The 72,089-nt window shown below is 42.0% G+C and overlaps 1 protein-coding gene across 3 annotated transcripts; it reads left to right on the top strand.

Annotated features, from left to right (window-relative positions):
- The first annotated feature begins 13,290 nt into the window (after positions 1-13,290).
- WARS2 (tryptophanyl tRNA synthetase 2, mitochondrial) lies at positions 13,291-70,155 on the top strand. Of its 3 annotated transcripts, XM_036452566.2 has the most exons (7): positions 13,350-13,406; positions 28,905-28,952; positions 41,534-41,791; positions 54,743-54,823; positions 58,376-58,461; positions 66,740-66,858; positions 68,602-70,155. In XM_036452566.2, the coding sequence occupies exons 3-7, from the start codon at positions 41,543-41,545 to the stop codon at positions 69,048-69,050; spliced, it is 984 nt and encodes a 327-aa protein (XP_036308459.1). In that variant the 5' UTR covers positions 13,350-13,406; positions 28,905-28,952; positions 41,534-41,542; the 3' UTR covers positions 69,051-70,155. The 3 variants fall into 3 exon arrangements, with proteins under 3 accessions (XP_036308458.1, XP_036308461.1, XP_036308459.1); XM_036452565.2 differs by lacking the exon at positions 28,905-28,952 and having other exon boundaries at positions 13,291-13,406; XM_036452568.2 differs by lacking the exons at positions 28,905-28,952; positions 41,534-41,791 and having other exon boundaries at positions 13,291-13,406.
- The last annotated feature ends 1,934 nt before the right edge of the window (positions 70,156-72,089 follow it).

The raw sequence follows: 72,089 nt of genomic DNA, 5'->3' as shown, positions 1-72,089 counted from the left end.
TAGGCACATCCCCAGTAGGGGATGTGCAGGAGGCAGTTGGTCGATGTTTCTCTCTCATCGATGTTTCTAGCTCTCTATCTCTCTCCCTTCCTCTCTGTAAGAAATCAAATATATATATATATATATATATATATATATATATATATATATATATATATATAAAACAGTCCTTCCCCTAGTCTTTAAACATTTTTATGACATTGATATTTTTAAAGGCCTATGCCAGTAGTTTTGAAAGATGTCCAACCAACAATCTGGATTTGTCTGGTTGGTGCCTCAAATTTGGGTACAGGTTAAATATCTGGGGCGCATAAACTACATGGGTTATACACACTTCCCATTGCATCACAGCAGATACTGCTGTTCAGTCATTCAGTCAATTTGCATATTATGCTTTTATTATTATAATGATATAATGATATTCTCACTCAACAGAATACTATGAAGCTTGTAATTTTCTTTTAAACTGAGATATTAATGTTTACTGATATGTAAAGATGCTTAATGTAAGAAGAGAAAAAATGAAGTTGTAGAGCTTGTTGGAAAGGAAAGCATGTGAATATCTGTGGCATCTCTGTACTCTGCAGAGGATGCTTCTGGAAGGATGCACAATGGCTAACAGTGGTTCTTTGGCAGTGGGATTCTGGAGTTGGGGTAGAATATTGGAGAACAGAACTTCGACGCCTTGTTTTGTATTTTTTTTTTTTTTTACAATTTGATTTTTTTTTTTTTTTTTTACCCTGTACATGCATTCTTTTAAAAATAGAAAACAAAAGGTATTTTAAATAATCAATTTCCATGTCCTTGGGCATGGCTTCTAGTTCCAGCTCCCTGTTAAGCAGATCACGATGCCTTCATTTCCCACTGGTCCCAAGAGCTTTTTTTTTCTACATCTTTCTTTTCAGCAGCCATTCCCACAACAGTGGAAACACGGTTGAGTGTTGTCTAAGTTGTAGCAGGCCCCGAAGGGACACGGTGAGCAAGCGGGGTTTTGTCTTACACAATTCCCTGTTGTGCTATCGTAACACATTTAAACTCCAGGCAACACACCAAGAGACGCTGAAGCAAAAGGGACGAGATGGGGAGATTTGAAGCGGATTGCTTGCGGTGGAGATGTGCCCAACATCTGCCTCCCTGACGATGATCCGACTATTACTAATGATTTGTTCTGCTTATTTACTTTCTCAACCCTGGAGACCAGAAAATAGTTTTCTCATACCAAAATTACAGTTGTGAGATACGCATGCTTGTTTACTTTCTTATCAGGGAATATTTGACCAATCTTTACTAGAGAAAAAATAAGAATTACTAAAACTTGTAATGGAGAGCAAAAGGGATATAGTCAATAATATCTTGATAACTATATGTATGGTGCCTGGTGGGTACTGGAAATACCGGGGGAACATTTTGTTTCGAATTTCAGAGAGGAAAGGAGAGGTAGAGAGAGACCGAAACGTCAATGATGAGAATCATTGATAGGCTGCCTCCTGCACACCCGCAACTGGGAATCGTGCCTGAAACCTGGCCATGTGGCCTGACTGGGAATCAAACCATGATCTTCTGGTTTATAGGTCAAAGCTCAACCACTGAACCACACTGGCTCACTTTGTAAAGTATATGATTGTCTAGCCACTATGCTGTACACCGGGAACTAATACAAAATTATACTGAAGGTAAACGGTAATTGAAAAATAAAAATTACAAATACAAAAAATAAAAATAAATAAAACAACAGAAAAAGAATTCACTAGAACTTACAAAACTAAGTTCTAGTGCAGCTCATGAGGACTAGAGCTTTACTAAGGCTTTATGAAATAACATCTGACCACCTTGAACCTATAAAATAGTTGCAGCCACACAGAGAGGTGAGTACTGGCTAATGCTCAGAGCTGGCCAAGGTGAAAATCAAGTCGCACTGGACTACAGGACCATCGGCATCTCATTCTGAGGGGCCCCAGCTGCACCTCAGAGTTGCTGCAGAGGGTGGCTGGCCATGTCATTCCACAGCACTAACATCTGCTAAAAGCAATGGATGGTATATTGAAATGAAAATAAAATGAGTATTTAACTTCATGTTTAGAATATTTAGAAGTATTCTGTAACCCCCCCTGGAAAAGTGCAGGCTCCTTGGACCAATGCAAAGCCAGGGCCAGCAGTCCCTGCCAGAGAAGAAACCAGCGTCAACTGCTTCTGAGAAGTCGGGAATGGTATGAGATGGCACCAGGGTGTGCTGTTGTCCCTGGGGTGATTTGACTTTTAGAAATTAATCAAGAGTTCCCCTCCTTAACTAAGTACCTGAATAGTGGTATTGTGCAGAGATTTCTTGAAATCCTGCACTGCTGATTAAGTGAAGGCAAAGCCTAAGTACTTCCCCCATCACTCCAGCGACAGTGGAAAGCCATCTGCCTGAGCCCAGAACAAGCCAATGCTACGTGCAAAGAACAGCCACTCCCCCCACCATCCAAACACGGAAGTCAGCCTCGGTCTGCAAGTGACTGAGGGAATGGGCAGTTCCTGTTGTAGCTGTGGGAAACCCTAAACATCTGCAACCCGCTTTAGAGTTTTCAAAGCATTTTCCCTCATATATCGTGCTCCTTCTCATACACAACCACAAGTGAAAGGGCGATTAAATGCAGCGTGTGTTTTTATGTATTCAATCTGCACCACCACCCTTCAGCCCGTCAAATAAAGCTGAAATGTCATTGGTGAATGTTTTTCGGAGAATGGTGGGAACATTTTTATGTTTTCTTAGAAACAATCAATTAAAATGAAAAACCATTTTTCCAGCCTTCCAAGATGAGAATTTGACTTCAGATGTTTCAAAATTTGCCCAAACCAGTACCTACATTGTTTTGTACTATGTGATCCAATGAAACAGTGATTTATTGAGCACTTCTTGGCTATTCTAGGGGGATCTTAGGGGGTCTGTGGAGAACAAAGACTAGTCAGGAGATGGGATAAGGGGTGAGGGACCCTGTGAAATATGGGAGCATGGGGTGCCGATGGAGCACCAGGAGGGGTGCTCACCCCATCTGGAGAGAAGAAAGTGTCTCCTCCAGCTTTATAATCCATAGCCATCACATCTTCACAGTATGTTCAGGAGAAACATGCTGTTTGGATTATAGAAAGTGGTGTGAAAGCATCCTGTTTGAGGAAAGCAAATGAAAACATGCATACTTGCCTCTTGGCTTTGCCCTTGCTCATCATATTCTCTTCCAAGTCCCTCCCTTATCTCCTCATGGGCTCTGACTCCTCGTGAGCAGCTCCAGAATGCTGACTCTAAATAGATGGCTGGGAAAGGGCCTGAAAATGCCTGTGGCATGCCAGGTCGTGGGAGGCAGTGATGAAGGAAAGGGCACCCATAAAACAGCCGAGGCCAGGGAGAGGCAAGCCCAAGTGGTCCAAACCTTGCTATCAATCAGACCACTCAACTGAGATGTTACTTTTGGGACTCTCTACTTGCCACCGCTCCACCCCAAGGTCAAAGTGACACTTGTGTTCTATGATCATTTCTGTTCAGTTGCCACCCCTGTCAAACTGCATATATAGTTCAAGAATTTTCTTTATCTTAACCAGTGTCTGCCATCATGCTTGGCTCACAGTATTTCTCAGAAAACATTTGTTTCTATTTTTTAAAATTAAAAAATGCTGGGAATCCTCAAATTAAAGTAAAAGATACTCTGTTAATTCCAGTGCTTTAAAAACTATTATATAGACGCGTAAAAGCTCCCCTTTCATATCCTTCCCTTTTCTTTGCTATAACACATAGATCAATACATATAGTAAATGCTGGTTGAATGAAGTAATAAATGAGTGACTCAATAAATCTAAAGAGTTGAAGAGACTTAGAGGAAAAAAAAATGCCAGAAGTTAAGCCAGTAGTCAAAAGGATCACCCCCACCTCAAGATGCTTAACTTCATCACATCTGCAAAGTTCCTTTTCCATGTTTCTGGGCGTTAGGATGTAGACTTCTCTGGAGCCCATTATTGTGTCTGCGACAGAACTGGGGGGCCAGAGATACAGATCTAAGTGCTTCATGGTCCAGACTGTTTTTCCGAAGAACAGTCTCCTACACTTGACCTCATACACTTTCCTTCTTTGGATCTTAGTTTCTTTATCAGTAAGCTGAAGAAATTCATTCAACAAGTGCGTTATTAGCCTCGCACATGCTAAATTTAAGGAATATAGACTAAAACAGACAGGAGCCATTGTTCTTATGTGCTTACATTCTAGAGGAAAAGAAAACGGATGAAGTACAATATATTAGATGGTGCTCTGTGTTGAGAGGTGGGTGAGGAGACCAGGGTGTCCTGAACAGAGCAAGGCTGGGAGAAGGGAGGCCGGAATGAAGAATGCAGATCACTTGGGTTCTGTAGGTTTGGGTAAGGACTTGTTTTTTTTTCCTCCCCAGTGACATGGAAAGCCAGAGGAGGGACTATGCTTTGATATGCATTTTAATGAGTTCCTCTGGCTGCTGATGGAGAGAATAGACCGAAGGGGACAAGGATGGAAGCAGGGAGATGTGTTAATACCTTATTCTCTTGACATTCATCTTTTTGTACACCTTGTTCAACTACAGACCCAGGCTTCCTTCATGCAGTTATTTCTTAGGAGCACCTTGCTCCTCTTTCCAATTCAAAGTCCAGCTCATCACTCATCTCCGAGCTGTAAGGGCACGCGAGCAGCTCATTACCCTTCGCCCCCATTCTTGGATGTGGAAACTTGGGGCTCAGACCCTGCCCAAAGTCACTCAAGTAACCGATAGTGGAGCCAGGACTGCCCCTAACGTGTGAATTGAAGGAAAGTAAAAAGTCTTCTTGATACAAAGATGTTTCCCCTGAAATTCTGTTTGCTAATTTCAGTCTCCCCCATGAAATGGTGATCTCAAAGAGCATGGAGATGTTATTCAGCTTTGTGTACTTAGCACTTAGCACAGTGTCCGGCACATGACAGGCACTCAGTATTTGCTAGATGAGTAGATAATAGAAAGGCAAGCACTGGAGAGTCTGTGTTTATGTGTTAGTAACATCACATATCCCTACTCCATAAAAAAAATAAAAAATAAACAAAACTTGTGGGGCTTTACAGTACCATGACTGTGCTCTAGGATAGATGACAGCTATCCTATTATAGTTGAACAATTTTACAAAAAATCTTCCTCGCTATACTCAGCTTCTCCATGGTGAAATCCATGTCTTTATCTTCTGTGGATCCTCAGTAACTCAGCTGTCCAGGTTAATAGCAGGTGTGGGAGGCAGAAAGAATGGTAGTGAGGAAGAGAGGGTGGGAAGGAGGAAGGAGGGAAAAAGGGAGAGAAGAATGCTGGTTTTCCAATTCTATTTGTCTCTGAGGTTTCAGAGTGGGAACTAGGCAACTAGAGCCAAGTGAAGAAGGTGATACATATGGTAACATATAAAAAGAAGTATATGAGATACCTGTAGTGACACAAGATTACCTTTCTAGTCTTTAATTTTATGCAGTAAGCATGCATTAAATATTTTAAATATATTTTATTGATTTTTTACAGAGAGGAAGGGAGAGGGATAGAGAGTTAGAAACATCAATGAGAGAGAAACATCGATCAGCTGCCTTCTTCACACCCCCTACTGGGGATATTCCCGCAACCAAGGTACATGCCCTTGACTGGAATCGAAGCTAGGACCCTTCACTCTATCCACTGAACAAACTGGTTTCGGCTGCATTAAATATTTTAAATGAGTGAATTGTATGAATGAATAAAAAGGCACTGGAGCCTTTGCCTAACAACCTTTCCATGGTTCTCCCATCTCCCCCAGTTCTTATTCTGACTCCAGGCTCTCTCCTCTGGCACTCGCTCCCAAACACCCCAAAAAAGCATATGGTGATATTAGAAAATTCATTATTCTGCCTTTGTCATATTATCTAATGATTTTCTCGCTAACAATTTTCTCGCTACGTTAGTCGCAGTTCAAGTTAAATTTCTCCAATACTAGGTTAGTGAGGCACAGTCAGAGTCTTCCACAGATGGACAATGTTACAAGTAAAGAATCGCTGAGGTCCCGGCAGGACCACCTGTCACAAGGACAGGAGGTTTCACCTGTCAGCCTTGGAGGTGTTACGTCAAAGTACAGGAAGATCCTTGGGTTAAAAATGGACACCTGCATGAGCACACACTTACAGAATTAAGGGCTGGAACCTTGATAATCATTTGATTCAACCACTCCCATTTTTTTACGATAAAAAAAACAAGATGAGAAGTTAAAAACTTCCCAGTGTCACGGTGCTAGTTATGGCAGGATTGGGATTGGGAACCGAGTCGTGTTCTTTTCAGTGACCTGCTACCTCCTGGAATGCAGGCTCTTCCCTTCTGTCTTGCTTCCCATTGTCTCAACCCTCCTAATGGAAGCTTATTCTTTTAGATGCAAAACTGGTATAGATGTTTTTATTTTTTAATGTTTGAATCCTCACCTGTGGATATGTATTTATTGATTTTTGGAGAGTGGAAGACAAAGAGAAAGAGAGATAAAGATTAATGAGAAGAACATCAATCAGATGTCTCCCATTCGTGCCCTCACCTGGGATCAAACCCATAACCTAGGTATGTGCCCTTGACTGGGAATAGAACCTGCAACTCTTTGGTGCATGGGATCATGCTTCAATCAACTGAACCACCCGGTCAGGGCTGGACAAATGCTTAAAGAGGGATGTTGGCAAACAGAAAACTTGATGATAAATAGGGAGATGATGCAAGAGAAAGGGCTGAATCCAGAAATAAATCATATCTTCACATAGTGTTTACAAAAATTGTGTTTTGAATAATTTCCATAGAAATTATTTTACCCACCACAGGAATGCCGCTCCCTCCATGGGGATCTAACCAAACAGAAAGAGAAGCAGAATGAAGGAAAAGCCGTAATTTAGATTTATATATAAAACATTAGTTGGAACCTAAGTAATAGCCCTCGACTAATCAGAATATTTTATGCATTCTGCTTTTTAGTGGAAAGAGCAAACCACAAGAAAGCAAGCATATATCAGAGATTTAGAAAATGTTTCCAGGGATTATTTTAGGCTTTAAAATTTCCCCCCCAATTCCCTGCACTGTCTATCTTTAAAATATCTCCCCACACACCTCCCTCTTTCCCCTCACATGTGTTCATCTGTTCATTTAACCAACTGCCAATATTTATCGAGCTTTCCTCTGATGTCAAGTCCTCTTTTGGTCAGAGATGAAAATGTGGTCTTGCCTTCAAGTTTAATGCCTGGTTAGAAAGTTATCCTAAGACTACTCAGATTTTTATCACCCCCCCCCCCCCCCCCCCCCCAGTTATATTTCTAGTTCTAGTACTAAATATTTCCATCTGGCCTTCCAGATCCACTATCTACCATTTCTTTGTATCCTGTTTTGTGCTTCTGGGGGATGGTGGAGGGCGAGGGGGAAGTTCTGACCTTTATGGTTGAGATAAACAAGTTCCTTTGCCCTGGGGTTCAGTGAATGGAGAAATGAAAAGATCAGAAGATCAGAGGATGGGAAGAGATACGCTGAGCTATTGTTGCCTCCCCCTCCCCCCAACACACACCTCATTCCCCACACCCACCACGTTGTGTGTGTGTGGGGGGGGGGAGAGGGGGGACAGTGGCTATATTCCTCTCCTAAAGACCACAGAACCTATTGGATAACATCCTCCTGGAACTCTCATGGATTAGCAGCTGTCATATAAATCATCATGCTTGCCAATTACACAACAATGAGTACATTTCTGAGAAACAGCAGAAAGCAACACAGCTGAGTGAAAACTAAGGAACTGCTACTTAAAGTAGCCAGAGAGAAGGAAAATAGGTCAAAACGCTCTTCCTACTTATCCTCTGCCAAGAGATCTGTGGAGAGCCACTTCATGTTCACAGTTGGGTGAGAAAAGTTGCATATTCTCTGTCCTTCATACACTTAACCCTGCCATGACAAGGTAACATGGAGGGACAGTTTTACTTGGTTGAGGGTAGCCCCGTGGTGCAATCTTGAGAAAATTTTGCGACCCATTCTCAGTATTTGTATCTCGGTATCTGCCATGGCAAATCTTTGGGCACATCATGAGAAAGCAGGGTTCTTTGGAAAAGACAGTAATACTGGGGACAACAGAAAGCAGCAGGAAAAGAGGAAGACTAAATATGAGATGGATTGATTCCATAAAAGAAGCCATAGGCATGAATCTACAGGACACCATGGATATCACTCATTCATAGGGTCACCAGGGGTCGGAACTGAGTCAATTGCATATAATGCACACACACACACACACACACACACACACACACACACACACACACACCCCTGACATGGACAAGAGTTCAGGTGACATGCTTTGCAATATGGATACTGACTGTAACATTTATCTTTGCATCTCTAAATGAATCTAATTTGGAACCAAACAGACACTAGTTTTTAGAATCCCAAGAGTTACAGTGTATGCCATCTAGCCTTGTTATTTTTTACTCTTTTCACAAAAAGTACATATAGATTAAATGGTTCACAGAGATCAGTAATGGGTCGATCACAGTGATTTTCAACCTTTTTCATCTCATGGCACACATAAACTAATTACTATGTTTGGCATGCAGAGACAACACAGCAAAATGCTCTTTCCGAACTTTAATAAGCTGGTTTTTAAGCTCCACTTCCTCCATGGAGCACATGTCTTAAGACCAAGGGTGAACAGTGGGCATGGGGGATATTGAAAATAGTCTCTTACCTTTCTTCAAAAGTATTCTTTCTATTCCAAATCCACACTTTTCGAAGGGAGCAACTCTCCATCTTCTTTGAAGACTTGTGCTCTGATGTCGAGACCGCAATCTGACAAAGAGTATCGAGAGAAAACATTCAATGTGAACAGGGATTCCAGGGACTGAAACATCCCATGTAATCCTTCCTCCTCCTGGCCCTGCACCCTAAGGACTCTAGAAAGAGTGGAGTCAGTTCTCTGAAGATCAACATAGACACATCATTCACTCAGATCTGCTCTGACTCTCCCATCTTCCCCACCACCTCCCAAACCCAGTCACAATGACCATCAGAGTAGGGTAGAGTCCCTAAGGTAAGAAGTTAAATCTGGAAAAAATGATGGCCTTGGCCCCTGGTTTGAAGGAAAAGGTATTCTGAGAAAATTTCTAGTTTGCTATCCACATCACCCAGTTTCTCCCTTAACTTTGCTGACACCTTCCAGGAAAAAAAAGGTCATAGTACAGTAATGCCTCCCTGAAAATCCCTAGGTAGCTTTCCCAAAGACCAGGGAACAAAAGTTGTACCCAAAATTATGAAAAGAAGGGTTTGCTTGCATTGTGGAATCTATTCCGCTATTTAAAAACATATGCAATATAAATTAAAGGTCAGAGGGGAAGGGCTGTGCCTTAAGGAAGTTTTGAACACAGATGCCACCTAGTCTCTGCATTGTGATGATTCTCCTCACACAAAGAAAAAGCTATAGTTTGTACTTCCTCAACAACAACCAGGAAAAGAGCGTCTTTTAATGTTGGGGGTGGGGGTAGGGAGGTGAGAGCACCAACTTTTTAGTAATTAGCTGTTTCTTGCTCTGGGAGTGAGGCATGGCACAAGGACGTGTGTTTCTGTGAAGCCTTTCCCCTGGACCAGCTCTGGCTGTAACTACTGAGCGTCACAGAGCTGTCACTGAAAGTGGGGGGCTCATCTGACATGGCTGGTGTGACTCAGTATTTGAGTGCCGACCTATGAACCTGGAGGTCACCATCCAACTCCTGGTCAGGGCACATGCCCAGGTTGCGGACTCGATCCCCAGTGTGGGGAGTACAGAAGGCAGCCAATCAATGATTCTCTCTCATCATTGATGCTTTTATCTCTCTTCCTTCTTCTCTGAAATCAATAAAAATATCTTTAAAAAAAGCAAAAGCAAAAGCAGGACACTTGTTTGTTAAATTAAAGTTCTTTCTATTCCTGCTCTAATTCCTAGTGTGATTTTTGTCAGGATACTTGATATCTTTGGACCAACTTTATCAGCTATAAAACGAGGGGTGGAATTAGAATTAAGACAAAGGTGAGAAAGAACAAATCTCCAAACCATAATCATGGTTTCTCATAAAGTTAATGATTCTTGGAAGTTATCTCAGTCAAGGGCAGACTCTGCCTCACTTTAAATCCTTATAATGAATCAAGCAGAAGACAGCATGACCAGGGAACAAAAAGTTGCACCTAAAATTACGAAAAGAAGGGTTTGCTTGCATTGCAGGATCCATTCCACTATTTTAAAAAACATATGCAATGTAAATTAAAGGTCAGAGGGGAATGGCTGGGCCTTAAGTGAGTTTTGAACACAGATGCCATCTAGTCTCTGCATTCTGCAGAATTCTTCTTTAAGTGAATAAATGTGTAGGATAACTCTCCATTACCTTGATCAGCATCTAATATCAACCTGACACTTGGAATTAAATTAGAGAAACAAAATTGGATACTTTGGGTCTTGCAGGCTGATTATACTACTGGAGCAGGGAGTGGATTTAAACCCTTTCCTTATCCCATTTAAATCTAACTAGATATAAACTCTCCATTACTGAGGCATAGAGGTGTGTCTGCAGAGGTGGAGGTTCGCCTTGATGTTCTTGGACACCGAAACCTAATCCTTTCTTCTGACACACATGGTTGCAATAGAAAGTGTTCCCCAACTGCCAGTCTGGTTTTAATCTATTATTTCAGACAGGACAGGATTTGTAGGGAATGCAGAGAAAAGAGCACAATTACCAGGACTTACTATAAAATAAAAGTGTTGATGAGAAATCAAATTTTAAACAAGTGTTCAAAAATAGTAAGCATGAACCTATTAGATAGCCGTACAGTGCACACGTGTATGACTATAAGGGCTTTTAATTGTAAGTCTATCTAAAGTCTGCTTCCAATACAACATTTGTATCTCATTTTACGAAAATTCTCTGGCTTACCAAATGATAGCGATGGTAAAATATTGCAATACATACAATGCTGCTTCATTTAAACAACACTCTTGCATGATGAGATATTCCATAAGTGAACTTCCATTTAACCAAACTAACTCTGCATTATGTAAGCTTAAACATGTTAATTAACCACTTTGTATGGAAACATTGCAAAAGTGTATTCTATATCTTTTCTTTAAAAGATGCACCCAGCAACATATCTTTTCCTGAAGGTTCAGGATTAGCATTTAAAATCCTTATTAAAATATGCTTAATATTTTAACTGTACTTCTTAGAAGAGAACAAGATGGCGAGCTTGTATGATGGTGAGCTTTTTGGTGATACTTTCCCCAACACCAAAAGGTTTCAGAATGCTGCTGTAAAGAAGTACAAAAGCAGACAAAACTAGCTTTCTTTTAGTGGATCTAGCATCTTTTCTGCCGCCGGCTGTTCCTTCTGGCACGTTAAATGACTATCAACCTCTGAAAATTAATCATGTACTTTGTAAAAAAAAAAAAATTAGATTTAAAAGATATCCCTAGTCTAAGTAAAGCACTCTACTACATGTTGGGGAAAATGTAAGAAAATACAAAATATAGTCCCGTCCAAGGAGCAACCTTGCTGGCGGAGTGACACTCACGTCATCAGGTCACCACAGTAGTGGGAAACACAACTTATTACTTGGAAGTGTGAGAATAATTTACCTAAAAAACACAGGTATTGGAATGATTACACTTGTGTCCTGATATACCTTCTTCAATGGGAGTATGTCTCACGTGGAAATACCAGTCCTGTGAGTCTTAGCAGATAAAAGACGAAATGTGCTGCTTGAGGAAAAAGAGTAGGAAGACCCTTTGTCAGCTATCTGCTATAACCCTCATCTTATTTTTAGGCTTTATTTTACAACCCAGATGGTGTAGGATGTCATAAATCGAATCTTACTAATTCCTAAGGTCAGTGAAACTAATTAATAACATGTTAAAAACAAACAAACAAAAAAAAACACCACACACAACAAAAAAAATACAACACCCTGTATTTTAATGCTTTGCTGGGTATATGAGTACAAAACATTTAGACATTTTAGAAAACTGCATATGCACAAAGGATACTGCATATCGTTTTAAAGATCACCACTTCCACTGGCACTCTTTCCTGGGATTCAGTATTACTACATTTGGAGGTGTGTTTTTTTTTTGTTTTGTTTTGTTTTTTTGTTTTTTTTTTTAAGTATCTTTTGGTCACTCCTACTTTTATTCCACAAACACCTGGTTTCAAAGTCTTCCTTGGTTTCAATTACCATCTGATTCCTAGTTCAGACCTCTCTTCGGAGGTCCAGACAGACCTATCTATCTAGTGGGCATCACATTTGGGAGTACTAGAAGCACCTCAAATTTGACAGAGACAAAACCAGTGTTGTTGAAGAACAAGACTTAATTTTCTTAAATGCTTCCCCTCTCCCTCCCGCCATCCCTACAATTCCTTCCCTGCTCATAGCACATCAATTATGCTTGAACGTCACCAGTGCTTTGTACCACTCTTATGAGATTTTAATATATGACTTTCATTTATAAATTGTGATTCCACCTGTTCCTTCAAGAGTATGGGCAGCCTTACTCCATTTATCTCCTATTTTTCCCTCTGGAAATGTGGTAATTTTTAGCATTTTTTCCATGGATAAATATAACAAAGACGGAAAGGAATTCTGATGAATCTCTGCGTTTTATTTTTACTGCTGTCTGTCTTATACGACTGGGAGCTGTGGGGTGCACTAACAGAAGCAGGAACACTGTGCTCTTATAATTGAACTTAAGCAGAACAATTCTTCTATCAGGTAGCCCCTGAGGCCTGCCTTGGATGGGTCTTGGTCCAACCCGAACCACCCTTCCTCCCCAATCTTGATGTGGGCTTCTATGACAGCTAAGACACTGCATCATTTATGTATCTACTCCCCACAGGCCGTGCCCTTTGTGAAAGAAAGACGTGTGTCTCTGTATCTTCAGTGCTGTGCCTGCAGACCGGTGAAATGAGGCTAGCCAGTCTCCATAGGGGGCTTGCTGTCTTATAGGATTGCGAAGGCCCCAATTCCTACAGAAACTTCTTTAAAGTTGCCTCTGGGTGGCTAGAGTCCCAAAAAGCAACTTCCTAGCCTTTCTTCCCATCTAAAACGCCGACCAAAGCCTCTCTCTCCAGGAAGCCAGTGCAAAGATTAGGTCTCCCAGGGAAACGCTGACGTTCAGCCCCGCCCCGTCCCTGTCTCCACCTGCTCTGCAGACTGGACGGTCTAATGCCGGGGCACAGCGACTCGCCCCCGAAGGCAAGAGCGCAGGCGCAGCAAGCAGGAGAGCAGCGCTGTCACTCAAGAAAGCCCCGCCCCCTCAAGATGGCGCTGCGCTCAATGCGGAAGACGCGTGGGTGCTGGGGCTTCATCCGGGCACTTCATAAAGCACCCGAAGCTGCTCCTGCCCCCCAGGTAACCAAAGCTGGCCCCTCTCCCGCTTGTTTTCCATCCTCCTACGTTCTCCTTATTTCCTCTCCCTCCCTTCCTCCTTTTGCTTCTCTCTCTCCCCTCACCCCGCCCCCGTTTCCTCGGGAGAGAACCCGGTGGCTCCTCTAGTAAAGTCGTCTCCCTTAAGACTGCCCTTCTACCTGGGGCGTGGTGACGTCGCAGGGGTGCGTGGTGGCGTAACGCGCCCCCTGGTGGGCGGAGCGTCCCGCCGCCTGCGCACGGGACCGCCCACCTCCTGGTATCCTTATGGTCTTCCGGTCCTTTCCCTAATAGTGAGCCCGGGGGCCGGGAGGATGAGAGAAAGCTTGTTAGTGACTGGGAGGTCTCCGTGGGCGCTGCGCTGCGTGGTACCTGAGCGAATGGCGGTGCATTTTCCAGGGTTTCCTCTCCGTTACCCCAAAGTGGATCTGCCCAAAGATTAGGTCTCCACGGGAAACACAAGTAAACTGCTGTGACCATTGATTACTCTGGCAGCAGGGCGCGGCCTTCAGCCTGTGCGTCAGTATTTGGAATTTTACCCTCGTAGCAAAAGAAAAAAATAATGTGTGTGTGTATGTGTGTGTTTCATTCATTCAGACATTTTCATTCATTCAAACGTCTTCCCAGTTTAAGCTCACTGGTAGGCACATGCCATACGTCTCTTGGGAGCTGTCTTCTGGGAACTAGGAAGAAACCCCAGATTCTGCGGTGATTGGGTGATTTCCTGGCCTCTGTGCACATTCATTGTGGTATTGCATAGGCGGGGGGTGGGGGTGGGGGTGGTGTTGTAGGATGAGTGGGTGTTTTGCAAAGAGCACTAGACTGGAAGTTAGGAAACCAGAGGTCCAGGGATTTGTCAGCCACTTGCTAGTGGGGAGACATGACAAGTCTCTGAATCTCGCGGGGTTTTATTCTCTTTAGGAAAATGGGTGGAGGAAGGGTTGGACCGATTGCCACGTGTATGTTCTTCCAAGCTTTGGGAAATAATCTATGGCTTCATGATTATGAATCCAAAGCACAGCAATGAGATTATGAAAAACAAGATTTGAGTTCAACTGGTTTTTCTAATCGTCCCATAAATCTCTTAGTTTGGGGTACTTAGGTTTTCTTTCTTGATATGAGCCTAATAAGATTCTTGTGAGGATGAAGGATATTATATCAGAAAGCTCATCATTAACACAATGGCTATTTAAATGTTACTTTAAATTTCAGGCAGCAATGTTAGGAAATAATTTATTAAAAATTAGATAAATCCAATACTCCCCTCTTTGAAACCCTAGGGCCTGATTCTGTAGAACCAGAATTGGTTGATTACTATATTTATAGCTAATAGTAGCCTGTTAAAAGCTATGGTATCAAAGTAACTAAGCCTTAGACCCCTAACTTCCTCTCATTCTAAACAAGAGCTAAGGAGGTCATGAGAAATAGAGAATCAAAGAAAAAAGAAAAAGAAACTAGAGCCCACAATTGCCCAGGGAAATTAAGGGGACTAAAATCATTATAAATGCTAAAGAAAAGTTTCTTAAACATCTATTGTTTCAGTGGCATTTACCAAATCGATTATCTTGAAGGTAATCAACTGTTAACCTAGATTGTTTCAAGATGTAGAATTTCCAGAACAGAACAGTGTTTCTAAACCTTTGATTTAGCTTTGATTAGAATAAGAATTGAACATGAGAGTTTCTTTTAAAATTATAAATCTACATATAATTTTCAGTCATTAAAAATGATGGTTTGAGGACACTTTGAAAAAGACCAATTGAAAAAGATACAAAATTGCTTTAATAGTGTAATTATAATATTATGTTTGTAAATAAATATTTATATAAATGTATGCACAGAAGAAAAAGAAAGACTGGAAGGAAACAACCATTTTTGTTTGTTTGTTTTGCTAGGTTTTCCTAAGTAGTGGATTAAAAATGATTTAAGCTCTGGCTGGTGTTGCTCAATGTTTAGAATGTTGGCCCGTACACTGAAGGGTCTTCAGTTCAATTCCCGGTCAAGGGCATATACCTGGGTTGCAGGTTTGATCTCTGGCCCAGGTCGAGGTGAGAGTAGGAGGCAACCAATCGATGTGTGTGTGTGTGTGTGTGTGTGTGTGTGTCTCCCTCCCTTCCTCCTCCCCTCTCTCCCTCCCACTCTCTAAAAATCAATGGAAAAAATATCCTTGGGTGAGGATTAGCAAAACAAAAAAGAAAGTGATTTAAATTTTCTTCTTTAAGCTTTTTGTATTTTTCATATGTTCTAAATTGAAGATATATCACTTTTAGACCCAGGATAAGATTTTAAAGTGTAAATCTCCGTATAAATGCATAGCCATTAATATCATCTGTGATATTTTAGGTCTCAGAGAGATACTGGTCCCACAGCGTTGTTATTAAAATGGCCTTAGAAAAAGGACTCCTAAAAATTTATGGCCACTTTTCCTGTGTGTATCTTCTTTTTCTCTTGAAAAGCTTCCTTTGAAGTCAAAGAGATTTTTGTGAACAGATGCAGAAATATGTGAAGGAAGAATTGGATTCTTAAACCAGATGCATTAGACATTTTTATGATATCTCATAACCTTTGTAGAAAACAAAAAAATATTTTTGCAAGAGAGTAGTGTAATAGAAAGAAATGTATAGTTATCATATGGATGATTCTATCTAAAACCAAGAAATAGCCAAGTTGCTTGTTAATAGTTTTGGCTGCACCATTACTCCCCGAGGTGAGAAGCAAAATTGGGGGACCTACAAGCTCCTTTGTTAGAAACCATGACTGATAAAGTATTGTGATTCCTCAGTTGTTTCGTTTTCTTAAAAAAAAAAAAAAAAAAAAAAAAAAAAAAAAAAGGCAAAATCTTGGGTAATAAACTTGGCATTGGGGACCTTTAATTATCTCAGAGGCAGGCTTTTGCGCCTCAAGGCTAGATGTAGACTCAAGTTTAAAATAAAAAGGAGGGGGGAAGCAGAAATAACAGAGTATCAAGCCATAGTCATTTTGAGATGCCTACCACCTCTATGAAAGCGGTTTTATTTTGCCAGGTGTTGCCTGACAGAAAACTGTTGAAGTCTGACAGGATGGGAGCAGTCCCGGAGTCAGAATGGAGGCCTGACATGTTATGTTTAAATGCTGCTGGCATTGGGTAAATAAAAGCCTGTCATCGTTAGTCAGACACAGACTCCATACTTTCTCAAACACCGACTTAGGATTTTAGTGCGCAAAGAATGCAATATTGATGGTTCCCGGAGTTTTGCTTGATTATTTATAATTACTCAGTTGAGATATAGAATGGCCCCATTTTATCACACCTGATCAACACATTTAGCTATTAACTGTCCCAACCTGGGTTTGGCCCACACTGTATTAATATACTGTTCCTACAGCATTAGATGAAGGAATTATACATGCAAAAACGATAGACAATGTGTTAGATTTTTTTTTAATCTTGTATTTCTTTCCTACAATAAGGCTTTTTATAAATTGCTCTTTTAAGTAAAATTATTTAAAATAATTTTAGATGTACAAAGTTGCAAAATTTGTACAGCGTATTCCTATATACCCCTCACCAAGAGTCTTCTTACATAATCACCATCCAATGATCAAAGCCAGGAAATTAATTTGGTGCAATGCTAGCATGTTTCCTTTTTCTTTTTTTTAATATATTTTATTAATTTTTTACAGAGAGGAAGAGAGAGGGATAGAGTTAGAAACATCCATGAGAGAGAAACATTGATCAGCTGCCTCCTGCACACTCCCCACTGGGTATGTGCCCACAACCGAGGTACGTGCCCCTGACTGGAATGGAACCGGGAACCCTTGAGTCCTCAGGCTGATGCTCTATCCACTGAGCCAAACCTGTTAGAGGTTTTTTGTTTGTTTGTTTGTTTGTTTGTTTTTAACATAAGGCTTTAAGGCAGGTATCAGCACCTTCTTTTAAATCATGAGGAAGTAGACTTCAGTTAAGTAACTTGCATAATGTCACAAAGTGAATTAATTGGGGAGTTAGGATGTTAAAATTTACTAAATGGGATTTTGTTCCATAGTTTGCAATTAGTATTTGTTATTGTAGGTCTGTGATCTAATGACAGTAAACATTAGTGGTTCCAGTGACTTTGTCCTTAGCTCTTTCCTGCCTTGTATTGTCCTCCCAACATGCAACATGAGCTCATCAGCATGGATCGCTATGAGGGGCTGCTTTAGCCATCTGGGAATTTTACTGGATGATAACTGTGCCAGTTTGATCAGCCTCTCCATCTTCCTGTGCTTTTCTTAATGGTAACTAAAGGTATTTTGTGGGCCCACTCTAAAACTCCTTTTAAGCTCAGTCAGTCTAGGAGTTCCTTTGTTTAAAATGCTCCATAGCCCTAGCCATTTGGCTCAGTGGATAAAGCGTCAACCTGTGGACCGAAAAATCCTGGGTTCGATTCCATCAAGGCATATGCCTGGACCACAGGAAGCAGGGGGTGTGCAGGAGGCAGCTGATAATGATTCTCATCATTGCTGTTTCTATCTCCCTCTCCCTCTCTGACATCAATAAAAAATACATTTAAAATAAAATAAAGTGCACTGTAGGTTGGTTTTCCTTGTGAACTGACTTAGCTTATTAGAAGTAATATATCACTTTAAAAAATATCTTTGAGTTAATGAAAACTCTCAGTATCTACAAAAATACTGAGGAGGAATAGCAGATCAATGCTGAGGATTTATGCCAGCAACTATTATGGCAGCTACAGCCAGGAAATACAGAAGAAATTGAGGCCACTGACCCCAGATCCTTTCTCAGCATATCTGTTGCATGACTGCAGGTTATAGAAAAACTGTCTGCAGAGGCTTGCACAATTATATATTTATACATTCCTTAAGCCTACAAATATATGTATACACACACACACACACACACACACACACACACACACACACACCCCTATGTCTTTCAGAAAAGGAACGAATAGTTAGCTAGTGCCTGCTATATGCGAAAGCCTTGTACTATGTGCTATACATACTTTATATTATTTACTTCTCACAACAATCCTGTACACATTTTTTATTGATTTCAGAAAGCAAGGGAGAGGGAGAGAAAGAGAGAAACATCAATGGTGAGAGAAAATCACTGCCTCCTGCATGCCCCGCACTGGGGATCAAGCCTGAAACCTGGGCATGTGCCCTGACCCAGAACCGAACTCAACCACTGAGCCACGCTGGCTGGGCTTATCCATTTTATAAAAAAGGAAAATTTAAGAGATTAAGTAACTCTCTCAAGTCACAGAGCTAGTAAATGGCCGAACCAGGATTCAAACTCACCCTTGCCTATGCTTTTCCCATTTGCTCAGTAGTGGTGTGTTATCAGATGTAATATTATATGAACCCAGGTTAGATACATCAGATAAAAGCAGCGCTCTTCTGGTTGAAGGAGTGGCGGCAGCCCTGCTTGCTGACCTCGGCGCCCCACCACACCAGGGGGTGCCGCACAACCTAGGATTGTTTCCGATGCATTCCAAAACTCCTTCAGCTTCTTTAAATATCCAAGTGCGTTTTTTGGCTCAGGACCATGGGTGATGGATGGGTTCGTTTTAAGGAGCTGCCCTGTAAATGAGTAGTTTGGGAATATTTACACTGATATATATGTACTTTATCAGTGAAATATCACCTATATTCTATTTATCTGAAGCTACACAAGTACTTCAGATAATAGCAGTCAATTTTCCTTTCCTTCTTTCTCTCCAGACACAGCTTCCTTCTGCAGAAGGTGCTGATCTTTGTGCACGGGGTGATTTTATGGGTTCGTTTAGTCTCTGCTGTGATGAACCTGGCTCGTCTCCTCACAAAGAACACTTACTCCGGGTCTGCTCTTGATTCCGTTCTACCTCCACCACTTGGGGCTCAGGAATTTCTCTTTTGGAGACTGCAACCTGAGGCCCGAGGCTTCTTCCTGATTTTCCCCAGGAAGAATTGACTCCTTTCGGGTAGACGCTGCTTCGCCAGTGTGAGATGCTCGATGCAGAGAGATAATTTATAGGTGCAGGGATGATCCATTGGTTCCAGCTTGACTTAATTTAACTCGGCTCAGGCATTCGCAATTTGCTCGATATATCATTTCTGAGCAATGCTCTATCTTTTATTCCCAGTTGGAGGCTTAACACTTTTTTTCCCTTCCCCGCACACTGAGCGAAGCAAGGTCAGATCTAGGTCTTCTCACTGTCCCTTCATCTGAGGTCTGCTGTCAAAATTCACCTGGAGTTCTCTTTTGTCTTGGCACACAGTCTTCCTTGCATCTCTCTAACCTACTCACGTTGGCTAAGGGAATGCCTTTTTGTTTGTCCCTCTGTCTCCTAAGAGCAGAGTCGGGCCACTCTGGTTCTCACAGCTTCTGCTTCACCATCCATTGCCCTCTAGGCCATTACACTAAGCAGGTTGCAGGGATGTCAGCCTCCTTTTCATGCCTGTTCTGGTGTGCCAGCTGGGACTTACTACAGCGCCAGGCAACTCCACATGGATGGATCCCTGAATCAATTACCTTGGTTATGTTTTCTTGTTTTAAATATGGTTTTTAATTGGTTTTTTAAGAGGAAGAGAGAGGGAGAGAGAAATAGAAACATCATCAGTCAGCTGCCTCCTGCATGCCCTATGCTGGGGATCCAACACGCAAACTGGGCTGGGAATCGAACCAGTGACTTCTGGTTCATGGGTCAATGCTCGACCACTGAGCCACATCACCCAGGCTGTTGCTTGTTAGCCCAGGTCCTTGAGATGATAGCTGTCGATTTTTCATGAAGGTATTTGAAAGCATAAAAGAACAAATGTGGCCTTGTAAAGCATTTTCAAGTGGAATCTCTTATAATATTTAAATGTTTCATGTTTGCTCATTAAATCTTCATTACAAATATAAAATTTTGCTCTTTAGACATCTAAAATTTGTACTCACTGGTTAAATGTTCATTGTCTTCCTGTTTTTTAAACCAATTTTGTAAGATGGTGAATCTAAATAAGTAAATGTCAGTATTCCTTCAAGTTTTAGTTTAGGGGGTATTTTTTCATTTGTACTAAATTAGTTGAATGTGCGATTTATTTGGGGACTGGATTGCAATTGCAATTATTACTAAACATGATGATGGGAGAGGTGATACCAGCACACATATTTTGGGTACTTACTAACTAGTAAGCATGATTTGAAGCACTTGACATACATTCAGTCTTTTAATCCTCATAACCCAATGAGCTAGGAGCTAATATTAGTCCTATTTTATAGCTGAGGATACTGAGAGGTTAAATAACTCACCCAAGGTCATCTAGTTAGCAAGTGTGAGAGCCTCAGCATAAACCCAGATAGCTTGACTCCAAACTGTACGCTAACTATAATAGGTAATAAAATGATATTAAACTCTGAAACAAATTATCTGTGATGATACACTGATGACTGCTTTGCACCTTCTAAATCTCTTCCATGAAAGCCACTTGTGTATCTTGCCATGGTGACACACAGAGCAGAAATTATAAATCATCCTCTGTTGTTGCTGTTCCTACAGTCTTGTTTGGCTCCTATGAATTATGAGAAAGGAGCAAAGATGTCTTGTAAATTTATCTCCATGTCTCTATTTGGCTACTGCCACTAGGATTACCCGGTGTAAAATAAGGGCTTTTAACACATGAGTCCCAAGGTGCGTGTAGGAAGTTCTGTTTATACACATTCTATAGTGAAAAGGTCAACCTGTGTGCAGCCCCGCCGGCAGAGGGGAGGTGGTGAGTGTTGAAGCTGATGGATGACCAGGGGACCGCTATCTAGGGTCTAATTGGGATTTATGGCTGGAGTACTTTCTTCAAAAGTAGCAGAGGTGCAAAGTGGGAAGAGGAGAGAGATGAAAGTAATTAGTGCTGTGGGCCACGTTAGCAAGGGACAAGTAAGAATTTTATTCAAAAGGATTCTGATTCCAAATAGTTCTTCAAGGGATCTATCATTCACTGATTGAATGAAAGGGAATCATTACCAATCAGTACATTTATTAAGAATCTATTGAGACTTTGAAGTGAGCAATGTTAAACAGCTCATTTTATACGCCAAACAAAGGGCTCCTCACGAACTGTTCCTTATCCTCCCCGTGGACAGAGACTTTGGCCCTTCTGCTTTATATTCACTCAGCCCCATGCTTTTCTCGCTGTGTTACTTTAGGCCCCTTTTGGGAAGCAGGAGGATGTGATGTCGAAGGGAAATGGAGCTGTTTACTCAAATCCCCGAGTTGGATTCCTGTCCTCCCCTGGGGAGGACGGTCTCAGCAGCCAGTTCATAAATTTGCTGGAAGAGAGGAGATCTCTTGGGCCGGGGGGTAAGTGTGCAGGAGAAAGGTGGAGTCCCAAGGGAGATATTAAGAACCAGACTATGTGGAGCCCTTGCCAGTTCTGGGGAGAGAGCCAGGTTGGCCCTCTGTGGATACTAGTTACCTGGCCATCTTGGTTGTGAAGGAAAATCCTTCTCTGCAGGCAACTTTGGCTTCTCCATGGGCTGGCACCTTCCCAGCCTCCCCCAGGCCACCGAGCTGTGAAACCCAGTAACCTAGAGCAGCAAGTGTCTAGAGGGTAAGTGGTCACAGGAACATTATACTTGTCATTTAAAGTTGACCGGCTCTTCACCAAGAGGGAGCGGAGAAAGCAGAAGGTGTGGGACCTTGGGCCTCCGTTGGGCTTGGCTCCACCACATACAAACTGTGTGTTGCCAGGCAAGCTATTTGACCTCACCAAACCCAAGTGTTCTCCTCCATAAGGCATTAATAACAATACATTGTAGGAATTTTATATGGATTCGAGATCCTGCCATGTATTAATATATAAAGTCCCTTGGCCAGTGCTCAGTACCTACTGGGTCCTCCATGCCTGATGATGATTATTTTTTTAATTACATGTAATTCTATTCAACAACCTTTCTCTCCTCCACCCTTATCAATCTTAATAATCCTTCGATTCCCCCCATATCCACATTCTCCTGTCCCTTCTACCCCCAAAACATCAAACTGACCAGATTCATCTGCCAAAAGCAGAGCTCCGATTCTTGAAGCCCCTTCGGGGGCTTATCATAAAGTTTACACTCCTTGTAGCCCCACACTCAAGACCTGTCACCGTCCAGATCCAAAACACTTTCTAGGCCATGGCTATCTCCCAGGGATCCTTTGCATTCATAGAATTGCCACGTTTGCTCGGAGCTGTTCCCTTTCGCTTCTTTGTTAAAACCACTCTCTCTTCTTGGAAAGGCTTTTCTTCCCATCCCTGTCGGTATCTCACCGTTCTTTTAAAATGAGGCAAAAACCCAAAAGCACTCATGCAGGTTCCAGAAAACTTTGTTCTGGAGCTGGGAATGATTGGTCCCATTGTGAAATTTTATAGGACTTTATACTTTTAGAAATGAAGACACCTTTCCCTCTATTCTGTCTCTGTTTATAGGCATTTGCTTAGGACAGATAGAGAACATGCTCTTTCTAAAATGTAGATCTTTCTGAACTCTGCAGCAGTAATCAGTTTGTAATAAATACCCTGTTCCTTAAGTACAGCCTTAGGCTGCCATTCGGCAGGCAGACCTCACCAGGAGTATGTACCTGCCCACCTCCAGTAGTGAAAGGTGGGCAGGAAGAACTTTTTTTTTTTTTTTTAATTTCTGTTTGTTTCTTAAATATTTTTTTATTTATTTCAGAGAAAAAGGGAGAAGGAGAGAGAGATAGAAACATCAAATGATAAGAGAGAATCATTGATTGGCTGCTGCCTGCATGCCCCACAATGGTGACTGAGCCCACAACCTGGGCATGTGCCCTGACTGGGAACTGAACCATGACCTCCTGGTTCATAGGTCAATGTTCAACCACTGAGCCATGCTGGCTGGGCAGGAAGAATTATTTCTGTTGCACCTTAGCTATGATAACTATTCATGTGAGAATGGCAGGTGTTACTTAAATCTTTGGCTTACTAATTCCTGTGTCAGAAAGAGTTCAATAAGTATTTATTGGGTTAATGAATTCAGTGAAAAATAAAACTGAGATAAGAGAAAATATAACCCATTGGCATTTAGCATGTTGTTGAATTTCAACCATACATTTTGTGTATATTTTAAGTATTTAATTACAGAAGATGCTCAGTGTTTGCTAGAGTTAACAAGTGATCTCATTATTGCCCCAGGTATCTAGATGATTGGGAGATAATATTAATGATTTTCCAAGTAGGCTATGAATTTCCAACTTGCTATAAGTGACATTTTTCATTACTTTTTAGGCCCCATTTTATTTTTCATAGGTGTAGCTAATTGTACTGGAGTGTTCTACCTCTGTTTATTATACTAAAGCTTGTTGCCTCTGCATATAGAAAGAAGTATAGGGTTAAGGATTAAGACGAGACAATTTCATTTTGAGGACCATTTTGCCTCAAGAGACTGGTTCAATAAATGTGCTGTATTATCTATACAACAACTGACATTGTAGTTTTTGTATGTTTTCTCCAACTCATGAAGGAAATAATTGTATTACTTTGCCATTTTTCTGAATTGTTTATTTTGGGTCCCTTTAACCTGTCAAACCATGTCTAGTACCTTTGCTTTATAGATATTGGTATGTTCTACGTAGATACAGAAAAGACCCTATGTCTCACTGCACTGTTACACTATGTAGACAATAAGGCCATTTGTAAGCTTCCAACCTAGTGCTATTGCATTTTTCTTTGCATTATGATAAGAATGAAATAGTGTGATGTAAGTGCACTTTATATGTACATTACAAAGAACTTTCATTTTCTTCTTTTAAAGTGGCTGGAAGTTGGTAAGGAAAGTTTCATTGTTATACTTGCTTATCAGTTTATCATTAACATGTTTAATAAAACCTGAAATAAACCAAGCTTAATCATAGTACTGTCACAGAATGTCATCTCTGCTAGAAGAGGTTTGATTATAGCATCTTCCTAAAAAGTCTGTGACTACAGTGGCCAGACATCTTGTTAAATCAAGGACCAATTGTACAGTACTTATAAATTTTTTAAATGTCTTGGATATTCCAACATTTCAGCATCCACATGACATTTCCCACATTGTTTTTCACATTCTAAAATGGACCAGAAATTCTTCAGCAGACCATGTGTCCTTAATTTTGATTGGGAATATATTAACATATCTATGACTCAAATAGAGACACGGCTATCCTCTCATCTTATTTTTCTGTCTAAATAGCAGACTTTTTGGTCAGGCTTGCATGACACCTGTCTTCTTGAAAGTCAAATGCCCATCTTTAGACTAACCATGTGGAGATGGGGCCACCCAGCTTCCATTTGGACCACATGTGAAAAGCGATGGGGAGAGAGAGGAATGTCTCTTCAAAGAGCAGTAGTAAAACCATGACCACTGATGGAAGTACTATCAGCTGAATAACTCTTAAATTTGTTTTTAATACAGGAAGATCATCAAGAAAAGCAGTATTTGTAAGAGAAGAGAATAAATCTGAATACTGAGTCAATGAGCATTCCAACATTAAGAGATTGGGATGATGAGAAGAACCATCTAAGATTGTAGTAGCCAGAGAGATGGAAGAAAAAGTAGAAGGTGACATCCTGGGGAAGGATATATATATATATATATAGATAGATAGATAGATAGATATAGATATAGATATAGATATAGATATAGATATAGATATAGATATATATAAAAGCCTAATATGCAAATTGTCCCCTCAGGAGTTTGATCATTCCCTATGATATGCGCTGACCACCAGGAAGTGGCGTGGAACCAAGGAAGGCCCTGGCTGGCAGCTGGAAGCCCTGATTGGCCCTGATTGCCGGCCAGGCCTAGGAACCCTACCCATGCACGAATTTCGTGTAACAGGCCTCTAGTATATGAATAAAGAATGATCTTGAGTACCAACTACTTTTACTCATTGATTGTCATAGTCTCCATTTGCAGGCAAATTTATTTGGGAAGCCCAACTATTAAATAAGATAGCTTGATAGGGATGTTCATTGGATCACCTCATTGGCCAGTGTAATCAAGCTGTGATAACCCAAAGCTCTATCTCCATTATGGGTCATACTCCTTGGGCTACATATTTCTGGCCTCTACCACAGCACCATTTCCCTTGGTCAGCTCTTTAAACACATGGCCAAGGTTTTTCCAATAGAGCTGCTTTTTCTAAGCTTCCACCCATCCAGGGGGCATAGTCTTTCTTTAGATATGTTAATGTCCTCCATCTTGTTTCTATTAAGTCTTATGCTAAGAGTTCTTATACTTTGGGAGGGGAGGGGTGTCACTATTTCCTTTGATTAAAATGTGGACCTAGAAAAATACGTGCATAAATTCTCAAAACCCTGTGTACAATTTCATCAACCCAGGTTAAGAACTCCTACTTTAAGTCACCTTATCTCTGTTTTGCTGACTCACAGAGGTTAAACTTGTTCCCTTCTTTCAAATACTGAGCCCTCCTCCTCACAGTTGCCTCCTCTACAGCTTAACTCATTACACAGCCTGCAGTATGATCCGCAACAATCAGTCTTTCAGGTGAACTTGTTTTATAATGAGGTATTTCTGGAACTCCAATAAGCCTGGAGAGTGAGGTAGACCTTCCTACCTTATTCCTTCCTGCACAAATGGCTTTATAGTGAAGTCCTAGTCTATGCTTATACAATAATAAAAACGTGTAAGACTCATGCCAGCCCACTCTGAATTTCAGCTTGTAGTGAGGGTATGAGAATCCCATATAATAAAGAGACAATATGTTAATTAGATCGAACAGCAGAACAACGGTCCAGTTGGCCTTCCAAATGAAGCTGGGGCTGCGAGGGCCAAGGCAGCTGGGGCACTGGGCCTCTAGTCTTACTATAAGATGTTGCTGCTAAAACATTTAGGAATATGTATATATTGGTGTGTGTGTATATATGTATATATATATGTGTGTGTGTGTGTGTGTGTGTGTGTGTGTGTGTGTGTATGTGCATGTTTGTGTATATATAATTATATGTGTACATATATGTATATATGTGTACACATGTATATATTATTATTATTATTATTATTATTATTATTATTATTAAAGTTTTGGAGAAAATAGAGGAAGACTGAAAATATTTGCCTGAAGGGAGGAAAATGCTGTCGAGAATATTAAGAACAACACCCATCTGAACTTCACACAAAGTATCATTAGAGCGTTCCCTTCTTAACTTAAAATGCATTAAAAACTGTAAAACTGTTTAAAAAAAAAATAAAAGAAGGTGTCATGAGAGTATCAGTGATTAGAACTGATCAGATAGTTGGCTGTCCTTTTCAACCAGAAGATGGATTTGAACCACATTACCACATCCATGGTTTAGTTTTGAAGAGGTGGTGGTGGTGGTGCGGGGGTGTGGAGGGGGGAAATTATTTGTCTCTTTGTTCAAAGGCTTTTTTTTTGTATTGTAGATCCCTGAAAAGCTGGTCGAGAAGCCAGCCTTTCACATCCATTAAGGTTAGCCCTGAAACTGTTGAATTTGATCTCTTCCATTTGCCATCTGGATACAGTAGAGAAAAAGCTATTCTGCATTGGGCTGCTGGACACCATCCAGAAAATAATATGTCAGGGGCATCAAAGGCTTGAGGCACTTGGTCCAGTCTGTCTAATGATCACAGGCAGGGTCTGCGCTCCAGTTTTGCAGTATATATGGATATATATCCCAGTAAAATAGATCACAAGGATTACTGCCAACTTGTCAGAGCTAGGATTCTTCCATCATAGACTTCAAAAAAAAGACCAGGTTTTAATTGGGCCAGGCTTGCTGTCCAAAACGGAGGACGCTTCATCTCATTCCAGCCTACCTCTTATGGTGAGCACTTAATGTGTGGAGGATTTTAATTCCTAGGTGGTTTCATCCCACACCCAAATGCCACATTTAAAGTCTTCTTAAAATTGACCTCATTTAAAACTGTATTCCTTATCCTCTGGATAAGTGGGCCCAGTATCTGGCCAGCTAATGACCAGACTGGCAGCTTTCCAGGAATCTGACAACCATGTCTCATTATTCACACCAACTGGAGCCAATTGTGGCTGTTTTTTTTTTTTTTTTTTGGTTTTTTTTTCTTCTTTCTCTTCTGTTATTTTAAAATGTGGATAGGAAGCAAAAGCAAGCAACGGCATGTCGTTTGGTCTCCTCTGGGATTGGGGAGGAGCCTTGCATAATGAGACCTGTAATACCGGGGAGCATATGGCTGTGCTTTAAGGTAGCTGGAGGCCATCTCACGCTAAGCCCCGATAAAGCAGGCTTTGGCTGGGGTGTTTGCAGGATGTACTGAGGGATGAATTTATAGCTTCTGCAGTAGGTAACATTGTAGGACCGTTGCCATCTTATCTCTTGCACAGAGATGGCGGGAAGAGTTGCCAAGCCCTACCCATGAGTACGACTTTTCCTAGAGAGCAGGAATGGGCCCCGAGCTGCACCCTAAATACTAGGGGAACTTCCGAATCTCTCCTGCTGACCTAGGAAGCTGGAAAAGCCCCTGCTGGCTGCTGGCCAGCTCCCTAACGGGGGTGTTGTGGACAACAGCACTCTGGTTTTTTCAGTGTATCCAGTAGAGCCAAATTATTTCTCATTCTGATCCAAGCTGGTGTCATTCAGAGACTTTCCTCTCGGAATCTCCTGTCCTTCTCTTCTCTCTTCAGATATCTTGGTATTGGGGGGGAAACAGGTAGTTCTAGATTAAGAAAACCAGCCAAGCCCTGGTTGGTTGGAGCATCGGCCTGTACACTGAAGGGTTGCGGGTTCAATCCCTGGCCCCTGGTCTGGGCGTGTGCAGGAGGCAACCAATCGATGTGTCTTTCTCACATCGATGTTTGTCTCTCACACCCTCCCTCCTTTCCACCCTCTTTAAAAATTAATGGGAAAAATATCCTTGGGTGAGAGTTAACAAAAAAAAAAGGAAAACAAAATCTCCAAACATAAATCAAGCAAAGCAATGTTGATGATCCTTAGCAGCATTACCCCTGCTAAGCTTTGTGCACGTATAGCAGGTCCTTGAATAATGTCATTTTGCTCCACCTCATTCCATTATAACATGGATGAGGTAGATACCCTAGGAACTCAGATTTAATAGCATGTGCCTTTAGTTCAGTAAAAGCCTCTGAAGGGAAAGGGAGACAGGGATAGACATGTTTGGAAAACGGAGGAAAAATACTTATTTTTCTATGAGAATAAAAAGGAGCCCGGTGATGAAACTCTCATTCATTTCGTAATTAAATATGGAGCAACCGTGGTGTACAGAGGACATTCCTTACGATGAGGCTAGTCAAATGTGACTTGTTCGCTGTATTCATAAAATACAGCATGGTCTTGTTATGATTTTAAATCAGTGAACTAATGTTCCAAATGGATTATTTCCTAACAAAGGGAAGTTAAAACGATCCAGATACTAAAACATACGCTTCTCCTCGACTTCCCAGTCAACATTAGGAGTTTGCCGTTGCTTCGTTACTGGGCACACCCGTGGGACCAAAGCCTTTTCCTCCACGTTGCTTTTGGTTTTAGGAATCGCCACAGTGGAAGCCTTGACCCCTTGAACCATAGCAACAGCAGGTAAGTGAAGGAGGAACTAGATTTCAAAATATTTTGCTTTAAGAGGTTATTTGTCGTGTCGAAGTCATCACCCGCCATCTGATGTTGATTGTGAGATTCTTATTTTACCCTTCTTAGCGATTCAGATCCATTTCCGCTAGGTTTTCCCATAAACCCCATTTCTTAACTCAGAAAATCCTGGTCCTGCAGCGTTTTGGCCTCTGCTGGACTAGGGGTGCGCCTGGTCCCCAGCGGGGTGCATGCGATGCTTGTCCTCCAGAAAAGAGGAGATGACCCCGTATTGTAGGTTAGACACACTCTCCCCAAGGGCAGAGCCCACGTGATACCGTGAGCTCCTCTGTGCTTGTGAATGCCTCTTTAACAGCATATTATTAAAATAAAGTGTCAGGAAATCATCACATAAAATTCACTCTGAACCTTAAGGTATGATTGCTTGCATTCTACAGAGAGTGGAGCCACTGTTTCAGGGATTTGTAATATGTTTCAGGGCATTTTATTCCAGGATCATTTTAGTATAGATTCAACTAATGTTACAATACATTAAGAATTGGGAAAAGTATTCTGAGTGCTGTAGATATCGTTGACTAAAAAATAACTAGCATTTGCAGGGGTAACCTGGGAAGGGATCATTTGAAAATGCCCAGCTAGTCTTGGTAAATGTCTTTCTTATTCTCCTCTCCCCCCGGGCTGCTGAGTGTCAGGAAAACTTAAGACTGATTCCCAGCTCCTGCATTCTCTAAGCCACACATAGTAATTCATTTCTACTGCCTTCTTCTTTGTATATTGAACCTTCACCTTGTTGATATTAGGAATAAAAACATGGTTCTTACCCACGAAGATTTCACTGGTTGCTGACGGTTGGTAGTCTTGTAGGGAAAGTGAATTCCAGAACAACTCTGTGCTGTAAAGGAGGGAGAACAAAGCATTGTGGGTCTTGTGGGAGGAAGACCTCACAAATGGGATAACATCTGAACTGGTTCTTAGGGGGTAATTGATGTTTGTCAAGTGGAGAAAGGCAGAGAGAACTGGATGTACGAAGGGCTGGGGCTGAAAAAGAGTACAGCCCTTCAGGGAACTAAGACGGGTCTATGGCTAATTCATGGAGTGGGGCAGTGGAAGAGAAAGGCGGGAAAGGTACACTTGGGTCTTGTTAACTCAGCAGTGCTGGTGGGGTAGGAACCAGCAGGAAGGTAAAATTGTCAGGGACATGGGAGAACTGGTGAAATACTTGTAACACAAATCATCTGAAAGGGCATTGGGCTGTTCTCTTCTGCAACAGAGCTTTAAAAAAATTCTCATCAAGATGGAAAATAAAGTCACTCACTCTTTTTGCTGTTTCAGATGCTCAGATTTGAACATTTGCTATTACTTTCTCAATAACTATGATTATTTGATAGTAGGATCAAAATAAAAGTCAATGTTATTTTTCGCAAAAATGTCAACTAGTGGTATCACTTGTAGTACCAAGTATTTTATGATTAATGATTGTTCAATAATAAGTAGATGGAAAATAATGTATTTTCAACCATTGGATTGAAATTGTGAGAGCTATATTCTATTATTTATTTTAATTCTTTTCTAAATTATTTTACGTACTCAATTATTTTACCTATTAGAGCACTAATTATTTTACCTACTGAAATTTATTCACAGAAGAGAATTGTGTACAATGTAAAAATTGAAGAGCGAGTGGTCTGAAAAACTAGGAAGTAAATTGCATTTTAAATCATTATACTTTCTGTGTGAGTGCTGATTTTGTGGTGATGCTGTTGGAAAATTATCATTTTTTACTCAAAGCATATTTACAAAAATAGAATATACCCATATAAACTATATAATATATAAAAGCAAAATCAGAGTTTGAAAGCTACTTGGAAAGCAGCATTAACCTCAAAGGGGACATGCTAAATACTCCTTGGTGAATAAAAGCAATTTTTTGGAGTTATTGGAAAGCAAACTAAAATATAAAAGAGGGTCATTATTATGGTTTATACATTCACAACTTTATTAGTATAGGAATGCACAAATTCCAAATGAAATCATTGGAATTATAGAAATGAAACTATAATGCTACATCTCCTTCCTGATAAAATAATTATTTCTTCAGCTTGAACAATACATGATGATGCAACTTAATACCACAATGAGGAAAAAGTCACCAATTCGTGTAAACTATCAGAAAAGGGAAGGCTCTTGTAATTAAAGAAATACTCTTGAATTTTAGTAGGCACAATGAGACAACTGACTGAAGACTGTTGTTACTTTATGCACTCAGATACACATACACATGTATACACAGAGTACAAATCGGAATTGTGACATCACCATTAAATAGGAGTAGAAAATGAATGTGAAGGTGAAGTTTTACAGTAAGAGCTAAGCACTCGACGGTGGGAAATTCTAAGGTTTTTGGTAAGTGTGAGGAATTGGAAATTCTGAAATGCCTCCTATACTGATACTTCTTTGACAACAGTCTCTGCATCTGCGTACGTATACTCCCAGAACTGCGTGAGGTCCAGAGATGCGGCACGCAGGAAGCTACGTGGCATGTCAAAATGTGTTGGACTCTTGGTTCCCTATGATTGTGGCCCATCATTGAGAGCTCCCAGAGATTATTCAGATAATAAATTCATGATCAGCTGATGCTGCTTTCCAAATGTGAATTGTTCTCATTTTCTCCGTAAGTTTATTTATTCCATACAAAGCATTACAAGAATCCTTTCTAAGGAGCTTCAAGAAAAATCACAGACATGATTAGACTTATTTTTGATAGGGTATTACATTTGAAGAGCGGCTGGTGGGAACTCCCAATGGATAGGCCCAATAGATACTTGATAGTAAACACCAGAAATAATATTTGGTGTTAAAATTCATCTTTTCTCAGAGACAAATTATCGTGTTAATGTATACATTATGTAGCTACGGTAGAACATGAAAAATAGGTGATATTATCTCCCAGCTCAAAACACCAAGAGTGTTGTAGCAGAGAAATCTTCGTGAAAGTGTCCTCTCGGGCTCTCTTTACATTGAGTATGTGAATAACCTTACCTGGAAGCAGACAGAGGAGGGGAATTCATGCATTATGATTTGTGCCCACCGATCCTACGTGAATTAATTTACTTCCTTACAAGCTCCGCTCCCACCCTCCCCCTTTGCTCGGCGCATTCCTCCAAATATACCCCTGCCTCGCTCAAGCCACGGGGTACTCCAGATCAGGCCGGGCTGTTTATGGGAACTGCTTTTGTGGAAATCATTAAAGAAAGGAAGGCCTGTGAATTCCCCCGCCGGAGCGCCGCTGCTTTCTGTGTCATTTCAGTCTCATTAATCAGCGCTGCAGCGAGGCAGACACTGCGCCGTGTGTTTCACTGTCCCCGGCCCAGCAGCGCCCGCGTCTCTGCCCCCGGGCCGGCGCGTTGGGGAACAGGAGAGAGGGAAACCATCAATCTTCCCGGGTGCACATGTCAGCGGTGATTCCTTCCCCCTTCCGCTGGCTGTCTCCCTCACCACCTGTGTTTAGAATTAGCACGGAAGCTGCTGCCCAGATGGATAAGAACCACCGTCCCTGTCACCTGCCCTGGTGCCGACCACCGCCTCTAAGTGAAAACAAGACAGACCTATAATACACAGGGCAGTGATCTTTGTTGTGAGGGGAGAGAGAGAGAAAGAGAGAGAGAGGGAGGGAGAGAGAGGAGCACCGTCTCCTTAGAAGTTCATGATAATGTAAAATTAAAGCAGATTTCTAGAAGGGTAGCATCATTTGTTGGATCAGAGGGGGTGAAAGCAAACAATGCTTTGCTTACATCCTCCTAGCTTCCCTCTGCGGTACAGACAACTGAAGCTGATCTGTGTCGGTTCAAGTCCTAACGCCACCACTTCCTTTGCTGTGCAAAAACTTTTCAGTTCGATGTAGTCCCAAGTGTTTATGTTTTTCTTTTGTTTCTAACCAAGTGGAGATAGACTCACAGCTGTCAGAGGGGAGGGGGTCAGGGGCTAGGTGAGAAGGATGAAGGGACTAGTAAGCAAAGAAAGACTCATGTACACAGACAGACAACAGTATGGTGATTGCCAGAGAGAAGGGATGTGGGGCAGGGTGTGTGTGTGTGTGTGTGTGTGTGTGTGTAGAAGAAAGTAAGGAGGGATAACTGGTGATGGAAGGAGACTTGTCTTGGGGTGATAAACTCACAATACAACATACAGATGATGTGTGGTAGAACTGTATACCTGAAACCTATATGATTTTATTAACCAATGCCTCCCCAATAAATTCAAGTTATACATATATACAATTATACATAGGTGATACTTAAATTTTTTACCTTCATAAGTGGTCAGCTAATTTATGGATTGTTCACTGTGTGCAGGCACCAAGCTCTTCGCACTGATACTCTCACTCCAGACCCCAGCCACCCTGTGAAGTGGGTATACCACCATCCCTGTGTTGTGGATGCTCAGGCCATATAAGTAATAGAGACAGAACTTCAACCCAGGCAACCTGGAGCTAGAGCTTGCTTCTTAACCACGGTTAATAGCCACACAAATTATCCTTACCGTATTTTACTGCTTGGCTTTGCCAGTTTTTGTAACTAGTCTGAAGTTGAGTTAATCTGAGCTGACAGAGGGTCTGAACTGATGTGAATGTTGAAAACAGCCCTGGGGATTGTATCCGGCTACAGGTTGGATGATGAGAGAGGAGCCACGGGTTGCTGGAAAATGAGACTTCTTTCTCCTAGTAGTGGTCAAGACAGCCAAGAGAGTCAAGTTACTACTCCCCCCTCTCTGAACTATCGTTAAGACATGAAAATAACTTTAGAAATGTTTTCTCCTCTGGACGGTGGGTATCTTGTAAGACATTCTCCTCGGAGGTTCAGAACATTGGAGATGGTCATGGAGTTTCCTCATACGTGTGTATGAGACTTTTTGGCATCTCAGCTTCCCTTAGCCAAGACCTCCTGTTGCTAGTACAGGTTTTGGTCATCTGATGGAGCTAACGTGAGACGCGCAGCTGCTAGAGTGTTGAATTCGGACTCTCTGACAGGGATCAGAGAGCTTTAGAGGATGTATTTGCAGAGATGCTTGTTTTCTACCCATTACAATTCCGAGGTCAAAACCTTCTTAGTGGGATTATTTTCTTGGTGAAGTTCGGGGTATGCAGGCTTCCTGAATCCTCGAGCCCTTACAGACATCGCCAAGGAAGTTCACTTAACCGTGGAAGGTGGTGCGCTTACCTGTCACAGGTGCCTTTTCTCCCCAACCTGGAGGCCATAAACACCCCCCCCCCCCCCCAAGTCTGCTGAGCGGGACATCAGAACTGCCTGAAGCCAAGCAGGCCTCCGATCACTTGTTAATACACAACTGTCTCAGGGATTGCATTGCCTTGAAATGTAAATGTTAAGTGGACTGACTTTTCACATTTTTACAGTCTTTTTTATTTTATTTGTGTGTGCTTCCTAGCAGATTGGCAGCGGCGGAGAATGATTGTGTAGTAGTTGGCTGAGGGCAGTGGTTTTCCATCTTGGCCGCACATTAGAATCACCTGGGGAGCTTTTAAAAATCCCGATGTTCACGCCAAATCCCAGACCGTTTGGATCAGGATCTCTGAGGACGGGACCCAGGCATCGGCATTTTTTAAAGCTCCCAGCTGATCGCCGTGCAGCCAGGGCTGAGAACTGTTGGCTAAGAAGATGTCTTCCCTTTTTCATTGCTAGTGTTTTCATCTGGACCTCATTTTCTGTAGTTGGAAGGAATCTGGAGCATAGACATTGGTGCCCCTCAATCCCTCTCTAACGGGAGCTTCTATCAGAAGGAGCTGAGGGCTTGTTCAAGCCCCGTTGCCTAACCCTTCTCATTTCTTCTCCTGGATTAAGCTCACACTTAGAATTTCTGCTTTGATACTTGTGGGTGAGGACAAAGAAATTTGTATTTCTTTAAAAAAAATTTTTTTAAATTGATTTCAGAGAGAAAGGGAGAGGGAGGGAGAGATAGAGACATCCATGATGAGAGAGAACCATTGATCAGCTGTCTCCTGCACACCCCACCCTGAGGATCAAGCCCACAACCTGGCCTGTGCCCTGACCAGGAATCGAACAGTGAACTCCTGGTTCATAGGTCACACTCCACCACTGAGCCACACTGGCCGGCTTCATTTCTAACAAGCTCCCTGATCTGGTGCTGCTGCTGGTATGGGATACTGGCACCTACTGAAGGGTCCAGTGCCTGGCTTCTACCTTCTTTCTGCTCTTCCTTGTGGCCCAGGTAGCTGCCCCCAGGGCTGTCCTCACAGTACAGTGTTGAGAAAGCTCATGGACGCTTGAGGAAGCTTTGGCATGTTGCCCCACTGTTAGTGATCATACAGTCTAATGTTTGAAGTCTATTCCACATGCAAATGCAGCCTCGTCTTCACATCAGATCGCTCCCCTGAAGCCCTTTCGACGTCACAGAGCCGCCGCTGGGTGGGTGTCTGGTGTCCCAATTGAACTTGGAGTTCCTCTTCCCACAGAAACCATTTTATGAATGGTGTTTGGGCAGAGCTGAAATGGGATATGAAAATCATTCTTCTGGAAGACTGTGGGCTCCACGAGGCTCCCACGGGCTGTCTTCCAGGAGCTTAACCGCCACGTAAAGAGCTGAGTCTGTGCGTTGCAGAAAACCAATTTTCGAACAAGCTCTTAGAGCATCGCTTGTTTAAGAACTGCCCATAACTGGAACATTTGGTCCATGTTGTTTACGGTTATTTTACATTTGGAGCCAGAGTGGGGGGAAAAGATTTGCCATTCATTCTGCTAGCGTTTATTAGGTGCTCACAATGTGCCTGGCACTGCTGTGCACGGGCATGTAAAGATGAGAGAGACAGCCCTGGCCTAGAGGAGCTCCTATTCTAGGTGGGAAAATATTTACTAAGCAAATAAGAAAATGTTTACCAAGTGACCGGTGTGATATGTGCAATAATGAGGCGCTGGTGAAGGAGGGGTCTGTTCTGCTTGGGAAAGAGAGGGAGGGCGGCCAGGGACCCCTGGGAGAGGGAGAGAGGGAGGGAGGCTAGGAAGGAGGGAGGGAAGGGTCCTTGGGATAGGGATGGGGGGAGGAATGAGAGAGAGAGAGAGAGAGAGAGAGAGAGAGAGAGAGAGAGAGAGGTGAAGGAGGGAGGGGAGGAGAGAGTGAAAGCTCTGGAGTTGAGGATTCTGGTCCCAGCTGCTGTGTGCCCTTGGCGTTTTGGTTAAGGTGACCAGTCCCGATTCCTAACAATTTGTCCCGCATCCCGCGGCGTTTTAAAAAGGTCCCGATTTTTTTGGGGGGAAATCGGGACTGTCCCGCCAAAAGCGGGGCGTCTGGTCACCTTACTTTTGGTAAACCTCTCTGTGGCACACTTTCCCCTTCTGAGAAGTGTGTGGGCGGCGGGGAGGTGTTGGTGGGAGCGAGGGTTCCTCAAGGCCAGGCCAAGCCCATCTTGAAGTCAGGAGATTCTATCTGGATGCAGCCCCGCAGGAAGGAAGGAGACAGACCAGATGGGGTGGGAGCTCGGGTCTGCTGTCTCGTGCGGGTTATTTAACGTTGCCTGTCCTTCCCTGGAAAGTGAGGCCAGTGATTCCTGTTCATCTCCCGAGATGAGGATGGCAGGTGCCAGGGAAGCTCTGATCGTGGACGTTTGCCCAAGAAGGAAAAGTCCTGTGTGGAAGCATTCCATCCGCTGAGGGAGGACAGCACAGGCACACAGGGAAAGGTGGGCCCCCTCTTAATATCTGGAAGCGGCTTAAACAAGTCTCTAGGAAACTTTTTAAATCCTTTCACTGGCCTAACAATAAGTACCAAGTGTTATCACCTATGCCCTTAAGAAAACTGCAGTCTTTTAAAAAAAGGTAATTCCCCCCCCCCTTTTAAAAAACGACCTTTTCTTCTGTTTTAATTGATGACCTACATATTATTTCTTGTTTGGGGGCCATACATGACCTGCTTTCTCTTATACTGAATTAATATTTACTGTATTGATTCCAGGATCTGAGCATCTGGTTTCATTTGTAAGCAGAAACAAACCCATTTTCCCCGGTGCTGAGTCAGCACTTTGGCCCCAGACCCCGCAGACCCCGGGCTCCTGTATTTTCTGGAAGAAAGAGCTGACTGCAGCAGAACAATGCTGAGCCTCAGCCAAGGAAAGCTTCCGAGACACAGCACCTGGGTCCTCCCGGCTCAAGTGCTATTTTGCTATGCAGGAGCGCCCCGGTTTCAGCTCTTAAATCACTAATTGGTAGTGGACACATTTTAAAGAGCTTTGAGGAGATATTCGAGGAGCCCAGGATTGAAACAGTTGGATGACATAAAGGATGAGAGATGCCAACAAAGAGCTAAGGTGCGAGAGTGTTAAGCTGTATATTTTATTTACATACAGAATAAATAGCCTTACAGAAAGAGATTTTCTTCCCAATTAGTTGATACGATTGTTGATTACTATTATAAAAAAAATATTTTTGATTGATTTCAGAGAGAGGAAGGAAGAGGGGAGATAGAAGCATCAATGATGAGAATCACCTATTGGCTGCCTCCTACACGCCCTCTACTGGGGATCAAGCCTGCAACCCAGGCGTGTGCTTTGACCGGGAATTGAACTGTGACCTCCTGGTTCATAGGTTGACACTCAACCACTGAGCCACACTGGCTAGGCCTTTATCACAATCTGTGATAACATGCCATTCATAGGACCAATTGGACTTAGGAGTTGTTCAGCCAAGTTTTTGGCTTACCTTTGACTGTGGTTGAGACAGGTGTGATGAACAATTGACGTTGCAGCCTGATGTAAGCAGGATTCTGTAATGAGTCTTGAAATCTTTGGTTGATGTCTGGTTCCCACCGTCATTGAGTTTCAAAACCAGTAGGCAGCCTCCTTTTAATGTATTTCCTTCACTTGCGATTAAAGACAGAAGCTCTATTTAGTGAATCATAAAAACTGTCTTTTCCCATAATTAGCAGCTTGGGATTTTTCAATTGTATTTGGGTGCCGTCGTTAAAATTAACCTGTTAACTGAATGGGACCTATAAATACGTCAAACGTAAACAATATCGGGAACGGGTAGGACGTATGAATACGTCCTGGAAATATATGTTGCGCCCTGAGAGAGATGGTATATATTTTTTGTAATCTTTATAATTGTTTGTAAAATTTATAATTTTTTAATTCGATGTTTCCATTTTTTTGTTGGTATTCTTTTCTATTTTTTTGTAATTTTGTATTTTCCTGTGCTTTATATATAAATAAATGAAAATATATATATCATTTATTTTAATTAAGTATAAATAAAAAATAATAATAATATGAAATTACGTCCTCCGGGCGTGACGTACTGACACGTCCTAGTGAAAGAGTACGCGCCCATTACAGGTTGCATAATTAAAAAGGGAACTCCCCGGTTAACAGGCTAAGATAATTATGATTTTTGCACATGCACTGTACCTTCAGACGGGAAGAGTGTTGGCTACATCTGCCAGATGGATCCGCGTGTTCTCCCTTTGATTCGCACACCCACCCTCTCTTCCGGAACATTTCCGATCCCAGGGCCACAGCTGCCCATTGGGGGTGCTGGTCCTGTTACAAAATGAGCCAATCATCGTGCTGGTTGGAAGTGGCATTTGGTAAGGAAGTACATCTGAAATAAAAATGAAGTCCTGTTTTGTGAAAATGCTCCTTTTTGCCCTCAGTCCTCTGTGATGGGGTTGTAGGTTGATGCTCTGGGCTTCCCACGAGTGAATGAATGCCTGTGGCTAGTCCTACAGCTGCTTTCTTTGTGGTTTGCCTCCCGTCCACTGGGAAGCCCAGGCTTCCCGCCGGCCTCCCAACTCTAGTGCTTTTGAACACAGAACCCCCATCCTCCCACCATCCAAACGCCACATTCCAGCCCTGTGATGTCACGGTACCAGGCGTGTCTCCCCCGCCACGCCGCCCGGCTGCCTGCTGACTCCCGCCCGGGAACAGACCGAACGTAAACTCCCCGCAGAAGAGCAGGATGCTCTCTGTATATTTTTAAGACCAAAAGTCCAGTTCTCATTTACAGGCTGTATTTGCTTAATGGCTGCTTAAACATTGAACGGAACATTTCTTGTTGCTTTTATTTCTCGATAACATCATTCCCTCTGCGTGGACATACAAAATCACAGAAACTGGAGAATGAAAAAGATGGATTAGGTCCTGTTCGGGCCTGGCCCACTGATCGCAATTCCTTTTTCTCTCTGGTGCTTTTCTCTTCTAGTTTTCTCAAGAATTAGTGTCTCCATTTCTCCTGGGGAATAAGTCCTTAGTTTGACCACGGAGGGATTGATGTGGAAATATTCTCTCTTTTTTTTTTTTCAGATTGATATTCCTAGTCTTCATAACTCTTTACATTAACAAAGAGTCTCTCTTCATCCTAGGACAGGTCAGGTATTTCTGGATGGTATTTTTCTCTCTCTTCCATTTATTAAATTCAGAGCTTGTTTTTCTGCTTTGCTTTCTCCCTTCATCAATCAGACCCTAACGCCCATTCATCATTTTTACCTCACTGAAAGCTTATTCCAACATTAGGAACCCAGGGCTGGTTAAGGTCTCAGGTATTGGAGGATGCCTCAGTGATAGGTACTAATTCTATGCTAACTCTCTCTCTTTCTCCATCTCTCCTCCCTCCCTCCCTGGCCTCCCCACCCCCTTCTCTCTCCCTCTTTCTCTCCTGCTCCCTGAGCCTCAGTTCTCAACTATGAACTATTTCTAAATTATGATTTGGGGAGTTAGTCATTTGCAGGCCTATTGTGTGTGTGTGTGTGGTTTTAATTGGTAAGGTATATTTCTTTGCAGTTACTTTGAAGATATATTTCATATCCTCAGAGTCAAAAATCTTTTAGGTCTCCTGAGTGCTTACATCAAGTGCAACTTTGGACCTATGACATGGCATTCTACTTTAGGACTATCATCTCAGGAGCAGAGAGAAAAGTGAGCAGCTATGGGGTGAAAACAGACCGTATCTGTAGTGTTTGGAATTCCTGGGGACGGGGAAGGCAAATATAAATAGCTCACGTTTCTCTCTTAGGAGCTAGTATCAGGTATAAACATAAGGACTTTTTAATGTTACTTTTTTTAAAAGTTCAGCTCTGTTGAGATATAGTTGATAAAGTTGTGAGATATATAAAGTGAGCATGAAGATAATATGATATAATTGTGAAAAGGTTTCCCCCATGTAGTTGAGCAACATATCCATCATGTCACATATTTATGTTATTTGTTTGTTTTTTATGGGTTTGTTTTTGTTGTTGTTGTTGTTCTAGTGAGAACATTTAACTTCTGGTCTCTTAACAAATTGCAATTACACGACACAGTGTTATCAACTACAGCCACGGGTTTTACCTTAGACACTCACATGCTAAGTGTTCCCTGTATTGGAGGACCCACAGTATGAAGATGTTGGTTCTCCTCAAAGCAATCTATAGATTCCACATAATTTGACCAAAAACTCCAACAATTTTCTTTTCTCTTGGAATTTGACAAGATGATTCTAAAATTATCTTGAGTAATAAATTGTAAAGGGCCAACGATGGGTAACTTCTTTTGAAGTAATAAAAAGCCAAGTATGATTTATCAAAGTAAAAAGAAGCTGAAGTATGAAAAAGTTAAGTAACTTTATCAAGAGGTCATATTAGAAATAGAGTGTCCATTTCCAAATTTCTAGCCCAAGATCCTGCAAACTTAATTATGTTAGTTATATAATTAACTACATTTAATATATACACTTAATTATATGATATTGCTGATATTACACAGGCAATTATTGTTAGAGAAAACTGAATTAAGTAAATAGTAGCCTTTTACTGCTAATCTATGGCCTTCATTGCCTTTACTTCAAAATGAATGAAATCGCATGAAAAAGCCATGCAGTCCCTTTACTTTCCAATGAAATTTGATTCTATGTCTGAAGTCTTTCTCACTGGATCCACAGTCATCTTTTCTTTCTGTGAACTCCCACCTGTACCCCACTATTTATCTTTCCAAACTGGTCAAGGTCATGCTGCCACATTGTACTCTTATCTTCATAAACACATCCTCTCTCTCCAGTTTGATTGCATTCTCTTGGGGAATGCAAACCGTTTTGTATATGTGTCTTTGTAAGTTTTTTAGTTACAAAAAAACACACCCATGTTTTATTTATTTTTAAAAAATATATTTTTAAATGATTTCAGAGAGCAAGGGAGAGGGAGAAAGAGATAGAAACATCAATGATGAGAGAGAATCATTGATCAGCTGCCTCTAGCATGCCCCACACTGGAGATTGAGCTGAAACCTGGACATGTGCCCTGACTGGGAATCGAACTATCATCTTCTGGTTCATAGTTTGATGCTCCACCACTGAGCTATACCTGCTGGGCAAACCCCACGTTTTAAATATAATTTTCTGACCCTAATAGCACCAAACACTGCTTTGCCTAGAGTAGGCACAAAACAAATGCATGAGAATGATGACTGTCAGGTTGCAGTTTTAAAAAAATAAGTCTAGCCATTGTAGCTATGGTAACCTGGACATAAGGTTCGTGGAGTCTACCCCAGAAGCAAATATGTCTGTTTTCCTCTGTTCCAGAAAGATGCCATGAGGCGAGTATTCTCTGGCATTCAGCCCACAGGGACCCCCCACCTGGGCAACTACCTGGGAGCCATCGAGAGCTGGGTGAGCTTACAGAGTGAGCCCGGCTCCGTGCTGTACAGCATCGTTGACCTGCACTCCATCACTGTCCCCCAAGACCCAGCGGTCCTGCGCCAGAGCATCTTGGACATGACGGCGGCTCTCCTGGCCTGCGGCATAGACCCAGAGAGGAGCATCCTTTTCCGGCAATCTCAGGTCAGCCTCTCAGAGGGGAGCCCAGGACACGTCTATTTTCAGATTCTTTGAGGAAAATTTTGAATGGGTTTACCTAGCTCCAGTTTTTAAAAAAATTGGTTAGGGGTGATTTCATCCAATGTGATGGTTTCATTTAAATGTTTTCCTTGTATACATAGCATTAAGTATCACTATATAATGCAGTAGTATTTTTTCAACTTTTCCCCTACTATGCATGGTAAGTGTATATATACCAAGTCGAGTCTTATTAGTACTTCTGAGCCTGGAATTGTTTTCTGTACTGCGTTGCATTCAAACGGATGACTTCATACTGTTGCCTAATCTCCTGAGGGATCAAGGATAGAATTTAGCGACCAGTGGCTTACGTAACTCCAATGTTGCTTTATCGGGCATTGCATTTGGAAGTCCCATTGTTCATTCTTTGTATAATAGCTTTTGAAAAGATTTGAGAGAAGTAGCTGGGAAATTTGGAAGGCAACGTCCAGTGACTTGAGTCCAAGCCAAGAAAGGCTTCAGAACAGAGCCAAAATATTGACTCACATCTTCACTGTGGATGAATCCGCTTGCTCTGGGACAGGCAGATAGCTTAGGCTAGCCTAGAGACAGGGTCCTTAAGAGAGTCCGTAGCAAAAAGTATGACAATGCTAAATGGATCATGTCCTCATTACATATCTGCTTTCACCTTATGGCAGAGCCCCAACCAAGGAATGATACGTTTGGTGGCCATAAACCACCATCCCTCATAGTAGCTCATCACCATTTTATTTATTTATTTATTTATTTATTTATTTAAATATATTTTATTGATTTTGTACAGAGAGGAAGAGAGAGGGATAGAGAAGTAGAAACATCAATGAGAGAGAGTCATCGATCAGCTGCCTCCTGCACACCCCCTACTGGGGATATGCCCTCAACCAAGGTACATGCCCTTGACCGGAATCAAACCCGGGACCCTTCAGTCCCCAAGCCGACGCTCTATCCATTGAGCCAAATCGGTTTCGACAACTCATCACCATTTTAACAGTATGAATAGAAACTGTGCTTGCCTAGTGCCCATATAGTGCCTAGGAAGGAGTGCCTAGACATCAGTCCTTTAGAATGGCCATAAAGTTTCATTTATTCGTGGGGAGGATGATAAGTTACTCCTCATGGTTTATCCTGAAACTGAAGGCTTTTCTCATTCAGATAGAGCCCCAATGCACGAAATTCATGCAAGAGTAGGCCTTCCTTCCCCTGACTGCTGGCACCGGCTTTCCCGTTGGCACCCAGGACCTGGGCTTCCGTCAGGTTGCTGGCAGGAACCTGAGACCCAGGCTTCCCTTGCAGCCCGACCTCATCCCAGAAGGCTGTCTGGTCTAATTAGCATATTATGCTTTTATTATTATAGATAAGCTAGGATCCCTTTAGCAGCTATTATTTTAAACATCTGACCTCATGTTTGCAGGTGAAAACATCATCATGGTTGTTCATGTTTTATGTCTTGCAATATTCAAATCAACCATTAACAACTGTTTTCATCAACCTATGGAGTCTCCAATAGTTGGGGATTGGAAAGAAAATACTCATAGCATTTTTAGATCTAGGAAAAAATATTGAAAGTAGTTTTTATTCGATAGCTAACCTTTTTAAGATTTATGAAGCCTTTTTCATGCATATGATCTCTCTTTTCATCCTCAAAATAGCATATAAGTCGGGCATTACTGTTCTTTCACAGGTGAATAAATGAAGGTATGAAAAGAGTAAATAAATTAGAAAATACTCTTAATTCCATCTCTGAGGGGTTCCTCATACTTAGTAAAATGCTTAACAAATAAATCTTAATTAGCTACCTGAGACCATACAGCTAGTAGGTGGCAAATCCGGGGCTTTTGTTCTCCCCGAGATACCACTTCTGGAAGGTACACTCATGGGAGAGAACCTTATTTTCCTCCACCAGCCCTTTGCCTCAGGAGCTGGTGGAACATGGGCAGTGGAGAGGCAGACTGACCTCAAGGCCGTCATTATTTCTTGCCTGGACAGTTAATTACCCTCTTACTCCTGTGTCAGTCTCAGAAATGGAGAGTCCATTTCCCACACTGTCACATGGTCATCATTCTACTTAACATGCATCGCCACCTCCCTTCCAGCCTCAGGGCAAAACTCTAAACGCAGTTTAAGGAGAGCCTTCTAATGGGGCCCCAAGAACACCAGGCCAGTGTGTCTTCCCCTCCACCACTGCCAGTCATCAGATTGTTTGTGTTCCTTCAGGCGATCTGATTAACTTTCACCGATAACTCCGCAGAGCAGAAGCTGGAGTCTTTTCTGTGGTTTTATTTTTAGAAAGTTTGATAAATCAATTCTTATTAAACATAACTTAGAGACCAGTTGTTTACATTCAGACAAGGATTTTGTTAGTTCTTTTATGTTGGGGAATTTCACAGTGTGTTTAATTGATCGTTAAATATGTCACAGAGAAAACAGAAACTTAAGAGTACAATTGTACGTAAAGTGTTGGGAGCCACTGCCAGCTAAAATTAGTTATACCTGATGAACAAAAATAGAACGAGAGACATAGAAGCTTCGAACAGACTGTCCAGCCTACGAGGGAAGACGGGGGGAAAGGTGGTACAAGATCACAAAAGGACCTGTATGTATGCATATGAGCAAAAGCAATGGACACAGACAGCAGGGGGTTGAGGGCATGTGTGGGGGGTGGGAGGGGCTGGGGAGAGGTCAATGGGGGAAAAAGGAGACTCGTAATACTTTAAGCAATAAAGAATTTAAATTTAGAAAAAAATGAGTTATACGTGTATTCCTCCTCCCCCCTGTACCCCCCCACGCAATTATTTACAAGTAAAATTAAGAATATTTGAAACTGTCAATTAGAGGAAAACATGTTTGCTTTAGATTGTGTACTCTTTTCACATGTGTCTGTTGTGTTAGGAAAGTGCTTCCAGCTAAACAGAAAGGCTAGTTCCCCAGGTGCTACTGTTGTCTTTGGAGTAAGTTCTAGTAACATTTGAAGTAGGGAAGAATTTAGCTAGGTTATAATGCTGATTTTACCAATAATTTTCATCTCCAATCCTTTGCATTCTTTCTCAGCAGTCTGACTGGAACAATTTAGGCTTATTGAAGATTTTTCTCATTATTTTCCTTTTCTTTCTCTCCCACTGGCCTCTAGTCATGGTGCTTCCCCTAAAATATGTTTGCCATATGTGGGGAACTGTACAGTCTCTCTGAAAGGTGTGTATGTGTGTGTGTGTGTGTGTGTGTGTGTGTGTGAGAGAGAGAGAGAGAGAGAGAGAGAGAGAGAGAGAGAGAGAGAGAGAGAGAGAGGGACTGTCTATGTGTGTTTGGCAGAGGTTTTCATCCCTATGCCAAACTCAATGGTCTTTTATTTCCAGCATGCTTGAGTGCACATCCAATCTGATTCCCACAGCTGTCTGTGAGGTGTGTTTCTCCACATCTTCAGCTGTTACTCTCCTTGCAGTGAATCACCCTGCAGATGGAAAATAAAAGCCGGAGACCGTAGCTTGCAGCATGCCTTCCTGCAAGGCCAGGAGCAAAGGACAGGACGTCATGTTACACAGGGTCCACACGGTCCAGGGAAGAGTCGAGGGAGGAGATTGGAATCTGCGGCTTTGGCTTGTGGCCCCATTCGCTAATGAGAGTCATGTTGTGTTTCCCAGGAAATGAAAATCAATAATAACAAAGGAAAGGGAGCTACGGGGGAATCAGTTTCTGAATGAAGGCCCGGGGAACTGACTACATGAATCTTGGCTCGCTGAATACAAACAAAAGTTATGCCTGACCCATGGCCTCTTGTCTGAGAGGTGTAGCACCATGGCCTAACCGTGGACAGAGAATCTCTTGTGTTCTCCCGGGTCCTAGTAATGGTGGAAGCATTTCTGAGGACAGATTTGACCTCTCAGGTGGTTAGACCACCCATAACAGGTGCATGTTCAACTCATCTCTGAAAAGAAGCAAACGAACATCTGACAGATGGATGGACTTGAGGGATCTATTTGTAAAACGGGCATCATCTCCCAAGTTTCCAGGGAGCGGCAAAGGATCTGAATGGCCCATGCGTAAATAAGAATAACCAACGTCTCATGTTATTTCCTTCTCTGGGAAGTTTGCAGGTAGTACCACTCCCTCCTCTTCCCCCCCCACCATATCTATGCTTCTGTGTGACTCGATGAGCAAGTTGTAGTGTTTGTACCTCCTCCATTCTGGGCTACCTGCCTGAACCTCACTGTGACACTGGACAAATTACTCACGCTCTTTGAGCCCCCTTTTAATGTCTGTAATTGGAGATTTTAATAATATGATGTACAATACCTAGCAGATGATAACTTCCTCTCTTCCATCCTACCCTACTATGCACATAATGCCCACAACCCAGGCTCCTTGATTTATTTATGGGTGGAGTGGAATTGGAAGATGGAGTGGGGGTGTGTGTGTTAAATTAATAACAGTACTTCTCTTTTTACTCAATAATAAAAATATTTTTTAAAGAGTTTGTTGTTTGTTTTGAATACTCAGAAAAATGTAGTTTTTATTTGCACTTTCCCAGTGATTACTGATGCTGAGCATCTTTTCTTTGCTTGTTGGCCATTTCTATTGCGTCATTGGAGTAATGTCTGTTCAAGTCCTTTGCCCATTTTTTTAATCAGGTTGTTTGTTTGTTTTTTGTTTTGAGTCGTAGGAGTTCTTTGTTTATTCTAACCCTCTTGCTCTTTTTCCTTCTAACTTGAGAATAACATGTTCTAGATGAGGGTGCTTTTTCATTCTGGGTCCTGGAATGAGAAGTTGTATAAAGCAGAGTTATACCAGCCTGTAACTACCAGTATGTAATGTGAGTGAGAAAGAAACCACTGTGGTAAGCCACTTATATTTGGGATTGTTACCCAGCATAGTCTAATGCTATAGATAAAAAATATACAAGTACACACATGTACACAACAAGCAATGGAATTTAGATGGAGGTGGCTTTTAAGTCAGGAGCAGACTGATAGAAGTTGTTTAATCAGCTTTGGAAGTATAGGACTAAGAAAAAATATAGAAAAATCCATAGGTGTACAGAGGGATGTTCATTGGTAAACATAAGTAGTGATGGGAGGCAGACTAGTTGAAGGGAGTAAATGAGATTTTATCATCGATAACAGAGCTCTTTTAATTAAAATCAGATCCCCAAACAAGGTTCCCATTAAGGGGATTTGTCATGGGCATGATAAGAGTTTAATAAAAATAACTTAGCATGAAATTACTAGTTTCCGAGAGGAAATTGTAATTGGGAATTTGTGAGTCTGAACGGTTTTCCAGGTGTCCTAAGCAAAACAGGACCTGATTCCTGGGAAGATAACAATTATGGAAAATAGTAAAATTCCAAGGGACACTGAGGTTATCTTAGACATGTGATCCAGTATTAACTGAACCAATTAATTGTGTAAATGGGTTTGATACCTAGCAACTATATCTTTTTGAAATCATGATATTCTATATGCTTTTTGTTAACTGAATATTTTGGGAAAAAAATTTAAATGCATTAAATATTATAACAAACCTTCATTTTCCCAATACCAAGGATGAATGTTGTTAACATTTTGTTATATTTGCTTGACTTTCTTATATGAAAATACTAGAGGCATGATGCACGAAATTCGTACAAGGGGCTTGGCCTCTTGTAGCCCTGGCTTCGTTCTAAAGGTCGTTTGGCTATCCAGTCTAATTAGCATATTAAGCTTTTATTAATATAGATAATTACAAGGTTGAGAGCCCCTTTAATTCTTTTCCTTGCCTATTCCCTTTGCCCCTCTTTTCTGCATCCCTTTTCTCAATCCCAAGGCAACCAAAATCTTAGATTTGATGTGTCAATCTAGCCAGTTTTTCATACCTTTTTTTGTGTACAGTTCTATAAATAATATATAATATGTTGATTTGTGTGTTTTTCCTAATTACATAAGTGGGTGTCACATTGTAGTACCTTTTTGAAATTTTCTCTTTTCACACAGCACTATGTTTTTGTGGTATTTGTTTATACACACAAATCTAACTCATTTCCTCTATTTGTTGTATAATATGCCATTATATAAATACGCTATATTTTATTTAGACATTCCCGTGCAGGATTTTGAGCAGAGAAGTGACGTGATATATGTTTTAAGGAGTAAATTAGGCTGCTGTGTTAAAAATAGACAGTTCAGGAGCTAGTGCAGAAGCAGAGAGACCACTTAGAAAGGAATCTAGCTGAGATTTGATGGTACTTTTAGACCAGGGAGGTAGTAACAGCAGTGGTAAAAACTGGTAAGATTCTGAAGATGTTTTGAAGGTAGACGCGACAAGATTGGAGGTGGGTTAGATACAGAATATGAGAGAAGAAGAAGAGTTTTTACCAAAGTAACTGCAAAGATGAAGTTGCCACCAACAAAGATGACAGCTGTGGATAGAGCAGGTTTGGGATGGACGATCAGGAGTTTGGTTTTGGAAGTGTTGAGTTGGAGATGCCAGTACATAGCCACAGAAAGATGCTGACTAGATAGTTGGATATATGAGTCTGGAGTTCAGTGAAGAGGTCTGGCTGGAGTTATGAATGTAGAAGTCATCAGTTATACAGCTCGCGTTTGCAGCCATGAGATGAGATGAAATTGCAGAGTTAGTGCCAAAAAGAATGGGAGTAAAGAAACAAGGACTAAAACCTGGGTGCCTGCAATCATACGAGGTCAGGGAGATGAGTGGGAACCACACAAAGAGACTGAGAAGAGAAACTATTGAGATCATGAGAGAGGGAGAAAAACCAGGAATGCAGTCTCTGGGGGCCAAGTCAAGAAAAAGAAGCATGGTGGAAGAAGTCATCAGTTGTGTCAAATGCTGCTAAATATGTCAAGTCGATGACAGCTTGAGACCATCGCCATTGCTGATAGGGATGAGTGGTCATGGAGTGGTTGGAATGGATGTAAGGAGAAGGGGAGTCTCACCAAACACACTGGCAACTCTGGCATCTTGCTGCCACCGAATTGTCCTGGACCCTTGTTGAAAATCAGTTGACCATAGATGTATAGATTTATTTCTGGACTTTAAATTATATTCCATTCATCTATGTATCCTTGCCTTATATAGTACTACTTTGTCCAGGTTATTGTGGTAGTATTGATTGACTTTTTGGATATTAAACCAAGCATGCATTTGTGGAATAAATCCCACTTGCTCAGATTATATCATTTTTTATATATGTTGCTGGATTCATCTGTTAGTGTTTTGGTGAGGATTTTTGCATCTGTACTCACGAGGGAGCATTGATCTACAGTTTTTTGTTGCCGTGATGTCGTTGCCTGCTTTGATATCAAGATAATACTGGCCTCTTAGAATGAGTAGGAAGTGTGCCCTTCTTTTTCATTTTCTGGAAGAGATTAGTGAAGAATTGGTATTAATTTTTTAACTATGAGAAATTCACTAGTGAAACCACCCCACACTATGGTTCATTTTTATGGTTTGTTTAGTGATTTTTTGCAGTTGTTCTATAGACGTTTTTATTGACATGTTTGGCCACCGTAGTCTCTGCTGGGATAGCTTGTGCTCAAGTACTGATTGAACAGAAATTTCCAAATGCCTTGATCCTATACTTTCAATCCTTGGCTGAGGGGCTTACACGGGACCTTAAAGTGAGACAGAGGTGAGCAAGTAGGGGTTTCTCAGGTCTTTGCTGGACATGTGCATAGCCCTGCACATGCATGTGGCCTTCTAGATGTCCAGGAATATGTCAGGTCTTTTCAAAGGGCATATCATTTTGCAGCTTTTCTCTTTAAGTTGTGTGACCAGCCTCTTGTTTTCCCCTGCTGGTATTAGTGACTCAGGCAGCTGCAATATTAAGTCTTTGCTGCTGATTATTTCTGAAAAACATCGTAGAGATAGGGCTTTTCCAACAGAGTGAGCTCTAAGTCAGGTGACATAACAGCAAACCCTGCACATGGGGCTTTTCCAGAGAGCTGTCAGACAGGTCCGGTAGTGACAGTTCTCTGGAGATTAGCCTTTATGAGGCACTCCAAACCCAGCTATCCCCTTCCCGTGACAGCTAGGTAGTGGTTTCCATGGCTACCACTGACCTACCGGGAGAGAGGTGGGTGGGAATAGGGTGAGTTAAAATGCCACAAAGCTCTCTGATTTTACTGAGATGTGGATATTTTTGTTAAAGAAATAATCTTCAGAATATTGCCACCATGGGTTAATTTCCAGAGTTAGAAAAAGTTGACTTTGACAGTTTTTGCTAGTGTTCTCATTGCTTTTGTGAAGGAGCAGATTTTCAGGGGTTATTCGACAATTCCAGAAGTCCCTCGACCTTGTTTTAAACAACAACAAGGTTTTCATTTATTTTATTCAAGGCCCAATGTAGGTGGATTTACTAGCTTCTTTCCTGTTGTCACAAACTGAACACACCCATGCAACTCACACCCAGAATGCTCTTCCTGCCCCTTTCTAGCTGCTAACTATCCCTCTCCCAAGATAACATATTTTTGAAAATAATATAATTTGAATGATTTAGCACATACTGTATGGTGTATGGCTTCTTTCACTCAACATTGTGTTTCTGAGATTAATTTGTGTTGTTGAATGCAATTGTTCATTCTCATTGCTGTAACATTCCATTTGTATGAATATACCACAAGTTATCCATTCTGCATAGGTGGACATTTGGATTGCTTACAGTTGGGGCTGTCACATTTTATTCTTGTATGTATACTTTTGAGAACATTTCTGTTAGATATATACCTAGAAATGGACTGCCTTGCTCAAATGTTATATAAATATTGAGTGTTAGTGGATACAGTTTTTAAAGTTGACGTACTACCAGTTTACATCCCACAGCAGTATATAAGAGTTCTACTTACCTAATATCCTTGCCATACTTGGTATTATTCAGCCTTTTCACTCTAATCATTCTGATGTGTCTGCAGTGCTATCAGAGGGATACCACTTTATTTTGCATATAATGCATTTGGCCAATTTTCATAGGGTATTCTGCTTTTCTTTTATGAATTTGTAGGAGTTGTTTTTTTTATGTATTCTGTATACCAATATATTCTATATAGGCTTGCATATATCACCTCCTACTCTGTAACTTGCCTTTTTCCCTCTTTAAATGGTGGTGTTGGAGAAAGAAAAGTTGTCAATTTTAATTTATCCAGATTTCTGCTTTGTGATTAGTACTTTTTGGATCCTGTTTTTAAAAAATCTCTATTGGCCAGAGAAAATTAAAGATGCAAGTGAATTAATTTTTTTGCAAAAAAATTTAAAGACCTATCCTTTAGGCAGAACACTTTAGTCTATCTTGAAGAATACCAATGTTTCCCAAAGAATGTATTTTACAAATGATTGTAATTTTTAATTCACAAAAACATCCCCAAAACATCAAGCCTTATATAACTCTATTCCAAAAGTTCTTTTGTTCTTTCCTATCAAACTCCCCAATTCCATTGAGTATGTTCCTTATCCCATTTGTTTCTAATCACCCTGTCTTCTATTTTCAGAGATAATAGAGCCCATTAGATGTGAACTCCTCTAACTTTCTGCTCTCTGATTCTATCCCACACGATATAACCTCATCTTATATTTATTTCCCCTCCTGTTTCTGTGGAAGATGTTCTGAAAAGTAGGTCTGTCTTTAGTTATAAAAAATAAAACAAAATTTTATTCTCTAAACCCTACTGGTTATTGCCATCTCTTTCCTTCCTTTAAAAAATGTTTCAGCCTGGCCAGGGTGGCTCAGTTGGTTGAGCGTTGTCCTATGCACCGAGAGGTCGCCAATTCAATTCTCAGTCATGGCACATGCCTGGGTTGAGGGCTTGACCCCCAGTAGGGGGTGTGCAGGAAGCAGCCGATCAATGATTCTCTCTCGTCAATGTTTCTGTCTCTTCCTCTCCTTTTCTCTCTCTATAAAATCAATAAAAACATTTTTTAAAAAAAAGAAAGACATGTGGTAAATAGTGTAGAACTAATATACCCACACAATGAGTGTGGGTAAAACTGGTGAAATCTAAATAGGGTGGATGGATTGTGTCGAATTCATTTTCCTGGTTGTGATAGTGTACTGTAGTTACACAAGATGTTGCCATTGGGGAAACTGGGTGAAGGGTATACTGGATCTCTCTGTATTACTTCTTACAACTCTATGTGAGTCATCTCAAAATGAAAAGTTAAAACAAAAGTCTTCCTATAAAGTATCCATAATAAGAACTACCATTTATTGAATGCTTACTGTGTGCTAGATACTGTTCTAAGCCCTGTCAGGTGGATATTATATTAACCTCTTTTTTCTAAATGACAAAATTGAGGCACAGAGCGGTTAAGTCATTTACACAGGGTCACCAGCTATTAAGTGGCAGAACTTGCTTTATGATCCTGGCAGCCTCACTCCAAAAAGAGAACTCTTACCCACTCTGCCACACTCCTTGACCATCTGCCTTCAGATCCTGCCACCTACTCACACTTCAACCGACTGACCTCTCTGTACTTTAGCTTCCATCCAGTCACTCCCTGGCAACTGCTTTTGCCTGGGTTACCAAGTCTGTTGTTAACGCCGATGGATTCTTTTTGGTCCTCACCATTCTTTCTGCAGCCTTTGATAGTGCTCATACATTCAGGAACTGATTGAGCACCTGCATTGTGTCAGACTCTTGTTCTACAGCAGCAAACATACTAGGCAGAACTGCTGTAACTGACGAATGCACGTGTCTTTACTGTTATGGTTAGAGAGTCAGAACTACAGTCAGTACCAGCTTGTTTGTGGATGGCCACCTTATTGGCCCAGGCTTTTGTTTTTCTGTGGCTAAAACAGATCATGCTATTATTTTGTGGTTTCACAATGTAACTCAAAACAGACTATATTTAAATACCATTTTCACTTTTCTCCAGATACAAATCTAAACCTTTCCAAGCAGTTGTCTTGGATATGAGTAAATTAAAAGAACCAAGTCCTGAAGAGTACGGCCCTTCTTATCTAATTAGTAATAATAAATTGTGAAAATTAATTCTTTGACTTTTTACCTACATTTTTATGTCTAGGACTAATTTGGATTACTTTTCTGCCTCCTTATTTGGAAACATCAGGAAGATCTCTGCAGAATATAAAAGTCTCATTCCATAGGTCCACATAAAAAGCTACGCCCAGGGAAATACTTGACTTCATGGAGACCTGGTGCTAGCTTTTTGCGGATCGCCCAGGCTGAGCACATGAGCCCGGATGGAAGGAGAGGGGTCATCTTGTTGTTATTTTCTGGGTTGACATTTCTTTCCCCGGTTCAGTAAAGAAAACACAGAAATCCTCTCTAACTTCTTCATGCCAAAACCCAGCTCTCGTTGTATTACTTCTAATCGGAATGTGTTTTGCTTGATGATTAAAAGCAACCAGAATCCTCTTGCTTCCATCCAGCCTCACTGTTTCTGCCTGATGGCTGTTTGTTTACGGCCGCGGCAGCAGCTAGCAATTTGCAGGGACAGTGCTGTCAGAGTCACTGCCTCAGTGAAGCCTGAACAGCTCTCTCTCGGAAGAAAGATGACAGGTTCAGCCCAGCAACTTGCAAAACTTGAAAAGCGAGTCCTTGTCAAATACGTGAAAAACAACTCTTCCCGCTCCATGACTTGAGGGGAAAAATGAGAAACTAGCTTACGCCAGATGGCGATTCCTTGCTAGTAAAATAGGCCTGTGCTGATTCAGCCCCATTCCTTCATGTTCCTTTTGCAAAACCCACAAAGAACACATTTGGGGCCACTTTTCAGAGTTGGCAACGGCCTCTGCTTTTGAAGGAAATCATATGGACACAAATAAAGCCACAATGGATGAAGGGCTCGGAATCCCTGGGGTCCAGAAACAAGATGCATGGAGCCTTGCATTCCAGGTCATCAGTTAGATCCTGGCCTGGGCCCAAGAATCATCCCAATTGTAACCAGGTTTGGTTATTTGATTAAATTTGGTTGCAACAAAAACAAATTGGGAAAATGTTATATTTCCTCATTGACTAGACCTCTTCTTTAAAAAAAAATCCTTACCCAAGGACATGCTTTCAGTGATTTTGAGAGAGAGGGGGAGAGAGAAAACCATTGATGTGAGAAACATTGATTGGCTTCCCCCTGTACACACCCCAACCAGAGATCAAACACTCCTACCAACTGAGCCACCTGACCAGGGCTAGACCTCTTCTTTCACAACAAGAAAAAAGATAAAAATTAAGAAAGAGGAGGGACAATAGAAATTATAGTTTGGGATGATAAAGTGATTCCTAAATTTCAAATTATTCTAGGTCTAAAGGATCAATCTTTAAGTTCAGTACCTTTCTCTGCCATTTACATGTAAGGTATCATAGCTGCTTTCATATTTTTTTTTAATGTTTTTATTAATTTTAGAGATAAGAAGGGAGAGGGAAATAGAAACATCAATGCAGGAAACATCAATCAGGTGCCTTTTGCATGCCCCCTACTGGGGATTGAGCCCACAACCTGTGCATGTGCCCTAATAGGGAATGGAACTGGTGACTTTTTGGTGCATGGAATGACACTCAACCCATGGAGCCACAGCCAGGGTGCTTTCATATATTTATAATTTATTTCGACTGGATTTGAACCTGTGTGTGTGTGTGTGTGTGTGTGTGTGTGTGTGTGTGTGTGTTTATTAATAACCTTGGCTTTTTAAAGATGGAACAGATGTCTCAGGACTTAATGAAATCCTCTCAAAACAGTCTAGCTAGGGATGTTGTAAAGAGGATTTAAACACTATACTGGCAACCATATTGTTTGGTTTTGAAGATTTCTCCTTCACCTTAAAATTCTGTGGAAGTCCCCTTCCCCTGTCCTTTTTTTAAAATTACCTCGATTTGGTGAATTTTCAGCCATTTACGGTGATACCTCTCATCTGTTTAGTTTTGTCATGTGTGTAAGGAAATATTGACCACCTTTGTTAATGTTTTTTTTTTATTTCTTTAGGTGGCTGAACACACACAATTAAGTTGGATCCTTACCTGTATGGTCAGACTACCCCGATTACAACATTTACACCAGTGGAAGGTAAATGCCAGTAATCTGATTAAAAAACAGAAAGGAGTTCAGGGTCCGCATTACAGCTAACCCCGCCTCCCTCCTTTTTCTCCCCCCACCCCCCTTTGCTTATTTCTGTGGTTGGCTCTGGGAATCCCAAGTTTACTGACTACCTGGTCTGCTACTCACAGAGTGAGTGACTAGAAAAGCTATGTTTAAACTCTGTCTCAGGGTATTGAGCGGAAATGAAAAGGGTTCTCTAAGATTCCTTCCAACTTAAAAACTGGATCAGAATGTCCAACGTACTTGATTTGATCTGTGTATGGCTGAATCACAGGGCCCTTTGGATAGACTTGGTAATGACCTTGAAGCTACCACATTGTACTTAAACAATCACAATTTCTGGATTACCCAACTTGAAGTTATCCCATTGGCACTGGAATCACCTGGCAGTGAGGCAAGAATGTTTCCATTGTGGGGGAAGAGACAGCCTATTTTATTTAACACTTAAACAAGTCAAGTCCAGGCAGCAGTTCAAACCCACAGATAAACTAAAGCTGTACTTTTTCTTAGAAGTTCAACCAAGAAAGGTAAATTGGATAATTCATAGTACTTTACTTCCATTTATCTTTGCAGTTGGATAACCCAAGGGCAGATAGCCCCTGACTCTGTCAAGGCCAATTCCAGTTTCAAGCTGTTCTACAGCAAGATGGCTCAGCAGCCTCCGCATCCAGAGCTCAAAAGTGACGGTGCTTAGATAAGATAGTGATAAAGCTGCAGTATCGTTACCTGACCAGAGTTACTAACAAAACTGTGTCATGCTTTGTTTTTAGGCCAGGCTTTTCCCGGCCGATGATAAGATCTCTAGCACTCCATGGAATGCTGAAATCCTCTTTCTAAGAACTGAATATTGATTTCATGGGAAATGTCCCGACTTTAAAATAGTGTCTGAGAGCCTCCTGATAACACATCGCTAGTGAATGCCCTGTTGATATCCTGGAGAAGCCTTCCCACGAGCCTGGAATTCCTGATTTGTGGGGAAAACATGGATTTCAAGTGCCAGCTTCACCTAGCCCAGTGGTCGGCAAACTCATTAGTCCACAGAGCCAAATATCAACAGGACAACGATTGAAATTTCTTTGGAGAGCCACATTTTTTAAACTTCTTCTAACGCCACTTCTTCAAAATAGATTCGCCCAGGATGTGGTATTTTTTGGAAGAGCCACACTCAAGGGGCCAAAGAGCTGCATATGGCTCGCGAGCCGCAGTTTGCCAACCACGGGCCTAGAGCATGTTCCTGCCTTCCATGGTCACCCCTTCATGAACAAATATTGGTGATGCAAGCCACCTGCCACCCTGGGTGCTAGAGCCACAGCAGTCGGCAGGCAGGTGGACATAGCCCCTTTCATAAAGGCTTGTAGTTTGTTCGAGAAAAGGCAGTTAAACAAGTACTCAGAGAGTGTGAAAGAGCCCACCAGTGTGGCTCTAACCCTATGAACCAGGAGGTCACGGTTCAATTCCTGGTCAGGGCACTTGTCCTGATTGCAGACTCAGTCTCCAGTAGGGGGCGTGCAGGAAGCAGTGATCAATGATTCTCATCATTGCTGTTTCTATCTCTCTCTCCCTTCCTCTCTGAAATCAATAATAAATAAATAAGTAGGTAGGTAGATAGATAGATCGATAGATAAATAAATAGAAAGTGTGAAAGACAGAGAGGAAAGTTTCCAGTACTATGGCCGATCTAAGGGCTCCTACTTTGATTGGCACAGTGAGGGGTGGGACCAGAGGCTAGCAAGGTGGGTTCAGGGCTGCTGAGGTCAGGGTTATTTGGAGGATTAATGAGATAATACAGATGTAAGGCATCTGGGGTTGATAATAGGCACTCAATAAACATGAGTGCTTTCCACATCTTTTCCTTTTCTTTGTAATTTCAAGATTCGGTATTCTAATATTAAAAGACTATAAATCTAATGCAGTGGCAATTTTAAACAACGGAGTTCTTTTCCCATTTGCTCATTTCCAAATTAAACTTTCATTATCTTTGCCCAGTGATCATTGCCAACTGGCGTTTATCATGGACTTTGTAAGAAGGAGAGATGCTGAAGTTTCAAACTTTCAAATTTTCTCTGAGTGGCCTACATAGCATTAGTTGCTGTAAGCAAGAAACTCCTGGTAATAACCAGGACAGTTAAGCTGAACAATAACCAGAACTGAATTTTGAGTGAGAAGCTTTTGCCTTTCAGACCCCGACTCAAGGGGTGTGTCCGCACGTTGGTGGGGGAAGCCCAGGTTGTGGGCCTTGCTGAGCTTGGTCCTTGGGATCATGCTAGTCCATGCATAGAGTTGTTCAATTTATTCAGAAATAATAGGACCTCTGAGGAATGATTATTATTAACTAATCAAGTGAGATTTATCTACACACCAAAATACCTATTTATCATTTTACATGTAATGATATGCAATTACCAGTGAACTGCACCACAGTATTCCCTGCTAATAAATAGTCCTAATCACAGAACCAAGTTACCCATGAGCACTGTTTAACTGCAGGAGGAAGCTGGTATTACTAGGGCTCCTATTTAGTGGGTACACATTAGTAATTTATAGCTGGCACCCATTGCTCACCAGTTATTAATTAAATATTTCTGATGTCACCTGTTGGTGTTTCCATCAGCTTCCCCATTAAGGAAATATTCTGGTCTACCCAGTTTGTCCAGCTCATTGGAATCACTTTACTCTCACTGCTGTAGTACCTAAAGATCAATGCAAGTAATCAGAATTGGGAGATTAAAATTTCTCTTAATTTTAGTTTTTAAATGCCATTTTTTTCTTTGTAGTTGTTTCCTTAAATTTGATATTTTAAAATTGATTTTTGAGTGAAAGGGAAAGGGAGATAGGAACATCAATTATGAAAGAGAATCATTGATTGGCTGCCTCCTGCATGCCCCCTACTGGGGATCAAGCCCGCCACCCGGGCTTGTGCCCTTGACCCGAATTGAACCTGGTACCCTTTAGGCTGACACTTTATCCACTGAGCCAAACCGGATAGGGTCTGCAACCTGGCGTGTGACCTGACTGAGAATCTAACTGTGACCTGGTTCATAGGCCGACACTTAACCACTGAGAAACACCAGTCAGGCTTACATGTAATTTTAAGGAAACAGTCCGGTTTTGTCAACAGCACAGTGTGAGACTTTTAAAAGGGGAGGTTTCCCCAGATAAACAATAGGTATTTGATGTTAACTCCTGTTAATTTATAGACATTTAATTTCATGACACTTTCTGCCCTTCACTGTGAAATCGGGAATTATCTGATTTGGAACCTTGAAAACTCTTATGCCCTTGCTTTAATAACATGGATGGGAAATAGTGGCGGTGGTGGAGTGGACTCACCGTGTTCCTGCCTAAGCCTGGGGCATGAAGACAAGCTGCCAGAGATGGCTAGAGTTGCTAGAAGGAACTGGGATGTTATGTCATTGCGGGCACCTTTAGATTACCCTTTGCTGGCTTTAAAGAGTTCTTAATTTACAGTATAATTAGGTTCATGTCAGATTTCTTTCCCTCCTCTTTTCACACCCACAGGCAAAGAGTGCCCAGCAGAAGCACGATGGAACTGTGGGCCTGCTCACATACCCGGTGCTCCAAGCAGCCGATGTCCTGCTGTACAAGTAAGGAGCGGAGTCCGCCCCGGGCTTACACATATGCATGCGTGAAAGGGTGCTTTATCCTAATCCAGATATATTTGGTTCGCGGGGAAAGGGGACATAGGAAGGCTCAGACACGTAAATCAGGTTTCATCTATTCTCCGGTAACAGATGCTAAATTACAGATGAATGTTCCATAATTTAGTATATTTCCCAGGAGAACTAGACTCCTTTGCCTGTAAGTGTGGTAACAGCTTGGAGATGACAGTATGACAGACAGTATGCCCTGTGGCATGCCCCCAACACCCTGGTGCAGTTATGATGGAAACAGCCAGAGAGCAGCTGCTTAGCTTCACAGATAAGGATGTCCAGTATTACATGCTGGCTATTTAATTCTGATTTTAAAAATATATACGTATATATACATATATATATATACATATATATACATATATATAATGCATATATATGTGTGCATTATATATATGTAAATATATATATGGCTAATATGAAAGGTGTACCCTCAGGAGTTTGGGAGTTTGATCACTCACTATGATGTATGTGGCACAGAATGAAGGAAGGCCCTAGCTGGCAGCCAGAAGGCCCTGATTGGCCCTGATTTCTGGCCAGACATAGGAACCCTGCCTGTGCACGAATTTTGTGCACTAGGCCTCTAGGCCTCTAGAGTGTGTGTATATTCAGTATGTGAGTATGTGTATATATATATATATATATATATATATATATATATACTGCCTTTGTTGTATTGGCTTGAGTGCTGGGCTTCTGGTAGCATTTATTATTTATTATAAGTGACTTTTGGAAGTCCAGAACACTTTTCTGCAGGAATAGCAAGTGAGAGGCTAATGAAGATCCAATCATTTCAATTGTAAGGACTACTTGTTTCTACTTGTAAAAAAAAAACCAAAAAAAAAAAAAAAACCAACCTTAATTTCTTATCTATAAAATAGGAATAATGATCACCCTGCACAGGATTACTGAAAGATTAACATGAACTGTGGGCCAGGAAGTGCAGTGACTGGGAGCTCAATTATGACCAATGATGGGTATGTTTTTGACGATGACAGAAAAAGGCACTTCGCTTGGGCATGAGAGAAAGGGGAGGAAGGAATTAACGTGTGCTGAGCATTATTTGCCTGGCACCATACTATTTGCTGCACACACATTACCTATTCAGATTCTCTCCACAACAACAGCTCTGTAACACAGTTAAGCAGGATTCTCCCCATTTCACAGATAAAGAAATGACATTTGAGAAAGGTACCACCAACCTACTCAAATAGAAATGAGAGTGGTTACCTGGTTAATGACTTGCTCTCTTCCTCCAGCATTTGAACAGGGCAATATGGGGTTAGGGTAAGAAGATAGTGAAAGCAAAAGCTGGGGTGATGGGACAATGAGGAAACAGTCCTCCTAGAATGGTGAGTAAACGGAACCCAAAACAGTACAGAGAGGAAGACGATTGGTTGGAAATGTCCTGCTTGGTAATTCCAGGGAAGAGCTGAGTCATCGTAACTCTGATGAGGATCTGACTACTGCCATTGAGGACAGGGATAGTCAGTTCCTCCAACTGCATGGGAGACATCCAGTTCTTGAATTCTATCCTTTGTCTGTGAGGCCAGTCTGTCCCATATTTTTTTTTTTTTTTTTTTGAGGTCCTGGAGATTGCTGGCCAAACCTCATGTCAGCTGTCTGCTGATGTCTGCAGACCCACCCCCACTGCCAAAGCAATCACTTCTCCTCTTTCTCTTCCACCTCCTAGCTCTCAGGCAAGTGCCAACAGTGACCCAGAGTCCCCTGGAAGGCACCCTGGGAAATGTAGCTTTCAGGCTGCCAGCATTGAAAATCGAGAAACAGGATAGAAGGGAGAGCCGGGCCCTGAGATGTCGACAGACAATCCAGTCACCCTCCTAAAAGCAAGGGGAGGCTATTGCGCATTGTAAGGACAGAATGAAGTAACTCCATGTGCACTTTTAAAAGAGGACTGATCAAAATGCAGAGAATAAATTGGGGGACAAAAGCAGCTGGGAGGTGTCCATGAAGAGGCTCTTTTACTAGTCTGTTTGGACCATGATGGCAACAGTGAAGACAAAGAGAGTAGACAAACTTCCAAGATGCTAAGGGGGGGCAATCGATAAGACCTCGTAATGACTGGATGTGAATGAGGAGGGGTATCAGGGCAGACCCCAGGTTTCGGACTGTGCTCCCAGATCCATGGTGTTGCCATTCACGTAGGAAACCTGCGGGGAGCCCCCACCAGAAGGAGGTACAGCTTCATCCATGTTCTCCGTCTCCTGGAAGCCTTAACTCCCCGGACGGAAAACCCTGTCTGTCTGCCAGCACCCAGCACCAGGCCTTGCACATCGTAGGTCTTCCATGAGGAATTGCTACATTCGAGAGTCATCACCGCGCAGCCAACATGACCAGTGATGGTGAATTCATCTTTTAGGAAAGAGAAAACAGCCCCGCACTCCTGGCCCAGCTGGGCTGGTTAAAGGCAACGGCACGGAAAACTCACAAACAGCCAAAGAAGTAGGGGGGAAAAACCCACACCAAGAGAACAAATCTCTGCGAGCAGATATATGGAGGCCACGATTATTCATCCAGACACTAATTCTGCCAAAGGGTTGGGGTGGATCCCAAGTACACGTAGAGGCAAGGAGAAACTCGGCAGAAGAAAAATGGTTTAGTCACCAGAGAAGATCAGACGCATTATTATGTGACAGAAGTTATAACAATCAAAATTATGAAAGACTTTTGTTTTATGTTGTGTCTAAGAAAGCACACTCGGGGTAAGGGGAAGAAAAAAAAGGATGTGGAGAAAGAGAGAAGGCATTAATATGGATATCGTTAAGGAGGGTATAAATTTTAAAAGAGCAGCACTAAATTATTTGAAGTGAAAGGAAGGCTATGAGGAGAGAAGTTGCAAATGTGAAGAGAATAAGCCCCATAAGTGCGCGGAATCAAAGACAGGCTGAATTAATGTAAAGTGTAAACTCCACGGAGGAGAAGGAAGGGCCGAGATAAATTACAGGAGGTGAAAAGGAGCAGCAGGAGCAGGGGGAGGAAAGACTAGAAACAAACAAACCGAAATCAGATGAAGAAGCCAAGGGCAGCCAGCGGACCAGGTGAAAAAAATTAAAATTTTTAAAATCTTTTTTTTTTTTTTTTTTTTAAAGCAGAAATCTCACAGAATGGCAAGAAAAGAGGCGAGGGTCCGGCATGAGGCAGAGACGCATGCAGAGTCATTATGAAAACGAAATGTGTTTTCTGTTTAGTTTGGTTGCTTTGTGGATCTGGAACCATTTTGACATGTGGAAATATTCATTTCGATGTGCTTAAAGTGTATTGATTATGGTAATTGTTTTTTCTGTGTTAGTTGCAGTCCATTGTGATTTCCTATGGGCTACCGTAATTGCTTCTTAACCTGCCCTGTTGGCTAATTTGGCTTGGGAGAGGCAAGGTGACCTCTGCATGTCGGCCTCACTGTCATTACAAAGACCGGAGTAGCGACGGCCAGTCAGAGACGAGAAATGTGGAAGTGGGAGCGGGGGGTTAGGGTTAGGGAGAGGAGCGTGTGCAGGGTCGTGGGCACTGGAGCGTTTTTGTTTTTTCCCACACGCTGGGCCAGTGATGTTTGGCTCCAGGCCGTGTGGACAAGAGCAAGGGACGAAGCCCGAACCATCGTGTTGTAGAATTTCCTGAATTCATCGACAGACCTCAGAAGAAGAGAAACTACTTCCTGATCCATGGCCATGGTCCCTGCCTTTTGCCTTTCCCATTCATTGTTGCATCCCTGTTTCCCTGGGATTGAAGGAATGCTCAGGATCCCAATAGCATGCCATGTATATTTTGGAATGACCTAACCAGTGAGCGGTCAGTTTCAAATATGTTTGGTACCCATACCTGTCAGGATGGCTGCCAGGCGTGTGCCTGTCTTCGGGATCACATGTTGGTGTTGCTGTTCATGGAGTGAGGCAGCTGTGAACAAGGAAAGGGATCATGGTTTGCAGAGAGCCACCAGGTACCTTAGACCAAATATCAGGATTTCTTTCACCATTTTATCCTGCGTCGTGTCAGATATTAATGAGTATTTGTTATGTCAGTAGCTAGTGTTTACTGAGCTCTTGCTATCAAGTACGATGCTTGGTTATCGCATTTAATGAAACAACTGTATAAGGTAGGCACTGTTACGATCTCTATTTTACGGGGGAAACAGGTTTAGAAAAGGTAAGAAGCTTGGCTATGCCTAGTAGCTGGTGGAGCCGTGATTTAAATTCAGAAAGTCTGAGTTCCTGCTTTTATCCTCTCAGGTGACCACAAACTGACTGCATTATACACTTCATCGTGGTAGGAACTATAGGGACTGTATAGATTACAGTGGCTTCCTCTTTAGATAACTCGCTTTTTGAATGAGCATTTATTAAGCTCCTCGTGCATACCTGGCAACTCCATTGGAAATATATTGAAAAGCAAGACAGACAAACACTCAAAAAGCTTACTTTATAACTTGATTTTTAAAAGCTCATTTTATTTTTAGGGTCTCATCGTGGGAGAGTTAAGCCTCCCGGGGGTTAATCTAATATTCTAATGTCATTAAAACATTCTTCCTATATTCGTTAGGAAAAATTAAAAATCACGGCTGCTGTTTGATTTTATTACCATATTGGTGCATTTCCTGCAAATCAGTTTCTTAAGCTAACATTTCTTGTTTGCATACTACGTGCCAGGCACCAGACTGTGGGCTTTTGCGCACATTATTTTACTCCTCAAAGCACCCCTTGTGCAGGAACTATTACTAGTCAGTTTAAAAACAAAACAAACAAACAAAAAAACAGGCTGAAGGAGGTTAAATAAGTTGCCCAGGAACAGCCGGCTGGAGCGCAGGAATCTGACCGCAGGCTGCCTAACACCAGAGTCCCCACTCAACCACCGTGGCTCCTTCTTCATGCCAATACCTGTTTTCAAAAAAAAAAATTGGCATCCTGGCTTTTTTGTCTTATATTTTCCCACATCATTGAAATGTTTTCTGATGTTCGTTTTATTTTTATTTTTTGCCTGTGTGTGATTCTTTGTCTTCTGTCCTTTGCTATCTAGATTGTGTTTGCTCTGCTTTTTATCTATCCCAGTGATTGGAAGGTGTGCTTTCTGTTTCCCATTCTGGTAGCGGTTGTCTTTGAACTACACAAAGACCACCCAAACGAGAACACACAGACACTGTTCAGAGCTGGCTGCGGCAAGGAGTCCGCCACCCTCGCTTGTGATTCTCAGAGGCGAGAAGCAGGAGGCAGTGGAAAACTTTTATGGGAAAGGCAGGTTTCAGGTAGGCTTTCTGTTTTGAGGCTGTTGCCATGGGGAAGCTGAAGGCGGGCCGGGGAGAAGCGGGGCGTAGGATGGGATTCATTCCGGGAGCATTCAGACTTCCGCTGGTGGGTCCTCCGTTGGACAAAGCGAAGACAAAGAATTGGGACGTTGGCAGTCATGGCCCAAGTCTCGACCATTCCGGGCCAGTGGCCGCAGAGGTGGTGATTGGGCTTCCTGGTCTGGTTGCTCCATAGGTTGCGGGTCATGGTTTTCTGGTCATGTATTGTCTGGCCATTGCCCATTTATGTATCAGTTTCTCTCTTTCCAGGAATTCTATGTGGGGCCTTGTTTTCATCGTTCCAAGTACAAAATGATATCATGTGGTCCGATGGGTTGTTAATCGCACTGAGATCCTTAGTCTACACTCATTACTTCCTTTCAATTCTGTTAACTAACCTGGGGTTTTCAACAAAGGTGGTTGTTATAAACGTATTGATTTTAGATTGCCTTTTCTGCCTCAGATTGTGACCAAAATTTAGATTCTGTGTTTTAATGTTTACGGCCTGTCTTTATCCCCCAGCATTTCCGCTTCTGAGCTCTGGAGCTTTTCGGTTGGACTCAGAATTGTTTCCAGTCCTTTACATGCCTGAGAATGTCTCTCTGTTTAGCTTGCTTCCTCTGTAGCAGGGGATTAAGGGCAATACTAATACATTAAAAGTGCTTAGTGAAGTGTACAGCATGTAGGGGGTGTTTCCTAGCCACTAGCTACTTTATTATCATCATAATAATTATTATTATAGTGCACAATAAAAGGCAGCTTGGCTAGGTTTTTAATACCTTCTACTCTCAACCCTATAAACATTGTTTCATTGTTGTATTATTAACCTGATTTTTCTCATTTTTATTTTTATTTTTCTGGCTGTGGAATAGAGGACTTTTTTTTTTTCTTTAACTTTATTATTCAGTGTGTTTTTTGTTGGGTTTTTTTTTTGGGGGGGGGTTGTGTTGCAGTGTGAGTCTCTGGTGTTTTTCCTGAAACTTGTGGAGCCCATTCAATATGCATACTCGGTTTTGCTTGCTTCCTTGTTTCGAATCGAGTGCAGTTCCCTCCAGGTTTAAGGTTGTGGCCTCAGTTCAGATGGTCCTGGTGCCTTCCTCCGGAGGACCCTGAGCATAGACCAGAGGATGGTCCTCCAGCCCATCACCAGCTGGTCCCGTTTCTCCTTTTCCTCCCGCTCTGAGTTCTTGAGGAGCTTCGCGTTCCTCACCCAGGCCTCCGATAACAACCTGTCCTTAGACTCTGCTCCTTCCTGTTCCTGGTTCTATGGTTATGTGTTGGCTTTTCTTTATTTCATTATTTCACTTTCTCTCCATTTTATTGTTTTCTCTCGACGATGCTGTCCTCCTTTTGTGACTTCTTGCTCTTGTCCTAAAACAACCTTGTCTTTTGGAATCCTATTGAGGTTACCAAGCAGTTTTCTTTGAAAAAAACAAACAAAAACGATCTAACACTTCACTCGTACATATGGGATTAAAGTAATTACAAATATGGTAATTTGCATTTCACCTCTTTATTTTTTAATAAAATAAAGTCTTACAGATAAGATCCAGGTCTTCTTTCCTCAAGCCCCTTCTTTCCCTCCTTATCTGGAGGCAGCTACAATCATAAATTTGTGGAGGGACTTCCAATATGTTTTTTAAAACATGTGTATTGGGTTCAGAGAGGGAGAGGGAAAGAGAGATAGAAACATCAATGATGAGAGAGAATCATTGATCGGCTGCCTCCTGCACGCCCCACCCTTGGGATGGAGCCTGCAACTGAGGCATGTGCCCTGACCGGGAATTGAACCATGATCTCCTGGTTCCTAGGTTGGTGCTCAACCACTGAGCCACACCGGCTGGGCCAAATACCGTATTTTCTGGCGTATAAGACGATCCCCTAATTTTACAGTTAAAACATAGGTTTAGGCCTATATTCGCTGTATAATTAATATTGACATACAATAGTATGTTATATTCCAGGTTACACAACCCAGTGATTAGACATTTATATAACTTACAAAGTGGTCACTCCAGTAAGTCTAGTAATCAGGGGATGTGTCAAAGAGAAGTCTGTATAATGGACCACTTCCGAGGCAACACCAGTTCTTTTTTTAATAGACCGCCTCTCTGACTGGCTAATCTGAGCAGGCTTTTTACTTTAGAACACAGTAATCGTCTTATACGCCGGAAAATACGGTATTTTTTTTTTAACATATATGTATTGGTGCATAGAATTTTCACATGTGCTTTTAAGATTTACATAAATGTCATTGCTGTCTACGTCTTCTGCAACTTGCTTTTTCCATTCAACATTGTTTTTGAGACCCATCTACATTGTACTGATAGATTTTGATTTTATTCATTCATTTTAAGTTCCCTGCGGCATATTAATTGTCCCGTGATGGTTGCAATGTACTGGAGAACAAAAGAGCATGTATTCCTAAATGATTGGAGTCACTCCCTGTGTGGCAGGAGGAAAACTCTTCGCCTGCAGAGCCGTCTGCCATGTTTGATCTGAGGCGTGGGGTGGAGTGTCTTTCAAGTGTGAGCACAAGCTCTGAAGTAAGATGCATCTGGTCCAGGCCAGGATAATGTGTGCTGGCTGGCTGAGGGACCGGAGGGGATTTACAATACAATTATGCTTAGAGCCTGTGCTGTTTAAGGTCCCATCCCTCCCTCCCAGTGAGATCCTGTCCCGCTGCTGTGGTTGACGGCTGTGTTCCTCCGCTGTGGAAAGGAGAGAACTCGAGTGGCCTGACGCCTCTTTGGCGTTTGTCTGGTGCACAGAGGCAGATGCAGGTCACGGCATCCCCTCTGAGGTTGGTGAGCGGTTGGTGACCACAGTGAAACAGGCACAGGAAGTGAAGCTGCTTGCAGTATCATTTCCATATAAGCAAGCGCCCTGCAGAGTTCTCTTGTCTGTCTTCCATTGAAGGTCCACACACGTTCCTGTCGGGGAGGATCAAGTCCAGCACATGGAGCTAGTGCAGGATCTAGCACGAGGGTTTAACAAGAAGTATGGGGAGTTCTTCCCAGTGCCCAAGTCCATTCTAAGTAAGTAGCAAATGTGTGGTTGATACATTGGGGCTGTTCATAATCCTTTCATATTTAAAATTTTTTTTTTATTTTTCAATTAATATTGACATACAATAGTATGTTATATTCCAGGTTACACAACCCAGTGATTAGACATTTATATAACTTACAAAGTGGTCACTCCAGTAAGTCTAGTAATCAGGGGATGTGTCAAAGAGAAGTCTGTATAATGGACCAAAACTTAGAACTTTCTTGAAACTAAACCTGGCTTCTTCGTGGACAGGCTTCAGGATTTATAAATAGAATCCCCATCTTTTTCTGTCATGTAGGACTAGTAGACCTCATTGAATAATTGAATGAAATAACCAAAAAAGCTTGAAAAGTAAGGAGACTAAAACTAAAAATAATAATTTTAAGTATAAAGTATTATATAACTTACCACACACACACACACACACACACACACACACACCCTCATTTGGTAAATCAGGTAGCTTTCCCTCTGTTTCCACTAAGGCCTGGCAGGGCTAACTTTGTGTTCAAGTCCTGTATCTAATCAGTGGCAAACCTGGGCCCTATATTGAGTTCTGCTTCCAAACCAGTTACCTTCGCCTCCCTATTTCCAATAAAACAAAAGTTGTGAGATTGAGAACTGCTGGGTCATAATGTAGGTAAAACAAGAGGGTGTTGGTTTGGGGACATGGTTCAATTCCTGGTCAGGACACATGCCTTCTTGAATGCACAACTGAGGTGGCATGTACAGTCCACCTACTGAGTCTGAGGCCTCGGCTGCAACTGGCCAGGCTGTGCTAGTCTGGACTCTCCTTGAGGAAAGAAGCTGCACACCTCTATCAACATACTTATAGCCGTGCACACCTGTGGCAAGAGCACAAATCACGAAACCTAAGCTCTGTCCATCTTTATTAAACTGACAGCATGTTAAAGGAGCATGCCACATACCCAGTATCAATCTAGAAACCTAAGTTGGGTATAAATGGCTAAGTTATTCCCAAGATCAATTCAGGGCACCCCACACACCCAAACCAACCTTCTTTGAGTAATAACATTTTAATCTTTTGGCCTATTGTTATTTTACCGATTTCAACTTTATATGCTTCTGTAATAGCCATAAAACAGGCACTTATTACTAACACTGGTCTATGAAGTACAGCTTAACATCTTGATTCTATCAGAGTAATAAACAAGCTTCTCGTGTGTGTGTGTGTGTGTGTGTGTGTGTGTGTGTGTGTGTTCATATATACTTTTATAATCATGGGTAAGTAATTGGAAGGATTGACACAGATGGTTAAAGTTGGCTTGGGGACAGGAAGGGCAGTGATTATGGGTAGGGGTGATTAGCCAGTAGAGAAGCACAGAGAGGAAGAGAGAGGGAGAGGAAAGAGACAATCCTTTTTTTTTTTTTTTTAATGGTGCACACAGCAAACACAGTGTGATTGCTACAATTTTGTTTCTATAGTACATTTTTATGTGAACATGTGCATCCAAAATGCATAACGATATGATCAACAAAACGTTACATATTTGTTGGATGTTTACTGTCATGCTTATGAAATTCTTGAATTTTGCACAGTGAGAATTTAGCATTTATATAATCAGATAGAAATAATAGCTATTTGGTGTTCTTGGATTTTTAAAGATCTAGATTGACACTGACACTTGTGATGATTTTTTTCTTAACGTTGTCATTGTTTTGTTCTCTGTTGTTTTGTTTGGGATGTGTGTGTTGTGTTTTTACCTAAGCATCGATGAAGAAGGTAAAATCTCTCCGTGATCCTTCTGCCAAAATGTCGAAATCAGACCCGGACAGACTGGCCACCGTCAGGATAACAGACAGCCCGGAGGAGATTGTGCAGAAGTTCCGCAAGGCGGTGACGGACTTCACCTCGGAGGTCACGTACGACCCGGCCCGCCGTGAGGGCGTCTCCAACCTGGTGGCCATCCACTCGGCAGTGACGGGCCTTCCCGTGGAGGAAGTGGTCCGCCAGAGCGCCGGCCTGGACACGGCCCGCTACAAGCTGCTGGTGGCAGATGCTGTGATTGAGAAACTCGCTCCGATTAAGAGTGAAATTGAAAAGCTAAAGATGGACAAGGACCACTTAGAGAAGGTTTTAGAAGCGGGGTCAGCCAGAGCCAAGGAATTAGCATATCCCGTGTGCCAGGAGGTGAATAGGCTGGTGGGCTTTCTGTAGGAAGTTTCAACTGATTGCAAAAAGGCTCCTCTGGCTTGTGGTCTTTGCACTCCAAGAAAGGTAGCTTTCCTTCTGGACAAGCAGGAAGTTGTAGTCTGGGAATATTTAATTCGGTATAATTGATATTGGCTTCATTTGAAGAGTGTTACGTGCCTGCAGATAGAGCAGTATACTAGATCCCATCAGCAAAATGCCGTGGTCAGGAAAGAAAAAGGCGAAGAAGGCAGAGCTTTCTGAGTCCTCAGTATTTGAGGCGCACACTCCCCAGCCTGGTTTATATACACACACGTGACTGAGGTGACTGGTCATTTGGCAGAAGGGGGTATCATCTGTGTCTTCCTCAAGTGGGCACTCTCATAGACGGTCACTTGATCTGTCCCAACCCTTCTACAGGAACAGGAAGAGGTCTCAGACTTACTGGTACAATCCTGGGGATGCCATTGGGACCAACTTGTGTTCAGATCTCATAAAAATGAGTTGATTAATATAGTTCATTTGTCACTGAGATGGTGCCTGCTCTAAAGCATTTAAGCTGATTACCTTGTTTCCCGAGAGATTATACTGATGGTTTTGGCAAGTTTTTTTTTGTGTGTGTGTGTGTGTTTGTTTGTTTTTAATTCAGATATGCATATAATCCTTTAAAAAGGCTGCATTATTTCAACTTGATATATTTATTGTTCAAGAACCCGGGCCCTAGATGATGTTCCTAATAGGTACTCCCAACCCACTGTGAAATATAGGAGAGGAATTGCCATTTTACCTGGAGGAAAGGGAGGCTTGGAGGACACAGTTAATTTAGACAGTATCTCTCGGGAAGTGAGAGGCAAATCCAAGATGAAAACCTGTGCTCCTTACAAGAGCCTCCACCCTTTGGAAGGGGGTCCTAGAAATGTAAGACCTGAACTACTGAGACCGTTTCCATCAGTAACTCAACCACTGCCGGTTAGGTCACATTTGCTCCTCGTAGTCCCGACGCAGGTCCCACGTTCTGTCTCCTGTACTTCTTGCAGAGGCACTTCCGGTAGACTCTGCCAGACTACAACAGTGGGGAGGCCGGAGCAGTGTGAGTGGAAACCCCCCGTCTCCTCTACCTCGTCTCTCTAAGTCACATGTGTCAAACACAAGGCCCGCGGGCCAAATCGTCCCGCCAGGCCTTGCAATGTGGCCCGCACCGCGCTATCATCACTGCACTCCGCTGCGTTTCCATCACAATGACAGTTTATGACTGTTCAGTAAACCATTCAGCCCGCGATTTAGGCTGGATTTTAGATTTTGGCCCCTTCTCTGATTGATTTCGACACCCCTACTCTAAGTAATAACAAGTCACTCTGAAACCTGCCCTCCCATTTCCCACACCTGGAAATGGGAAGGGTAATCCCGACTTGCCAGGGTCTGTTAACAAGATTGATTTTGTACCAGAAATTGCTTATCATTTTTTGCCGATGGGTAGAATGACGGTCATTTATACTCAAAAGACTGGTATGTTGGGCAAATAATTTTTACTCATGTTTCTTAAGAGAGGGCAGTAAAAAGGCCCTTGTATCAACAGATATAAATCCACAGAACACCGCATCCCAGAATCCAAAGCAAAAGACCCTTTGGTGGATCCTTGCATGGAATGGGGTATCAATAGTCCTGGAGGAGCCTCTTTGGGCATATTTCTTCCGAGGCTGTTTTATTTTTCCTTTTAGATGAGCCCTATTGTGAATACTGGACAAAGACAGCATTAAAGGTAGATCTGTCAGACCAGTGTCTGTTTGTTTGCCTGTGTGTTTCTTTACCCCCTTGCAACACCTTTTTTTTTATATATATAATATATTTTATTGATTTTACACAGAGAGGAATTGAGAGGGACAGAGAGTGAGAAACATCGACCAGTTGCCTCCTGCACACCCCCCACAGGGGATGTGCCCGCAACCAAGGTACATGCCCTTGACCGGAATCGAACCTGGGACCTTTCAGTCTGTAGGCCGACGCTCTATCCACTGAGCCAAACCGGTCCTGGCTGCAACATCTTTTGTCCACAGAACTACAGGCACCCTGGAAGGACTCTCAGATGAGAGAAACCAGATGACGTGTGACGACTTCGAGAAACAAAACCCTGCACAGGTGAGGTCGGCTTGTGTGCATTCTGCTGTTGTTAGTCTTTGCCCAAAACCAGCCTGTCATGACTGAGACGTGCCCGATAATGTCGGGGTTGATTTGCTGGTTGGTTGGTTGATTTCTCAGAAACCTCTTGATGCACACCATGCAGATGCACATCATGAAACAGTAACTGATACCACTGAGCTCTCACTACATGTCAGCCATCACGCTAAACATCTTACGACTGTTTTTCCGAGTTACCCTGAGTGAATATGATTAAAAAGGGGTTGGGGGGGGACAGACAGGAAGTACCAGAAAGTCAAGACAATAATTATATTTTTATGACTGGTTATCGATTTTCTTCTCTCTCTCTATTCTAAACTCCTTTTTCTAAGGTCCCCGGAGCAGCAGCATGAATACCACTTGGGAACTCATTCAGAATGCACCTTCTCTGGCTCTACCCCACACTCACTGAATCAAAACTTTGGGGATACACGTAGCAATCTCTGTTTTAAATAAACCTCTTATTTATGTGTATTCTCTCGTTTCCTCCTAACCCAATAAAGAGATACTGATATATTACTAAGGATGAAACCGAGGCATGGGCAGGTGAGTAGGATGCCTAAGACAGTTCAGCCTCTGAGACGTAGAGTCAGGTCATCCAATCCAGAGCTCACTAGCCACAGCAGCTGCTGCACTGTCTTCTAGTGTGTTTGGTGTAGTGTGCTCTAAGGTGCTCTGTCCAATACAGTACGTGCCCATTTTAATTCAAATTGTGACTAAATAAATAATTCACACCCACAGCAGCAATTTCAAGGGCCCAGTATCCTCAGTGGCTGATGGGTAGTGCAGCATCATCCTCACCTGGGAACTTATTAGATATGCAAATCCACAGGCAACCCCCGCACCCTCTTTCTCTCTCCCCCCCCCCCCCCCCAACCCACCAGACTCACT

Source organism: Pipistrellus kuhlii, unplaced genomic scaffold (genome assembly GCF_014108245.1).
Source record: "Pipistrellus kuhlii isolate mPipKuh1 unplaced genomic scaffold, mPipKuh1.p scaffold_m20_p_24, whole genome shotgun sequence".
Taxonomy (NCBI): Eukaryota; Metazoa; Chordata; class Mammalia; order Chiroptera; family Vespertilionidae; genus Pipistrellus; species Pipistrellus kuhlii.
This window is presented reverse-complemented; position numbering and strand designations above follow the sequence as displayed.

Excerpts from the sequence above, each read along its gene's own strand:
- WARS2 (XM_036452565.2), top strand. The coding sequence starts at position 13,317 with ATGGCGCTGCGCTCAATGCGGAAGACGCGTGGGTGCTGGGGCTTCATC. Across the intron at positions 41,792-54,742 it reads TCCTTTTCCGGCAATCTCAG|GTGGCTGAACACACACAATT; the intron begins GTCAGCCTCTCA and ends TTATTTCTTTAG. Across the intron at positions 58,462-66,739 it reads GCCGATGTCCTGCTGTACAA|GTCCACACACGTTCCTGTCG; the intron begins GTAAGGAGCGGA and ends CTTCCATTGAAG.